Genomic DNA, 72,089 nt, shown 5'->3' with positions numbered 1-72,089 from the left:
TTTTTAAAGTGTGCAAATCATGTCTTCCTTAGAGAGGAAAGTCTGCAAGCTGCTTTGCCCTGTGGCACAGAAAGTCAGTTCCAGGGGATCCCCTGTGAACAGGAATCTGGGGGAACCACCGGATTCTTCACACAGCCTGATGCTACGTGAAGATTTTCTCATTACCTTCAAATGCTGCCAACTCGTCCAATGGTCCATTGCAAGGCCCTGCTGTTTCTTTCTCTGCAAAGTCATTTTGAGCCACAGAGTCCTTCAAATAGAAGGTGCCTTTGAACAGAGCAGGTGTGAGAAGGGTCCAGCAGAAGACCACTCCCTTCCCCTGCACCCTCTTTTCCCCAGTCAGCAGTCCTTTGGTGTTTTCCCAGCCTTTTCCCCCATTCCAGAAGTCTAAAATGCCTCCCTTAAGACATAGGTATTGACAATAAGAGTACCAAGCTAAAATTAGCTGCTTCCTGGAATCTAAAATTGACCAACCTGATGACCACAGTCCTGAGATCAGAAGGTGCATAGCTCTTGGAAGAAATGCAATGCCTGACATGAATAACAACTGGAGGAGTAGAGGGATCGACCTCTCTACCAAATGCGGATTAATCAATGCAATAATTTTTCCAATTGCTACGTATGGCTGTAAAACTTGGACTCTGAAAAAGACAGATAGAAGAAGGGTGGATGCTTTCACATTGTGGTGCTGGAGACAACTGCTGCACATCCCATGGACTGCAAAAATCACAAAGAAATCCTAGACCGACTCTCACCAAAAGTACCTCTTGAAGCCAAGGTCACCAAACAAAGGCTGCCACGCTTTGGCCATGTCATGAGAGCTGACTCACTTGAAAGGTCAATCATGATGGGAGTGATCAGTGGAAAAAGGAGAAGGGGGCATCCCAGCACCCATTGACCGGACACTTTAAAGAAAGTCACTGAGTTGGACACGGTGATGACGGAGAGGCATGGAGAGCAATGATCCATACAGCAGCCAAGGGTCAGACATGACTGAACGGTTGACGACGACGATGATGTCTGGGGAGGGGCATTTGGCCACACCCCATTATCCTGTAGCCCCACCCATCATTAATGTGCAATCCCTGAGAGCTTCTTCAAAGCAGACGTTTGGGCTGAGAGGGAGTTCCGAACCCTGAGACTGAGAATGGTCCTTTGGTAGCCCTTCGAACAGAGAGCTGCCCTGTGTAAATTAGGCCGCCCAGAGGGCTGAATGCTATAGCAATTGCAACTGAGAGAATTCAGACATGGTTTCCTCATTTTATGAGTGCAGTTCTATCCACTTCCTACTGAAGGATAAGTAAAGGGTTCGAGTTACCCATGTGTCAACCTGTGTCTAGCTCCGAAAAGCCAAATCAGACTGAAAAGTATCAAGAAAGCTTCTGTTTAAAGAAAACACGAAGCCATCAACATGTTGGCACCAATGTATAGGATGTGGTGATTCAAAACCTCTTTAATCTAAAAGGAAAAAAGTTCATCTGCCCTAAATTTTTAGCAAATCTCCTCATCCTTACCTGGGCCTCATAAGCTTTTCATGAGGCTTGATCCATTAGCCACCTTGCAAAACTTCAAAACTGGTTTATATAATGACCTCCCTATTGAGTTGCTCGCAGTTGCAATGAGGTCGAAACCTCTGAATGTAATTTAAGCTGGGAGCTCTACATTGCATTTCTTCTTTGGAGAGCAATGTACCTGGAATGCCTTGGTAACACCTCTTCCCTTCCCCTCCCTTCCCTTCCCTTCCCTTCCCTTCCCTTCCCTTCAACTAAAATAATGCCCCTGTACTGGAAGCTTCCTCTCTTGTACATTTCTTTCAGTAATGTCTTCCCTTTCACAAACAGTTGTGTTTTGGGAAATATAGAGCCATATTTTAAAATCCTAGGGTTCTTCCCCTTTCTAGGCAGTGTTTTTGGGCTTGGACCTTCCAACCCATTTTGCCATGAAAGGGAGAAAAAAATAGGAGAATCGGGGCACTGTACGGATGGAAAAGGGAGCTAAAGCATGGTTAAGGGTGTCTGAAATGAGCCTTTCCCAACCATCCTTGAGTATTCATAGGCTGGCAGACTCCAACTCCTATCAGCCCCAGCCTCTCCAGGACACTAGTCCATCATTATCTGGGGACTCAAGGTGAGGACAGGCTGTGGAGTATCTTTTGGTTTGAACGTGCTGCAAACCCCTTTCCTGCCACTGGAAGAACATTCTTTAGATGACCATCTGGGGAATACGCTTGCAAGTGCATATGAGCCGTAAGGTTTCCACATATTTATTCTGGCTTCTGCATCGTTAGTGTAATTTTTTAAAGACATTTCATTTTTAGTGTGGGATGGAATTTTATAATCCCATGACCAGATCTATCCATGGAACTCTGATCTCAATAAAATTTTACAGCAGTCAAGATGCCAAGAAAAATCTGCTCTCAGTTTGTCTACCTGCTACAAAATATTTCTGTCACCCAATCATGTTATTAATGCTTTAAAGCAGTGGACAGTTTCTTAAATCCTAGCAGGTGTTCCTTAGGAGCAACAAGGGATAAAGAAGTGGCTGAAATAATAACTATTTCTGAAATATGATTACTTATACCATTTTTTAAAAATTTGGGGAACAGAGATTTTTTTAAGAAGGAAGGAAGGGAGGGAGGGGGGAGGGGAGGAGAGGAGAGGAGATTGAAATGTTAACAAATTTCAGCAGATCCATCCAGGCCACAAATTGTCTCAAAGAGGTTCTATTAATAGCCTGGCACTTTTTATTAACTGTATTTTTAATTTAAGTAAAACAGAGTTAAGCTATTTGGTAAATACTGAAACTTCTGCTCTGGCAGGAACACTGAATCATTCTAAGATGTTCTTGTCTGCCCCATCTTGACATGTAGAATCTGTGGCCAGATCCCTCCTGTGATGGGCCAGAATGAAGCGCCTGAACTTATGGGATATTCTAAATAGAGTGGGCATTACAGAAACCCATTGGAATGAAGAGAACTGGTGGGAAATGGACACCTCTGGATATAAACTTTATAGGAAGGGCAGGGAAGGGCGTCCCGAAGGAGGCGTTGCTCCGTACATCATTTGTTGCAGACTAGAAAACCTAAAAGGATCCCTCTTCCGCGGAACCATGGCTGACCATTCCAGGCTTCAAAGTTCATTTCATCCTAGGAACATACTAATACCCTCCCTGAGCAGAATGTACAAGGTGTTCTGGCGAAGGAAAAGAAAACAAGGGAAGCTTCTAGCAGAGGAACTGTGGCTGGGTGGCTTCATTTTTTCCCACACTGAGTGGATAAATTCACATTCCAGTCATGGCAAAGAAGTTAAGTGTCTTGATCCCCAGGGAGCAGAGGAAGGGATCTATCAGATCCCCTGGCCTTGACTTCTTGTGACTTCCTTCCAGAGCTAGGGTCAAGCACCAGAGAAATCTAATGAACAGACAAAGGGTGGATTCCAAGTAGGACCATCTCAATCCCAGCCCTAAATTACTGTGCCCAAAGTGGTTGCTCCTGAAACCAACTCCATGGAAGACGTTTTCTTTTCTGGAGGATTTAATCCTAAGTAGAGTTATCCAAGACCTTGTATGACATGAAAATGTTATTGAATCATGGAACAGTTGAGTTGGAAGAGGCCAGGAAGGCCATCAGGTCCAACCCCCTGCTGTTGAAGGACACCTAGTTACGCCATCCCACTCAGGTGGCTGTCCAGTTTCTTCTTGAATGTCTCCAGTGTGGGAGAGCCCCCCACCTCTCCAGGCAGCTGGTTCCACTGTTTCATTGCTCTAACAGTGAGGAAGCTTTTCCTGATATCTAGCCTGATATCACAGCTTGACTTGATTATTCTGTGCCCTGCACTCTGGTACCAGCAAGAAGAGATCTTGACCTTCCTCTTTGAGCCTTTGAGGTACCTATAGAAGGATATCATGTCCCCCCTCAGTCTTCTCTTCTCAAGGCTGAACATGCCCAGTTCCCCTTCTCCTTCTCCTTCACTGTCACTTCACTGACACCACGTTACAGCATCCCACTCAGGTGGCTGCCCAGTTTGTTCTTGAATGTCTTCGGTGTGGGAGAGCCCACCACCTCTCCAGGCAGCTGCTTCCACTGTCCTTTGCTCTGACAGTGAGGATGCTTTTCCTGACATCTAGCCTGAAAGACACTGATCCCCTTCCTTCGAAAAGCTCACACATGACTTTGCCATCAAATCCAATCATTTGCAGCCTGTCCAGGTTACTGCTCAGGGGTGGTTCCTGCCATGCCTGACAATGGGCACCTGCCCAGGAAAAGCTTCCCATTTTGGGGCATCTGTGTACACCCCGCACTTGCACAGGTCTGACTAGAGTTTAAAAAATAGCCAAAATGAATTGTTTGCATCTGAAGTGCAAAAAGCAAAGGCTGGCCAATGAGTGACAGTCCTTCCAATTTTCCCTTTCAAAATGCATGTGTTAACTGTTCAGACTTGATGTAAGAAGAGTACAGTCAAATCAGATAGACAGGTGAGGAGAGCTTCAAGGTGGTGTTTGGAGAGACTCGCGAATGGCAAAATTACTTGTTCATCCATCGCTACCCTTCAGAATAAAGCAGTCCTCTAGCAACCTTTCAAACAAAGGACTGTCCTCTGTAACAGAGGACACATGGCAATCCCAGCCAGCCTCAGATTCAACCATCCCAGAACTTAAAAACAAGCTGAGTTCAGTCGGAGTTGGAGTAGATTTGCTTGCTTGTCCCTTCCGCCTCTTACATTTGATTTCCCCATCCTTCCTCATAACTCAGTCATGTCAAAAAGACAGAGAGTTTTATTTTGTGTTGTTTTCAGTTCCTTGATAATGTAGCCCGATGCCATTTCATTCTCCAAATGCACTGGAGCTAATTGCAGTAATTAGCCTGAGCAGGCCTGTTTTGTTATTGCAATTTCCTTCCATTTCCTACCATTATATGGACTCTGGGCACAGTTCTGTAAATAACCAAGCTTCTGTGGGGCATTGGGGGCATAGGAAAGCTTCTGCCCCTTCTGCACTAGGAGATCTGTTGTCTTCCCTCACATCTATATGAATAAATACAAAGTGCGGCTCACTTATTTGCCGTGTGTGTTTACCAAAGCGTTCTGACCTGTTGCATCTGCCTATAACACAGTACATTGTGGTCAAATGACATCCGGCTAATGGCTTTTGATGAAACCCTTTATTCCTGTCGCTATTTTTAAATGCTTTGCAAAACAGATTGGTCTGTACCACAGTATTTTCCTTTAGAATTCTACTTCTGAAAGATAATAAAGTAATAACCATGAGGTTTCCTTGACATGATGGAGAAAGTCAGACCATGAAAAATGAAACAGCTCTGAGTATCTCTTGCAGTTCTGCTTTATTGGAATCTGGAGATGAGGTCCCATGGCAGCCATTCTCCAAGCTTTTATCCCCAGAGGTTTTGGACTACAGCTCCCGTCAGCCCCAGCCAGTATAGCCAGTAGTCAGGGTTGATGGAAGATGATATCCGAAACATCCTGAGGAATCCAGCTTAGGCAAGATTTCCCTAGGAAAAGTAGCTGAAAGCTCAGAGGAACTTAAACCTGCAGAAGATAGGATTAAGAGAAAACATGGCCTCAAATATTTGTCATGAAAATGTATGGTGGGTTTTAGGGCAGAAAAGGCAGGAGTGACGGAGAGAAAGAGAGAGGAAGGTTCTCCGTAAAAAATGCAGAGACCCCTTTTTATCTTCTCCGTCCCTATTTCCAGCAGCCACCAGAAACTGAAATGTTTCTGAATCAACCAGCACTCCACGTTGCCCAAAATTAGTAACCATATCAGATCCCTCTCTGTGGGGGTTGACAAGCACGACAGAGGAACCGGGGAGTTTACGGGCCACCCGAGATGAAGGAAGCTTCACAGCATACTTTGCTGAGATTGGAGTGTTCTTGGCAGTTCTTGGGAAGAAAATGGAAATCCAAGTAGGAAGGAAACAGTGGGAGGACTCTTTTCAGAAAAACCTGGTGCTGTACACAACAGCTGATGTGAAGATCCGTTTCGTGCTGGATATCCAAGGATATGATGCAGCCAAGGGTCGCACTTCTATTAGCGGGACAGGCCCGGTATCTGCAGGCTGTCAAAAAGGAGCCAAAAGCAGGGAGAAAGCCAAGATCACAGTTACAGGAACTAGGCCAGAGGCAAATTTATCCAAGTGCACAGTGCCTGTCATCAGGCCCAAGGAGGAAACAGAGATTAGGCAGATAACAGGTTCTTGGAGCCAGAGAATCCAGTACGGATGTGCTGGCTTTGTTTCCATACATTTGCAGATATGCCCACGTTCCTCTAGACTGGCAACGCATGTCCAGGACGATCACGGGCAAAGCCAAGATGCTGTTTTCTCAAGGGAGAGCAAGCCAGAGCCAAGTATCGCAAGCACATCATTCCCTTCAGTTGGTAGAAGCGGCCCTCCTGCTCCACAAAGGCTTTCTTTATGTCCTAAATCATACCTGCGGGATTCTGGCCATCCTTCAGCCAGAGACTCAGATTCTAGCTCTGAAAATCCTCCGGGAGGGCACCTTACCAAGATGAGAGGAGCCAAAAGTGGGGGTGTGGAGGAATCCCTATTTGGGCTGGAAATCTGACAAATTTCCTGAGCTTGGCTCCCCAGACTCTGGTCTGCCTTGTTGTGGCCCTGGGTCCAAGTTCCTGGCAAGTATGCCCACTGCTCACAGAGGATTCACAGGAATGAAGCCAAAACCCCTTTCATGCCATGTGCAGTAGCCATTTGCTGCACGCAGTGGTCAAGTGGGCCTCACCAGGAAAGGGGCCCTATGGAGCCCTCACCAGGAATGGGGCCCTATGGGGCCTCACCAGGAATGGGGCCCTATGGAGCCCTCACCAGGAATGGGGCCCTATGGAGCCCTCACCAGGAATGGGGCCCTGTGGAGCCTCACCAGGAATGGTGCCACTGCATAAGCAGCTGCCCCTTCCAGTGTCCCAGCCCTGACATGGAAGAAGTTTGTTCAGGCAAGGCTCACCCGCTTCTATTTTAAAGCAATAGCTGGAGGTCCAGAATAAACTACTGAACCATTTCAGAACCTGGACCAGCTCCCATCAAGGACCCTCCTCCAGACAGATTTGCCCCCAAACATGCTTTAAAATGAATGGCACATTCAGGGGCAAATGGCAGCCTGGGGGGAGACTTTTCAGACGAGGTCCAATCCAGATTGGGTGGACATTCCTATTAGATGTCTCCATGACGCCTTTCCTTTAAAAATAGTCGGCAAGGATAGGCAGAGCTCCTTGGACTGGGCTATTTTCTGAAGCATAAAAGTGGGTAGGGGGGTGATGATGAGAGCAATGAGCAGTTTAGATGCACTGAAGAATTCGATCAACGAAAGAAGGGTGAGTTTATCAGCCAGCCCTAGCCACCCCGATGGAGAAAGCCACCTTGCCCAGACAGAGGAAATGCATCACCCACATAGAGGACAAAAGGGGACCCATTTCCCTGACACTTTAGATAGGGATGCACATGTGCACATGAATATTTTCAAAGAAGAGCCACAATTAGGTATGGCTAATAGACGGGAAGATGACCTTCTGGGAAGCTCCCAGAGAGCTGGTGGACCACTTGTTTGAAGAGAAGAAAAATCCTACAATTCCCACCAGCCCCCAGCCAGACATGCTGGTGGTGGAATGCTGGGAGAAGTAGGGCTTGCTTGGTCAAAAATGCATAGGATCGTCCCCTTAACTGCCAGCTTTTGAAGATTAGGAGAACTGCATGCCTGAACGGCCGCAAGCAGTCAGAGGGACTGCCTTGGTCCCCTAAGCCCTGAGTCGCCTGCAGGTTCATGGCCAAACAATGGATACTCTTAGCCTCATTGAGCCTCCTCTTTCCAGAGGCTCCGTTTTCCAACAGGCAGCCTCTGCAGGCATGCCAAAGGAAGCCAAAAAACCATTGTAAAAAAATTGGAGCATTGTATTCGAACCCACGCAAGCGGCAGCGACATGGTTGCATGATGCCACGCACAGAATGGGCCAGCTTTCACTGTCACAGCTGTTCCTGCTGATTTAAGGGAAAGGGTGGCTTATACCACCCTGGACTTGCTCCAGATTTGGCAGCAGAGTCGATGGTCCCCTGGGATGTAGCCTGTAGATACCCCTAGATTGGGGAGATGAGTAGGGACACTTTCAAGAGATAGCCAGTTGACGCATTCAGCATGCATCCTCTGGATAGCCAGGTGGAAACGGGCTCACTATGTTCCTGTGTGGGCCACACGCAACACGATAAGGGTCATGACTAATTCAGATGACTCATCCTGGATCAAGAAATGCAGGCTGCCAAGATGGAGGGGAGGGAGAGAAAGAGACTAGCTGATCCCATCCAACTGAATGCTAGCATCACACTTCTTCACTCCGCGTGCATCTGCTTGCAAACTGAAAGCCAGCTGTGCCCGTAGGGTTCTGCACAAACACCATCTGGAGTGATGCGGTCATTGTCGTTTCCATGACTGCACCTACAGGAGGGCTCCCAGAAACATCCACATCTTCTGCCACGTCTTCTGTCACCTGCTGGGGCCATTGCTCCTCAGGGCTGGGTTTGGACAACGTGGTAACCCCCACTCAAGTTGCCATTGAAACATGGGTTGCTGTTGAAACATGGGTCATCATGTTGCCTGAACCAATCTGAGATCAGGAACCGTGGCTTGTTAGCCACAAGTGACCCGCTTTCCACCACCCAACAGAAGAGCATGGCTTCTCTTCATGGTTCGTTAGTGGTCAACAACCCATGCATCGTTAGCACTGCTGGACTGTGGGAGTGGGGTGCACATTTTCAGGAGTGTGAATTGGTGTAAACGTAGAACCGATGGAGTTTACAAGGCCTCGATACTCCCAGTGTAGACTTCCCACTGGGACATCAAGTGTGATCAGAATGTGTGATCAGAATGTTGGACTAGATGGGCATTGGTTTTACCCAGCATGGCTCCTCTTATGTAAACAGAGGAGGAAACATTAGAGAACTCAAAGGCCACATCCACTCTTTAGACACTCATACACCTTTGGTTCCGTCCAAGCCATGTCCCTCATCCATTAAAACAATGCTCCAGACCCCTAGCTGGAGGCACCTCTGTGCAGCGACCAAATGTTGGTGGAGCTGTGGATCAGCCAGGGTGGAAAGAAATCTAACAGGTGGGAAAAAGAGTGAGCGGTGTGGTGGCAACCTTGTTATGTCAATTGCTATGGGAACCAGGGATTTTCGGGAGGGTGGGGGGTGTTCCGCAGTGCTTTTGCCACCTACATAAAAGAGAGTGACTTCAGGAGCAGATAACACCCCAGCTGAGCTTGTGTTCCTGTAATGTCTGGCAGTGTTTAAATGAACTCATGAAGGAAAGTGTTGAGTAGCGAAAGACAAATGACCTTTTTCCATCTGGGAAAGGTCTTCGTGGCTTTAAAGCGACACCGTCTGCTTTTGAGCAGAGCTGAAAAGAAATGAGAAGGGTGGCAAAGGAGGCTTAGGATTGGCTTTTAAAAATCAAATGGAATAGAAGCTGCTGGTAGGCCACAAAAGAACCAGTGACCTTGCAAGAATCAGGGGAGCGGAGAATCTATTGCTGAGGCTGCGAACTAAAAAAGTTGCTAACTAATGATCAAGGAGCTGTGGCTTCCCCCACGGCTGGCGGAACGGGAAGGGCAGACATGATCAGCCCTGACTTTGAAGAAGAAACCTTTCCCTGGACTGAAATCCTCCATCCAGAATGTTCCATCACATCAGCCCACTGATGGAATTAATCCAGCCAAATCTCTTTGTTTACAGCAAGAGGCCACGGTATACATCAGGAGAGCTGGGCCAGATTAACTGGTAGGCAACGTTTGCTTTGGAGGTAACGCCCAAAGGGAAAAGCAGAGGTCCATCTGTGCGCATCTCTGAGTAAGCGGGTGAAATTGACCAGATTCCCTGCTGCCAAGAGCACGCCTGGTGGTTTGACTTTCCCTTCCAGCGCTCAGGGACAGGGGCTGTTTGAGGCACATCTGCGAGGAGTCTGCTTCGGATCAGCAACACGCTGGCCGGATTCTCTGTTCTGCAGAATGTGGCCGAGGTGGATGAGAAAGACACAGCCTGCTAGCGCTGTGTCATATCTTTCCAGGGCTTTAGTAAGCCCTTTATCAAGATGTGATTATAGTTGCTCCCCCAGGGGGCAGAGGACAGACAATCTACACCCGGCTGGTCCAGACAGTGATGGGAAATAGGAATGAGAGCAAGTTCAAGTAAGGTGAAGCATGGAATAATTCATCCAATCTTCTCTCACACTTCTCTCTTTCTCTCTCCCTCTCTCTCTCTTTCTCTCTCTCTCTCTCTCTCTTTCTCTCTTTCTCTCTTTCCTATACTGCCCAATAGCTGACTCATGAAACAAAACTTGAAATCTCACAATGTAAAAGCACAGTAAGCAGAACATTATAAGAAAAACACACATCAAAACCGAACGTAACCAACATCAAAACCAAAGTAAAACCCAGCAAAGATGTAAAGCACCGTGATGCAGCTCCCCAGGACTAAACACCCTATGCAAACAGAAGCAAACCTGACACCAAGCAGGTCAAGAGACTGGCACCAGCTGAGCCTCTTCTGGAGAAGGATATCTGGGTGCCACCACTGAAAAGATTTCTAGTTAGTAATCACCCTCTTCACATAATTCAACAAGAGTACCAGGGGGAAAGCTCTGAAGATTATCTAAAGGCTAGGATTAAGGGATAGGGCTATTTTAGGATTAGTGTGATAGGAAGACTTAATTGCTTAATGATTATCAAAATTATAATTTGTGGGGGAAAACCTAAGAGGCAGAGAATGTCCCCCACCCCGCCTAAAATGGATCTCTCTCTCTCTCTCTCTCTCTCTCTCTCTCCCTCTCTCCCTCTCTCCCTCTCTCTCTCTCTCTCTCTTTCACTGCCAGGGAGGCTGTTTGGAAAAGGTGAAGGGGTTTAGTGGGTATGTTGAGGTCCTCATCTAGACTGAGGCTTTGGCCACTTGCGCTAAGAGTTTGAAAAAGAGCTGGTTGTTCTCAACTAGGTGCTACCCAATGAATATAAAGCACAATTAGAGGCCAAAAGAAAAAGCATTTGGCCTCCAGACCTCCAAATGCACACGGCTTCACACAAACCAAGGGTGGTTTTTTTTAGCAGTCCGTGTACAGCACCGTTTTTACGGCCGTGAAGCCTGCAATCCAAACTCCTGGCAATGCACTGAGAAAGCGGGAGCAAAACAAGAAGACGAAAACTCTGCGGTAATGTGTTTGACCCTTCCTGAAAAGATCACTAACCAATTATCTTCCTAACAGCTCAGGAGATTAGCTGAACTCGATTAGTATGCATCCATACGTCCAAGCCATGCATTTCACTAGCAGAAGGACCACCTACAGCTCGCTTGCCCGGAGAGACCTCCGCATACTTAACTCCGGTGGCCTGGTATGTGGCCACGTGGAAAAGGAGCAGGTTTTTCTCAAGGCGAAACTGGGCCATTAATTCAACTGGGGAATTCCAAAAGAGCCGCATAGACTCTCTGCCCCGATCTCTCTTAATTCCATGGCAGGTCTCTGTGGAAGCAGACTCTCAGTGTCACAATACTGTGGTGGGGGTGATGAAGATGATGATGACGACGACGATGACGACGATGATGACGATGAAGGTGATGACGATGCTAGGGGGAGGAGGACAGTAGGTGAATCAGCCTACTTGAATGCAGTTCTACTACATATCAATATGATCAACATAAAAATATGATTTGACATGCTGCTTTCTAAGGGCCCAATCCCATGCTTGTTTTGATCGCCCCCACAAAAATAATCCTATGACTTCCACTATTCCCTGCAGATTTCTCGGAGATGTAAGACTTGTTGGTAGGAGGAGGGGGTGGGGATCTAAACAGACACGGGACTGAGCCCTGAATGCCTTTTTTATTTCTGACAATAGGCATTTCTAACTGTGTTTTGATGTTTTTGGAAAGAGAGCCTTTGAGGAGGTTGTTTGCAGGGTGTGAAAGCAAGTGGTTAACTTGGAATTTTCACTTTGGGCTGGGATGCTTAGATTTGCATAATTCATAGCAGCATTTTTTTTTAAAAGGGACTGAATCGCCCAATAATAGCACACCCCATCACCACTGTCTGTTCCCACACTGCAATTAGCTGACCCCGCATTCCCACACGCATGTGGTTTGGTCGAGCCATTTTTCTGCTCTCTCAGCCTCAGTTCCCCCAAGTGTGACTTTGGGCAGAACTGTGCCCCCGCCCCGATTTCTGATGCCGGTACAGCATCTCCTGCACCCAAGAGAGAAGAACGGGAATTCGATTTTTCAATGCTTTGGCTTCCTGCAAGTCTAATTACTCTTGTCCGGTTGACTAGGTTGGGAACAGGGCTCATCGGACCGTGGGGCTCGGTTTCCGCAGATTGGCACTCGCAAGATTTTCAAGAACATGCGTTGCTGCATTGCCCTGAGCCACTGAGGCAAGTGTGGCATGAGGAGAGCCGAGGGAATAAATGCTGAGAGAGTTAAACAAAGGAGCTCTAGCTCCATTTCTGGAGTGCCTCCTTGGCTCACAGGCAGCCCTGTGTGAGGTTTATTCATTTAGCTAAAATTTATTTATTTAAAACTTTTCTGGACCGTCCCATTACCGAAGATGGTTTAACAATACAAAATGTAAAAATCAAACACAGCTTCCTAAAAATTCAACGAACGATAAAACCCCAATTAAATCAGTCGGGTCTTAAAACACTGGGGCAATAGAAAGGTTTTGGCCTGGCGCAGAAAAGAATAAAGGGACGGCGCCAGGCAAACCTCTCTGGGGAGCAAATTCCACAATTGGGGTGCCACTGCAGAGAAGGCCCTTCTCTGGGTAGTCACCGGGTTTCTGACACCTTCCACTAGAAGAAGTTCTTTAGCAAGTATTCCTCCCTGAAGCCCTGGATAGGAGGACTCCATTACAAAATCGGGTGAGACATGCATTGCACAGGTTGAATGAGTTTCAGTTTGAGGAAGTAATCATTTAAGTAAGTTCTTATTAAAATCTGGACCGAATCAGGCAAAAATGCATATTTTCTGGCCCCACTGAGATGGAGCGATGCACGGCATCACAACCATTCTCTGAGCCCTTCGCTCCAGCTTTCAGCCTCAGTAGTTTGGGACCATGATATGTAAGGCCCATCTGCTCCCACGTGGTCCTGGTTGTCCACACAGATCTTCAGTGGAGACTCCATCCTACAAGACGCCCTCAACAAAGCAGGAGCAGGTTGGGATGGAAGAGGGCTAATTGGATCCAGGTTGGCTTCAGCACAAAAAGAACTTAAGATTTTAAAAAATAGTAATAAGTCGGGAGGAACCAAAAGGGAACTGGGTCTCTTCAGCCTGGAGAAGAGGCGACTCAGAGGGGATCTGTTGGCGACATACAGGTATGTGAGGGGATGTCACATGGAGATGGGTAGAGACCTGTTCTCCCCTGCAGAGGAAGGCAGGACGCGCTCCAACGGAGCAAAGCTCAGGGAGCCAAGGTTTCATTTGGATGCCAGGAAGCACTTCCTGCCAGTCAGGACCCCAAGGGTGTGGAATGGGCTTCCATGGGAGGTTGTTGAGGTCCCCTTGGTGCGGGTGTTCAAGGATAGGCTGGACGTGCACATGGTGGGCATGTCGTGAGTGGAGCCGGCTGGTGCTGGAGGTCAGACTAGATGGCCCAGGAGACCCCTTCTGACTCGCTCTGTTTCTCTGTTTCTAAAATGGACAGGCCCCTGTGGAGAGCTGTGTCACTGCAGCTTCTTGGGGAAGAATCTCCTGTGCTGATGGTACCCAGGTTTTGGTCTGCCATTAGTTTCTTCTAGGCAGGAAGGAATACAAGGAGGTTTCCTGTCTCTGTGGATCTTTGTTTAAGCAACTGAAGCTAAACAAAGCAACCTGAACTTTGTCATGGCCAGTGGCTTTAGTCCTAATGTCGTCTCTGTTCTTGCTTTCTGGATTGCTCTCAGATCACAACTGATCTTTAAACTTGACTCCTGGTTCCCAGCCCCTAATCTGATCCAGATTTCTGCCTGTGACCCATACCTGAGCAGCAGAAATACTTTAGATCAGGGGTCTCAAACTTGCGGCCCGCGGGCCAATTGCCAGGATGGACGGGGCACGGGGGGGGCCCTGTGGCCTTCAAAGCGCCGGCGGCACCCGGGCCGGCCTCCAGGAGTGACGCGGGATGAGCGGCCCACCTCCACCGCGGTGTTGGAATACTTGCTGCGGCCCAGCCTCACCCAGACTGCCCCCAGGTAAGTTGAGTTTGAGACCCCTGCTTTAGATCCATCCATGATCTTCTCAATTGTGCTACCCAGACTTTGGAACCTCATCTAAATGGCTCCAGTAATTAAAAAAGCATGCCGTTTTGTTGTTTATGGCTCTAAAATACAAAATTATAGAAACAGAGTTGGAAGGGACCTGCAAGGCTGTGGAGTCCAACTTAAAGCTTTTCAAACCTCATTTGGAAGCGATCTTGAGGCCTCACTTTTGCAGGAGAAAACCTTGAGATATCAGCATATTAATAAAGAAGAGGAGCAAGTTGACTTGGTCATGGTCAACTCTTTGCCCGACAAGTAAACTTTCTCAATTTGGAGTCAGTTTTGTTAAAAGTAACTGCAGCAAGGCAGTGCAGAATGACATTTTCTGGCTGTGAAATGTCAAACGATTTTCTAATTCTTATTCTTCACTGGAGCGTGCAAGCAACCATTCCCTTTACCCACAAGTGCAGCACATAATAGAATTTCATATTCCCATAGAAGATTCACTTCAACATCTTCATATTCCTCCTGTCAGACTTGATCAGAATCCATTGTCTGCGGCCTTGAAAAGTATCACCCAAGAGCATCCATCTTCATTGGCCGACACATGACGAAACATAAACAGCTAAACTTGCCCGCCTGCTCCTGGGTCACTCTTGTCAGATACACGGAGGACTCAGTATTTGCACCTGCCAATCATGCATTTTGGATGTTGATACAGTGGATGGAAAGAACATTCGTTGCGGCCACCCTCTGTGAGATTGTTACAGAAAGTTCTGGTGACACAAAAGGTGAAAACTTCATCTCCAGGTCACACACAACTGGTTTTTTAAAACAATCTAGACTATTTGAGCCTGCTGGCACTGTCCCTCCCCAATAGGAACAAAGGCACTTGTCCTATACAGAGTCAGACCATGGCCCAGGATTGCCAGCGCTTATGGCAGCTCCAGGGGGTTGGCCTGGATTCTTACCTGGCCCTGCCTGGAGAAGCTGAAATTAAGTCTGGGACACTCCGCATGCAGCACAGGAGTTTCCTATAGCAAAAGTCCCGCCCTAAATGGTAATCTGGCGAGCAACGTTTTGCTGAGATTGTGGGGCCATTTATTCCTATATGGGCAACACAGACTAGCAGCAATGACTCCCTAAGATTCCAGTCCTTTGTGGAGATGCCGAGGGCTCGACCTGTGCTCTTCTGCATGTAAAGCAAGGGCTCTACCCCCCCCCCCCCCCACCAACTGTCCTTCCATGCGCCTCAGAACTGCAGCCTTCCACTTAGCCAGAACAGAAAAGAACAAAACAGAGGTAGAGTTGGAAAAGGCCTATAAGGCCATTGAATCCCACCTCCTGCTCTGGTTCCACATGTGGCCACCCGTCCAACTGCAGCCTGTGTTTTTTCAGCTCAGCAAAGGTGACTCGACATACTAGCTTGATTGATAGCTATGCAGGCAGTCGATAATGCTAGAACCCACCGGGGTCATTCCATGGCCGATTGGTGGACGTTTCAGGACAAATGAGAGGAGAGGAGAGGAGAGGAGAGGAGAGGAGAGGAGATTTGGAAGGTTCCACTGTGCTTCTATTTGAATTGGTGTCTTGAGTCTCAGTCCATGGTTCAAATCCATGGTTCAAATCCATGCCCTCTTTCTTCCAACCACCAATCATAGCAGATGCATAACTGGCCACCTTAGCCTTTCTATTTCTGTCCAAGGTCTTCAGCCACGATATTAGACTCTGCACGGCATGCCATTTCTTCCAGAGATGGGCTGGCCCCTTGCTCTTTTCCTCCCCGCACCTGCCACATTTCAGCCTCTTGGGTGCCAACAAGGCCTCCTTACCACCCCACCTTCCCCAGCTCACCTCGCTGTGCTTAGCACACACCCTGCCCTTCCTTCTAGAGGGCCCCTGCACAGGAGAACATCTCAAGTCTCGAAACCCTCACTACTGAGAGAGCCTCTTTCAGCACTTTTCAGGCCACGGAAATTAATTTTGTTCCAATCAAATGCCGTCAACAGGAAAGTATGCTGAGGTCGGGGAAGCGAGGGACATGTAAGCAGGCAGAGCACAAGCAAGCGAGAAAGACAACCTCTCCCACCACACCATCAAAACACCCCTTGTCAAACACAAACACACACTTTCTGCACTCTTTTCTCCCACCTGTGCAAAGTCAAAAACATATCATCTCCATCGCTGGATGGAATGAAGACAGATCTGTCGATCTGGTGCCTGGAATGTGATTAGGCTGGAAAACCTTGCTGTACTGAAAGATGTCCCAGCTGCTGAATCAGAGAAATTAGACCCTGCATTTATTTTTAGCAGTTTCTTGTGTCTTTTTAATTATTTTTCTTGTATCACTCAGGACCCCCTGAAGTATTCAGGCAAAGGCTGGAAAACTACCTTGAGATGGGCAGTGCAGATACAGGCAAATTGTCTTGGGTGACGGCAAACACTGATCCTATCTCACTACCTGGCCATTCAGCAACTTTAAAAAAAGTCATGACACATCTCTCCAGAACCATGCCTTGGTGGTACTTCAGATCCTCAGAGTTCCAGATGAACATCCATCTCTCAGCAGATAAAATTATCCGAATGAGCAGGGTAGGGGAACACTTGAGCATCATGACCTGAGCCAAGCATATCCCAGGGCCGTTGGGTGTATGAGTGACGCATCCCCATGTGTATCCAAGTACGGCACTGTCCAGTGGCACCTGCTTAGCCCCAGTAAAGGGTCATGGGACCAGTGATTTGGTATTGCACTGGGAGCGATGCCATCTTTTCCAGATGTCCAGTGACTACCATGTTGTGGGCAGCTTGCAGCATTTATTTCTAACACATATCCATCTGCCTTTCTACACACAAGTGCACACACACCACACGAGTTGCCCGTGATGGAGAAAACAAGCCGAGTCCCCCATACAGTGCCCACCCCAAGTGTTTGAAGGCCTTCAGGCAAGACCCCTCCATGCAGGTGATCAAGGATAGGCTGGACGTGCACATGGTGGGCATGTCATGCACGGAGCCGACTGGAGCTGGGGGTCAGACTAGATGGCCCGGGAGACCCCTTCTGGTTCGCTCTGTTTCTATCATTCTATGTTTTTAAGGCACCCTTAATGGATCCTGTCCTGCAATGAAGTGGCCTTCTCACCGCCATTGCCACCAGTGACAATCGTGCCACTTCCGCTTTCTCATCATCGCTCTCTGGGGATGATGGATGAGTGACACTCAAGATCTGCAGAATTCTCCAAACATTATTCTCTTCCTTGGCCGGTACCTGATTCCTGCCACTGTTTGTGATGTAAATGGATGTCCTGCAACAACAGGGGCTTGGAGCCAACGGCCCCTTCCAGCTCTACTATTCCATGATTCTATGACATGCATTTCCATTTGTTAAGGAAGACGGTCCCAGCCTGCAAAAACATAATAAAATAAATGTTCTTTGATGGATAAAGCTCATGAAACATTAGAGGATGTAGCTGTTCTTAACTGATTCATGCGCCTTTCCCCACTCCCTTCCCCCACTTCCAGAATCTCTTTCACTAATTGCTAATCCTGCTGTGGGATTCATTACTTTTGAGCTCAAGGAAGTTAGGGAGGGGGTGGAAATAACATGACTCTGCGGGTTTTATTAGTACCTGAAACAATTTGTGGTTTAATTCAGGCTGGGTTCTAGAACCAACTTCCTACCTTTGCACTCCCCAATTAGGAACGGAAAATGGATGCCGTATCAGTTTTGCTGATCTCAAGAAAGAACAAAACCGTTCAGCCACCTGTAGGCAAAGTTATTTCTTCAATGCACACATCCAAAACAGGTATCCCTCTTCTACCACACTGGGGAAGCTGCAGAAAATCTGGCTGCTGTTAAATTTGGCTGCTGTTAAATCCGAGCAGCTGGTGTTCCAGGAAAAATGCCAAGATGGCCCCAGGGCTCCTTTTGCCATCTTAAACCCTGACATGTAGCAACTTCTGTCAATCCAGCAGGCCGACACAAGCACTTCCTACCCCCCTGGGAGAACTTGGCTACCCGAGCCCTCTCAGATCCGATCCCAGCAGTAGGTGATGGATGATTGTCAAAGGCAGTGCTGGTTCCAGGTTTTGGAGGACCCTTGGGCGAGACGTCCTCAACATGGCCCTTCTTCTGAAGAGTCTATAATCTCCCCTCCATGTTCACCAGCTGCTCTTCCTCCTTCTCCTCCTTTCCATTGCTGCAGCTGCTTGCCTGCAGAAAGGCCGTGAGCATGGAGGCTGTAGCGTCCATGGTTCCACGTTCCCACCATTATCTGGACTGGCGTGAAAGCCAAGGAAGCTGTGGGAAGCCGTTCGGAGGCAGAGGAGCATGGAAAGATTGTCCATGAATAAATCAGGGCCTTTGTGAGTAGGCCGCTGCCGGGACATGGGTGCTGGGCAAGTGCCCAAGCACATTCTCCCTTGTCTAAGGTCTCAACTTGTCCAGATCTCCTGCCTACACAGCACAGAGGATGCTTGTGCCCATTCGGATTGGTTGCCTTTAATGACTGCATGTCATTATCTCATTATCCGGATTGCTGCTTTTCTTTACCAGTCCAGGCATAGCTAATGAGTCCTGGTTGTTCAAAAGCTCTGACCTCTCCAGATCAGGCGTGTGGAAGACAGCTTGTGTGCCAATCACATTTGTGTTGAGAAATGGCCAGAGAGTAGGGTAGAGCTGAGCCAAAATTTCTCAGAAGTCCTTTTCCTTTTTAACCTGGGATTTCTTCTTTTCTTTTTCCATGCCCCCTTAGTGCTTTCTCCAAAGGCCTTCCGCCATGTTGTGGTGAGTCCGGCCATTCCCCACCCACCCACACCCTACAATGCCCTGGAAAGACACCTGGTCCGCAGCACAGTGGAAGATATGAAATGTTGGCCAGGTTGCCAACACCACCATGTCTAGTTGCAGTGGTGACAACTGGAAAAGAAGAGTAGGAGAAAAGGGAGAGGCTTCGTTTCTGCTCATAGTCAGTCCCACCTCTGAGGAATTGTTGCGGGATTTCTCCTTCCCATGGAAAACTTAGCAAAAGTCTCCCACACTCCAATTTCTGTGCCCAGAAACCGAATGGAGACGTCCCAGCACAGCCTGGATCCTCTTACTGGAATGTGAGCTTTCTTTCCAATCCAAGCAGAGCAAATACTGGCTCAGGTGGCCAAAACCTGACTCTTGCCCAGGTCTTTCCCTGGAGCATCTGCCTCTTTTGGTATGGCCACTTGCAAAGCACTCCCAAAAGAGGGCAGAGGTGTGCATGAACTGTACATAGGCTTATCCATATGCATATGTAGAAATTATCGATGGGATTGAAATAGGAATGCATTGCATTTCACCATGAAACAGAGGACTGGGGGGTGAACAGTGTGCCTGCCCGCAAAGTCTACTCTCTAAGTGCCAGCTGGGGATCTGTACCACGAAGGCCCTTGAGCTCCCCTTCTTCTGCCCCTTGCTTTATCTTCAAACTGGAACTGGCAGGGCAACCCTTCCGAGTTGGCACAGTCACCTGGCAGCCTTTCAAACAGAGGATCATCCTCTGTAAAAACAGCCCATACGACCAACCTTTTATAGCCCTGGGGGTATCCTATCCGTGCCACAGCAATGCTGAACTAGCGGGAGGGTCACAGGGCCCATGCAACCGAAGAGAAACTCTTCGTGTGTATTACTCAAAGATCAACCTAGAGAGGGCACTTCACGGAGGATGCATGCCAGGCAAGGCAAACATCAGATCAGCCCTTTGCTCTTTGTAAGAAAGGGATGGGAGAATGCCAAGCATTTTCAATAGCCTTAATATGTCTCCAGGCACATCCAGTTCCGATTAGACAGTTCCCAAGAAGCAGGCCCACACAGGTGAAGAGAACGTGGCCCCAAGCAGACGTGGGCCTGGCACTTATGGATGTTTCCTAAAGGGAGTGCAATCAAAGGCAGTTAAATTTGCATCTGCTTGGGTGAGCAGGGCCCAAAAGGGAAAGAAAGCAATGGGAAAGCAGCAATCAAAGTTCCTGCCCAGAGAGTTCCAAGATCAGTGCTTACAGACATGGACAAGATTGCTCTCCTCATCGAGGATGCCCGCAAGCGAAGGATGGCACTCCTTAAAAAACAGGGGAAAAGATCCGTTGCCCTCTTACATGTATGTGTGATGTACACCAGCTTTTGGCCTGCTCTTCCTCCGAGAAGGTCAGGGCCAATGCTGGCCGCCATCCATCTTGATACCCAAAGCGACCCCCTAGGCTGGGCCTCAATGAGTGCAGAATGCACTGCAGCCCAAGGACTGAATCCAGTTTTGGGGAAGTTCTCAGGGGCTGAGTGGGAAGGGGCATTGAAGGAAGAAAGGGGTGGCCAAGTTGGGCCAATTGAGTGGGCTGAAATATCGAAGAGGGGAAGGGGAAGGGGAGGCTTAGGTGTGGCCTACACCCAATAGCTGACCATGAGTGGCTGCCCCCTTGCAGACTCTGGTCCTCAGAGGCAGGGCAGCCTCGAGCATGGGATGCCAGAATGAAAGTTGCCTTCCCACGTGCAAGATCATTCTTCCAGCAGGAGTGGGCAACCTTTTGGCCCTGGAGTGCTGCATGTGGCAGCAAGTGGGCAGTCAGGGGCTGCATGCCAGTGGGCGGGTCCAGCCTGGCAGGGGCATGGCCGAGTCTGGTGGTGGAGCCTAAGTTAGCTTCCCTCTCTCTCACCTGGACAAATACCCATGAATAGGGCATGTTGTCTTATATTGCCAATACTGCATATGGCGATTCCATTCTGATTACTCTTATAAACTGGATCGGGGTGCACTCTGGGCATTTCCTCTATTTTTTTCCACGAGTATGTGTGTGTGTCCCCAAAAGAGAAGACAGTCCATTTAGCATGACGGAAGAATGGCATCACCGTTATTTCTTCTCAGGTTATGGGGGAATGAAAGACTCCCAAAATGCAATGAACAAATATTTGTCCAACCTGCAAAAGAACAGAACTCTCCATCCAGCTCGCCCACTTGAAAATCGACTTTCTGCAGTGTCACCTTGTCCAGCAAAATGGCAATCAATAGCCGACATGCCTATATTAAAAAGAATATCATAAAATAAGCAAGGTAGCCTCTCGCCATAAAGATTAAATGATCTCAGAGAGTAAAATGCACGCTATAGATTTTTTTTTAATTGCTACAAAGGAACTTGAAAGTGAGTGCAATGAGCGTGGAATTGACTGGCTGTCAGACTTGGCTGCTGTCAAGTTAGGGGCACTTGGGAGATCTCTCAGGGAAAATACAGCAACAAAGTCACCTTGTTGATCCAGAACACCTGGAGTGGGAATTCACTTCTCGTCTTTCCCCCTCGGAGTCTTGCCTCAGCTTGGGATTGTGTGGTTCTGCAGTTTCTTGCCTTCCTTTTGAAGGTAAACCAATTCTTCCCCCTCCATCCCAATATTACATTATCCAACTCTTTTGCAGAAGTCTAGTGATATGAGATAGGATTGCCTGGCCAGAAAGCAAGGGGCAGCAACAATAAGAAAGAAAGAAGAAGCATTTCCCAAACGGGAATAATGGTGTCAAGAAGGTAGATTTGCAGAGAGATGGGCCCATGGAGGCTGTCTTGCCCAAGGACTATCAAGGGTAGGCATGGTTGGACATGCCCCAGAGGTCACATCCCATCAGGAGTCCACTGAGAAGATTGCTCCAAACTCTCCACTGTTGTCACCTGCTGGTTCACCTTCATCTCACACTGGCCCAGGTAAGGCCCAGATGCCATGACCTGCTCTCTCACTTGGTCTCTGCCCCTCAAGCTATCCAGGAGGAGTGACATTGAACAAGAGGATGGGGAACATGAGCGTGTGGTGACCATGATGATGAGCAGGTAGACCCACTGAGCAGGTAGACTTGGCCGAGGGCCCCCAAAAACCTGGAGCCGACAATGGCCAATGGCACAAAGTTTCATTCTTTTTATGGTTTGGCATCCCTTGATTTTTTCACCCAAGCTCTCTGGGTGGTTTACAGAGATGGATGATCTTACTATCATCCATCCAAGTTTTCTGTCAACAACTGGACTGCTTCTTATTCAGTAAAGGTTTAGACCTGGATGCCGTGTGGCAGTGGGAGGAAAATCTGAAAGCAAAGGTTGCCTTGGTGCCTCCAGCATCAGCACATATAGCCTGAAAGGAGAAGAGCTGTAGAGCCAGTGCCCAAGGGATGGATCCGACCTGTCCTGGTCCTCAGGAGGAGGACCAAGGACAGCTCCTGATGAGCCACGTCCTCCAATGAGGACTGAGATCAGACAGGTCTTGACAGCCAGATTCTACCCCTTTCTTGCAAGGTGGGCAGGACAACGCTGACTGCACTCCTCCTTCTTTCAAAGCGTTTGTGCTGGCTGTGGGACCTTTATTGGCCCACTGGAGTGTAGGACCATGTGCTCTGGAGGGGCTGTGCTGGCCCAGTGCTGAAACAGGGCCTGGTGGCTGAAGTTTTCAGTCCAGGCTGCATGGCTTTGGACCGGGGTGGGTTCAGTAATGCTCACAGTGCCTTTTGTCCAATAATAAGGGCATTGGGTCCAGATATGTTGGCTGCTTGGATCATCTGGCCTTGCTCTCTTGGCCTTTGGCCCAGCCACCAATTGAAACTGACTGGCATTGACTCTGGGGCTGAAGGACATTCACCATCCATGGTGTCAAACTGTAGTGAGGGGACCTGGTTTCCAATCCTCATCCAACCATGAAGCTCATCAAATATATTGGCCAGTCAGAGCTCTGCCTCTTGATCTAAACTGTCTCACAGGGTGGTGGAGGAGCTAAGTGCTACCTATGGCTGCTTGCAGAGCAAGTGGGATAGACTTTTCTGAAATGAATGATGACCAAGAGCCCTTCTCGGTCAGACCAGTGGTCCATCTATTCCACCATCCTTTTTCTCTGCAGTGACAGATCAAATGCCTCTTGGAAATTCCCCAAGCAACCCCGTTCTCCCATTGCTCTCTGGCCACTGGTGTTCCGTTATAGACTTCACCCATTTCATCCAGAAGCCGCTTTTCTGACACTGTTGCTTCATCAGGGACTGTCATTAATCCGGCACATTTGATCTCAGTCGGAAGGAAGACCTGAAGGCAAGGCCTTTCCACAAGCAGAATACAGTTTTGGCTTAAGGCTAGGGATGTGTTCAAAGGGAAAAAGTCAAGAGCAAGCCGACAGAGACACGATCCTATGCCTATGAATCTAAAGTCCCACAATTCCAACATTCCTCAAGCTAGCTGGGGAATGCAGGAAGTTGTGGGACTTTTTTCTAATGCATAGGATTGCACCTTAAAAAACAGTCAGGGGGAACCTATAGGAAGACATCCATAATCGCAGTTAGAGAGAGAACTGCAGAAGTCTTAAAATACCCAGATACAAGAGACCCTTAGAGTCTATTGACAAGCTACCATTTGATTCGGTAGAGTTTAAAACCCTTCAAATGCTTCCAACCACTTAGTGAGCTGTGTTAAGTCTCAGTGCTTGACACCAACTGGCATATTATTTTGGTAACCTGCAGTTTTCTCCTCACATAGCAATTTCCACCTCCCACCCTGTCAAGCAGGAGAAATGTTTTCACCTGAAAGCTCTGACAAAGAGAAAGCTAAGGCAGCAGAAGTGAGAATGTGTAAATGAAAGCAATAGAGGCCACGAGGTTTGACTGACAGGAAGAGACAATGAAAGTTTTGATAATGGTATGGATATCAACATGGAGGAGGAGGGAAACCGGGTGGGCAGACGAGAAGAGGCAAGTTCTCAAATAAATCTGATCCTTCAACATGAGAAAGAAAGGGGAAATGCTTCAAGGCTGGGGCAGCTCCACTCAGTTATTTTCCAGCCTCTCACTCAATGGGTCAAAAATATATATTGTAGGTTTTCTACTTTGTGCACAAAAATCCCCCCCCCTTTTTTTTAAACCCTTCAATTCAGGTTTTCCAGATTTTCACTGATTATTCCTCTCCAACAGAACAACTGTTCCAGTTTTCTGCCCCCTTTTTGGTCCTTATTTTAGGCTTATAGGGAGAGTTCATAGTGACGGTGACTTTGCCACCATCCTATGCATGTTTACTCAGGAGTAATCCCCTCTGATTTTGAGGTGTCTTCCTTTAAGAGAACTGTCTTTCTTCCTGGCCTCAATGCCAATTACTGATGTTCCCCAGTCACTCCAGAGCTACAATAGATGTGGGAAATTGCTATCATGAAAGAAGCACATAAGACTACTTAGGCCAGTATCCCGTTCCCATGGCGTCCAACCAGATACCCCAATGGGAAAACCAGAAGCATCATGAAAAGGCATCCTTCCTAGAACAGATTGAAAGAATAGCAATCTATTTCATTGTAAACAGATTAATTCTTCAGGGATATACCTGCTGCTTGGACATTTCTGCTGCAGAAATCTGGAAGTAATCTTTCTTACCCCATTGCTAAGAGTGCTCACCCTGGCAATTGTGGACTGCATTCTGGATATATTCTGAAGAACTCTGTCTCATCCTAAAATGTGCCTGTGAAGAGGCATAGCTGAAGGCCAACCATCTAATCATCAGCCTCTGTACTAGACTTAGGAATAAGGTTCAGTTATACTCCACACTCTTTTCTGTCTTCGAAATACGTATATAGATAATGGAAATGGAGTTTTGTAGCCTTGCAGTGTTGGATCATTGTCTATTATTTTCATGATCTCTCCCACCAAGTCTTCTATTGTTCATCATATTATTCTGCACCCAAACTTTTCCATTCTTCTAGCAACCTCATAAATGTTGCCCTGACCTTTTCGTATACTGTTAATTGTTCTGGTATTTTTATTGTTGTAAACAGTCTAGAGATTTTCTAGAGACACTATAGAGCAAATCAAATAAATAAGCATAGCCATTGGAGTTTTCCTGGTCAAGATAGCTTTCCTCTTGGTTTGACCGAGTCAGTGATGCATCTATTGAACTTCTGCCTGTTGAAGGTCCTTATGGGTAGTTTGCCTCCCAGAACCAGGATGCCCCAAAGACTCACTTCTTGGGATACTGTGACTGCATCCATGTCCCAACTGTGGGTTTTCCACAGTGTCTGGTTGGCCATTACGAACACGGAAAGCAGGCGACCTTTGGACTGATCCAGTACAACTCTTACATTCATTGCAACTCACTCAAGGGAGAAAAGGAGACCATCCTGACACATTCCTCCCCACATATATATGAAGTTTTCTAATGGCAGGCAAGCCAAACGGATACAGAACATTATAGAATGACATGAGCAGTTGACACCTTGTTCCTTTTGGTGTCAGGGCCAGTGGTGCACCTCCTGCAGAAAGGTATCTTGCAAAAGCAGGGCTGTAAACAAGGCCTATTTCTGTCCTGTACTCTTATCCTGCCAGGCAAGAAACACAAATGTCAGACTTCCCTGCTGGGGAACAGAAGATACCTGACAAAACTGGGGCTCAGCAGGCCCTGCTCTTCTGCAACGTGCAGGCAGATGCTGTGAGCTTTTTGAGACATCGACCATTTAAAGAGCTGGGAGTTTTTAAAAGTAAGAACTAGCACTCTTGGCTGAAAGATGGCTATAACCTTTTACATGAACAAACCAGGACCTAGTCCACCTGGCCTGAAACCTAACTGGACGGAACGTCTCTTCAGCTAAGACTCCCTTCGCACTGTCTGCAATGGATCAGAGCAATTCTGGGCTGTCCAAATGGTTTGGTCTACAACTCCCATCGTCCATCCCATTGGCTGTGAGAGCTACAGCTGATGGGAGCTGTAGGCCAACATATCTGAAGAGGCACAGGTAGGATGCTTATTTGTGCGTCATAAAGAAGAGGACCCGAAGAAGAGTGGAAGGAACTGTCACAAGGTGGCCTGTCCAGGTCCAGGTGATCGACCTGGGTGGACAACGTCAATGGCCCTTCTTCAGGGTCTTTATTTTTAACCTGGACTTGAACTAGACAAGCATCCCAATAGAGGCCCCCTTCAAGTAAAGGACTGCCCTCCTTAAAGTAGGCCCCTGATACTTGGCCCCAGGTTGCCTGACCATGCTCTACACAAGCTGGGTTCGGACAACATGACAACCCAGAGTATGGTCTGAAGGAACATAAGACATGCACCACGCTGAAGCTAAGCAGGTCTGGACCTGGCCAGAACTTGGAGGGGAGTCACGTAGGAACCACATGGACACACCTTGGGTTCCCCAGTGGAAATAGAACAGCAGCAAACACACATTCAACAGCTGAGTGCAGGTGGAGAAAGCTAGTTGGAGGCTACATGTACTAAAATGGCTGAAATTGGGGGTGTCTCAGCAGAAGACCATTGACATTACTAAGTTCCACTTTTAGCTCCCACATTGGCACCCTCAACTTCAGGCATACTGCAGCTGACCTATATTTTTTAAAAATTAGTAGCAGTAGTAATTAGCTGAGGATGGTAAAAGAATGTCACACATTGACTCTGAAAAATGCCACCGCTGAGTTTCCCCTGAACCTGTTTTCCCCTTCAAGCTAGAAGTTTGGAGACTGCAGATCTGGTCACACATAAATGCGCAGATGCCCACACATGCGAGAGACCATCCATCATATCGTGGGCATATTTGCTTTGCTGTTTGGTTGCAGCTGGCTGGAAATCAATACCATGAAGAAGCAGGGGGTGGCTGGCAGATAACCTGCATTCACATTTGTTCCAGGTAGCTAAATACCTAAAATCAGGGAAGGCCCAAAGCTTCTTGGTCTAGGCTGCATGGAAATCCAGCAATGGCAAAACAAGAAATGTTTCCACCCACTCAAAATGATATCTTTTTGGAGTATGAAAAAGTCAACTCCAGCTTGTTCTGAAGTTAATGGGTTCCTTGGAGGACTCTGAAGCCATCATTGGGAGCATAAAAAGTGGGGCAAAGATGCATTTAACCTTTGAGCACTGTGGAGCAGTGGGCCAACCAAAACTGCTGCCAGATTTTTTTTTCATAGCACCACACAGAAGGTGGCCTGCGGGGTGGGTCCAGGAGCCAAACTCCCCTCCTTCCCGTCCCAAGTTGCCCACCACTGAATTCACAGAACTGCACCCAAGTTCATGGACATTGGGCACGATCCATTTGACGGTTCCCCTGCAGAGGCTCCATTGCTAAATGCAGAGCTTCACAAGAGCAGAGCAGGTCCAAAGATAACCCTAACCTTTAACCCAGCCTTGGAAAACCACCATCAGCCCGAGCAGGTCTGAGGATGCTGTGATGGTCCCACCGTGCATCAGATGGCAATCAAGCCACACTCAGCAGCAGCCAACACTTCCAGGTGCTCTTCAGGGAGAGCTGCTGGCAGCAAAATATCTTGGACCAACCCAGCCTGCAGATTCTGGCATGTCGCATGACCGCAATGGCTCCATGTGCAATCTTTTTAAAAACTACAGAGGTGGGGAGGGGGGCGAATGCCTGAAAAATTGCCACCCTGAATACACCTTTAGTGTCAGGATTCTCCAGTGATGGATGGCTCTTAAAAAGATGTCCCGAAGAGCAAAACTTGCTGCAGCAGATATAACTCTAATTACAGGAAGGAAGGAATGGAGGAAGGAAGGAGCTATTTAGGAGATCCATCAATAGAACTTCTGTCACTGAGTTTAAAGGTTGCTGAGGAATGAAACAGAACCCAGAAATAAAAACTGACACAATCAGCAACATACATGCATTCATTTGTACTTCTTCTGCATGCAAAGGAATTATGACACAGGCAAGCAAAATGCATGCTAAAGCAGCCTTTCCTGAGTCCTGCAGACTCAGCTTTCCTGATCGCTGGCCACGCCGGAGGGCAGTGGCAATTCCTGCACCCCAAATGTTGGCAGGGCACCAGGGTAGGGAAGCCTGGATTGTGCAGTTCTGATGTCAGCAGGCCTGTTCACACAGAATCTGCTTTCTCCTTCACCCCAGAGGAACATGGGAGACTCTGCTCAAGGTCAAGGGCTGCCACGCTTTTCTGGGTTACTTCATCACACTGGGGAATCTGCTCCCCCAAATAAATGTGTGGGGAAAGCTGCCATAAAGATGCCAGCGTTCGGGGGTGCTTTGGAGTATTGGCTTCATTCTACAGGTAGAAGGCCATGATGGGATGTGCAAGAACATAAGTTGCTCAGTTTGTGCTCATATAAGTAGCCGGTTGGGATGAGTCGGGTACCAGCAACCAGGAGGCATGGAGCCATGAGTGAGGAGCAAACCAGGAATCCAGCACTGTGGATCCAGCAGGACTCCAAGCTGAGAGATAAAGCAGAGGTCAGAAGCAGAGGGTTAAGCTGATTTGCCACCAGAGGATGGAAGCTGGAGAGAAGAACACTCCAGAACTCACCAAAGCCAGGCAGCGTACGCAGCTCAGGAATCACAAGGAAGGAAACCTTTGAAATCATTGATACTGTCCAGAAGACCTTGCTTGAGCAAAGAAAACAGCATCCCAGGGCTTGAGAGTGTCTCCGTCCCAGAAAGCCACTCCACGCTGTGATAACTTCACAACAAAACTGAAGGTTCCTAGTTCTGCAGCAGGGGTGTCAAACCACAGCTCCCCGGGCAACAGCGAGCTGCCTAAGCTCCCCCTCCAGGTGGCTTCCACCAACCCTCATCCATCCACTATTGCTTGGTTCTTTTGCCTCAGCGACACTTCTTCTCCCTGTTCCAAATGAGTGAAATGCTTCTCCTTGACTCCTGGCTGTGCAAACGGGCAGTCATGTAAGTTTACAGCAAGCCCACCAGAAGCAAACAAAAGAGCACCGCTGCAACCTTGGCTTCCCATCCTGGGGAGTTAGGCCATGCAACTTAGGAGGAATTCTTTTTCTTTCTGGGGAAACACTGTACCAGTAAAGATACAATCCTGGACACATCAGCTGGAAGCAGGTGTCCTTAAAGTCAAGGCGACTCTCCAGTGAGTAAAGTTGCACAGTATCAGTGACCACATTGGCTGGCAACACTGGGCTTGTGTCCGACATACCGGGAGGGCACCAGCTGGGGAAGACTGGGCTCATGACTTCAGTCTGTGCCGATCAGCACAAGTCAAGTTAGCCGAATTTCTCCAAATTCCACCTAGCAGCTCACGCTGGCTTGACACGAGCTCCGATGGCGAGCTTCTCTTGGTCCTTTTTGCCTGACCTCCCTTGCAAATTCTCAGGCATATTTTTCCAGAGATATTCCTCAGCTGAGCTCACCAAAACCTAGATGGGAGCATTTCCCCAAAGCATGCATTTTTATGCACGTTCTTTGAAATGCAAACATTCTGCTGAGCACGTTTCTGCAGCAGTGTGTTCTGCGAATTCGCCTGCAAGCTTGGAATCCAATGTTCTGGAATCACCAATTGCATCTGAGTGTATGTTCCGCCAGGAAGAAGCAAACAGGGCAATTCCTGATGGAAAACTAATGGATACAATGTGCCGGCACATGCTTATGCAAAACTAGCATCCACGTGGGGCAGCAAGCGCATGCGCGCGGTCGTGGGCTCGCAGCTTTGGCAGGATGCTGTTTCACGAGGTCGCCGTTTCCTCTCCGCCTCGTAAGAGTTAATTGCAACTTGATCCAGCCCAGTGCAAAGCTTTTCTATTTCCAATGATGATGATGCTTGATACCCAAGAAGGACAATCTGGTGCTATTTGTGTGCGGCAGTTCCTTTGCACACACACACGTACACACACTCCAAAATGTTGACATTTTTAAGCAGGCAAGCCTGAGCCGATGCCTCCCTCTAGGTTCCAAGTTCAGCAAAGGGCCGATGGCCAGCCTGGGCCCTGCAGGACTGCGAGGCTGGCAGGCAGTTCAAGTTGGTGGCCAGGAGCATCCCTGCCCAGGAAGCAGCTGAGAGGAAAGGTCACTAGGGGAACTGGATCCCTGTGTCATGGTTTCAGCAAAAGGTCAGTTGCAGGGACAGGAAGGAAGGGATCCCGACAAGAAGCTGCTCGTTCCAGCAGCATCTTAAGTCAAGGGATGTGGATTTAGCCTGGTGGGCTTGGCTCGCGTTTTGGCTGAGAACGGCCCATTTTTCTGCAGTTTGGCCCCGGGTTCTGCAGTGGCTGTGAGGGGAGGGGATGTGATGTGATCCTCCTGGGAGTGGGCCCCCAGGCTGGCAAGGTTGGGCATCTGCCAAGGCCCCATGGCAGGTGAAGGGCTCACCACTCCTAACTGTGCTCGCAATTCTGATTTGCACAGATTATCCGCAGGCAGAGGGCAGGCAGCACGTGCCACCACCTCCAAGGGTGGGGGTGACCCCAAGCTGGACGGTGCCACATCACAGGGTCCCCCAAGCCCCAAGCCTAGCATTGGTCGGCTGTTCCCGACTGCTGTCTCTTCCTGTTTCATTCAAGGGCGCGAGAAGCCAGGGTGGTGTCGTGGTTAAGAGAGTGAGACTGGGACTCGGGCGATCTGGGTTCAAGTCCCCACTCAGCCATGGAGCCAACTGGGTGACTTTGGGCCAGTCACAGCCTCTCAGCCCGGCCTACCTCCCAGGGCTGTTGTTGTGGGGATAAGAGTCAGAGCAGCAGGAGGAGACTGATGGAAGCTGCCTTGAGTTCTTTTACAAAGGAAGGATAGAAATCTAATATCTATCTATCATCTAATATACCTATCATCTAATACAGAGAGAGAGAGAGAGAGAGAGAGAGAGAGAGAGAGAGCTCCTCTACAGGGCTGAATGGGTGGGGAAAGAAGAGTCAAAGAGCAGAAAAGCTCTTCTGGAGTCCCAGTGCCATGTTTGGGGGCCCTTGGAAAAGAGGTGCTCCTTGAGCCCCTCCTCTCCTCTGAGGGTGACTCCCCTTTGCTTGCACTACTCCAGATCATTCCTCCCCTCCACTGTTGCTCACTTTAGACACTTCTCTGGGTAGGATCCAGCAAACACTGCTGGAATCCATCCTCTGGCTTTGGCAGACTTCGCCACTTGCTCAGCCAGGTCTTCCAGAGTGAGTGGAGCTGAGCGGGAAGAGTCCCCCACACTCTCAGAACAAAGTTTGTGCAACCCGCAAATTCTTCCATGTGCCGCGCAGCATCAGAAGCAAAGGCTGCCCTGGTGGCTCTCCGGTAACTGGAACTCAGGGCCAGACAAAGCAGACCGGAGCCTGGGCAGCCAAGCTCAGGAGATCCACCAGGTCCCCAGCCCAGTCTGGATCCCTCCATTTCCCTACTCTGGGGGCGCCAGGATTAGAGCTGGAAGGATCTGGATCAACACTCTGTCCTCCCTGTATTCTGCTTTTCACGTCCAGTGTACTGCAAGTCAGTCACTAGCAGCCAAAGTCTGCCAAATTCCATTCCAATCTCAGACCAGATGGTGAGGGGGGTGGGCTTGTCCTGTGTGCGGGGAGAGGGGTCTTTTCACATTAAAAATCTATGCATATTTCCATGCATATTTTCCCCATTCTGCTGTGCACATCTTTGAAATGTACAGATTTTCTCTCATTAAGTAAATGCACATTTTTTCATGCACATTTTTTTCAAGAGGCCACATTGGTTTCCTTTACATTTTTCAAATGCATGCAAGCCGGCAAACTTTTTGAAAATTATTTTTAAAAATAATTGATCACACTGCAAGCTTGGAAGGGGATGGACTTTGGCAACAGATTCCACCTGTCTCTGTGCACAGTCCAGAAGATGCAACTGGGTAAGTCTTGCCTGAAAATGAACAGAAAAATATTTCTCTTAGTTCCTAGCCTACAGCCCATGTTCTTGAATTTTATTTACCTCCAGGTTTTATCTTTTGTTGCTCACCTTTATTTATTTGCAAATCCTAGCAACTGTCAATTCCTTACTCCCCCAGTCACGGTGTGTATCAGTCATGTAGATTGTAGGCCTCCGGGCAGGGCTTCTCCGGGTTTGATCTTCGTATCACCACGCTCCACCCCATTCGCCCCGAGGGACCCAAGACATGTGAGCTGAATCCTACTTCATACAGATCTGAGCAAGCAGCCCTGCATTTGCGCTGGAGCCATTTATCTCTCTATATATCTGCAACCTGCTCTGGTCTCTGAGGAAGGATCTTTGCAGATTAACTCAAATATATATTTCCAACCAGAACCCTTAGCTTTGCCTGGCTGTTCTCCTTTTGCTCCTTGCTAGCTCCCTGCTGGGGGGGTTCAGGCCCACAATAGATGGGGCACCAAGAGGGGGAACTATTACTCTGGGAGAGAAGTTGTTTGGTACCCTTTACACACTCACACAACAACTTTCACCCCTCCTCACCACCACCATGTAAGGTTTTCTCTTGGAGCAGGGATATTTTGGTTAACCAAGGAAGGGCTTGGCTAAGCCATCCAAGAACAAACATGGAGATCTTCTAACCCTCTGGGCCTCCCCAGATAGGCATGCCTCCTTCCCGTTGCCCCAGCCCTGGCCCTTTTCCTTGACTATCAATCCTCTGCTGGTTTCCTGGCTTTCCTGCAATGCTTTTCCTTCCTGGGTGCTTCCCCTAAGGCTTCATCCCCAGGAACAAACCGTCAAGCGAGGCTGATGCCCTGAATAGTTTGTCCTGCCCAGCGGTGGAATGCAGACCCCAAATGTTTTGCTGCGATGGAATTCAGCCCCGGGCTGTGAATGTTCTGTACCCCCTGTCTGTCAGCCACCAGCCCATGCGTTCATGCCATCTAGTGCCAGATTGTGACGATGCATGGAGATACCCCAAAACAGTGCGGGAACGTTGGCTGGTCCCGAAGCCTGGACCAGAGCTGTCGGTTCGCGAACAGAGCTGCGTTACGCATCACAGCTGCATCGAAAGAACGTGATGCTCTCCCAGTGTGTTTCGGACCATAATTCAAGGCACTGGCTTTTACTTTAAAACCGTACATGGCGTGGGGGAAGGGCACAGGAGGCGTTAAGCGATGGGACGGCATATAAAAACTCTAAATAAATAGACCTGTGCATCATTTCTTTTATGGGTCGACTGCATATTGTCAAAGAGATTTACACCCTCTTGTGCCATAAGGCACCCAAGGTGGTGCTGTGATGAGAGTGTTGGACTGGGTCTTGGGAGATCCGGATTCTAGTCCCTGCTGGGCCATGACGCTCGCTGGGTGATTTTGGGCCCGTCACTGACTCTCAGCCTAAGCTAGCTCGTCGTGTTGTTGTGAAGATATGGAGAGGAAGGGGATTCTGGAAGCTCTCTTGGGTCCCCTGAAAAAGGAAAGGAAAAGGTGAGATAGAAATACAGCATCTGCAACAACGATCTTACTAACTGCAACACTTTCAAGCACTATAGGATATAGTAAAAATGTTCATGACATGGGTTGTGGCTGAACTCAAGATTAATGGTTAACAGTATAATTAAAATCGGTGAAAACTTTCACCGATCTCAGCAAATCACAGATTTTGCTTCTTTCCAGCTTTTATTTGTTTTGCTTGGGTGCAAAACTAGTTTCCTAGCTGCTATGGCAAACCAGCCATGGATACAATGTGCATTAAAAGTTTACTCACAATATATACAGTAGTTGCTTGTTATCCATACAGTGACACGGTATGTATAATATGCTTCTATCATCACTCCCTCCTTGGATCTGCATGGGTTATCTAATATATAGGGAATAGTTTTCAATTTGTTTGCATCAAAGAGAGAGAGAGGGAGAAATCCAATGGGGAATTCAGCCATATTCTGCAGCAGAAACGAAAACAGCGTGACTGCAACTTGGAAGCATGATTTCCACTTGGCCTGGGCAGGGGCATGGGATGGGAACCCCGAGTTTTGGATGCACCATGATCTGGAATTCCTATCATGCATGGGCACACTTGAAGCTTCTCAGCAGAAGGAATAAAAACCTTCAGCTTTCTTTAAGCCATAAATCTCGGATGGAATTCTGCCTCGGAGGGTGTGTTTATAACCGCGCAGGGAAAGGAGGGCACTAAATGCACGGCAGACAAAATAGTTACTCATTGCCAGAGACCCAAGGCTTTAACCACCAAAAGAACGCCCGGCTCCCCTCTCTCCATCGTTTACAGATAACAAAGCCCACGCCATTCAACCTGCCCTGCTAATTGCCGCACATCATCCTCTCATTTATCAAACACAAACACCCATCCCTTAACGAGCTAACAAAGGCATCCAGGGAATTCCTAAATGCCCGGCTCTTCAGCCCTCTCTGTTACAACCACCAAAGCCGTGGCTCAGCAAATAACCCATCATCTTTCATCGGCCAATGGATTTTCGATCTCTCTATAAATAGGTGAATCATTAACAACTGCTCGAGGACACCCTTGTTCAGAGCAATTAGCAAAGTAAATGCTGCAGCCACGGCGCTGAACCTACAGTGCATGGCTGAAGCTGCGGTGGCCCAACACCCTGCTGCTGTCGAGGCAACTTACACTTGGTTTCCATCCTATCGATTTCTTCCGCGACTTTGCCAAAGTGGTTCTGGCTCGCAGCGAAGGACCGGTTCACAGATGCTGCAGCTGCCTTGATGACTCCACGCTCCACAACGGCCCTCACGTGCGAATCACACGCGGACTGGGCTGCGAAGCACCCTGAGAGGGTCAGAAATGCAAGCAACAGCAATTGTCTTCTCTGAGTAGCCATCCAGTGAGGTGAGCGATCCACCGACGGTGGTGACCAGTTTGCTATCATTCATCCACACCACCAAAATCTCCCACGACGTCCATGGGGCTATTTTTTTTTCCCTGTGGAAGCTTCAATTCTTGCGACTGCAGGGTTCCATTGAAGGACAAATAAAAGGACAAATTCCAGGAGGGCATTTTTAAAATATCTATCTATCTATCTATCTATCTATCTATCTATCTATCTATCTATCTATCTCATGTATAAGCCACTCCCTTACCCCTTAAGGGCTCTCTGGGTGATGTACAGGTAGCCCTCAGGTTACAAATGAGTTCCATTCCGGAGAAAATGAAAATTCGTCTTTAAGACTGTGTGTAAGTCAGATCACATCAAGTCAGCCTTCCACATCTGTGGGGGTTATGTTTGCAGGGCCCCCATGAAAATGGAAAACCTGCAAAACTCTCCCCCTCCCAACTGAAACCCATTCCTCTTTGCAGCGAGAGAGAGATTTCCCTCCCTAGATGGGCAGGGCAGGAAGACCTCCCTCTCTCCCTTTTCACTTCCTCTCTCTCTATGGTGACAATGATTTCCTGAAGTAAAATTTAAAAATTAATGGGCTTTGTGGCAGTTTGTTCATGAGTACCAGTTCATAACTCAGATGTACATAACTTGAGGACCGCCTGTACAATCCAGAACAGAGCATTGATCTGGTGTTTCCCTGGACACATGGGGACTCCCGTGAGTACAGGATCAGGACCATGCACACCAGCCGCACCTGCGCCGTCTCCAGGCACGCTGGCCCCATGTTGAATTGGCCATGCCTAAATGGGGCTTCTACTCACATTCACTTCAATATGGCAGCTCTCGGTCCAATCATACCACCTGAAGAGGATTCCCACTCTCAGGGAGATGTCCAGCCACATTCGAGCGAACCCAAGTAGACCTCCATTTAAGATCTTGTGAATGCAGCATAAGAAGGTCTGAGATAAGGGGGAGGGACGGTGTGCATAGCCCCAACCCTCTCCCCAAACTAAACCCCCATGTTCAAGCAAATGTCAGAATAGGACCTGTGTCTGGGGGGAAATATTTGCGTGTGTCCTCCCCACAACCCACAGCTCCAAAACTGTTTCAGTTTTCCCATGAATTCTATTTACATACTTTATCTAATTTCATTTATTTTATTCCACAGAATATCCATACCACTTCTCCCCCTCTCTCTCTCTCTCTCTCTCTCTCTCTCTCTCTCTCTCTCTCTTTCAGTGGTTCCAAAGACAGTATCAAGATAAAATGCCATAAACTCAATCAATAAAACAATTTTAAAATGTAATAAAGCATTGCTAATGGCCAGGGCAGATACATGTGTCTTCAGTGCTCAGCAGAAATAATCCGCGCTATGAGGAGACCTGATCTCCATGGAGAGACCCTTCCTCATGGGGGCCTACAGCAGAATATGTCCTCACCACAGCCAATGGGTCGTGACTGCAGGGAAGCAGGCTCTGCTTCTCATAACTCAGACCCAGAGTCCAGACCCAAAGCTGGTCTCTGGCTTTGGAGTGGCTCTTCCCCCATATTCCACAAGCTTAAAATGCCCAGCCTATGGCTTTGTTACAGGCAGCAAGGGCTCTAAACGGAAATATGCTGGCATTTTGGCCTCCCCTGTTTTGCCTCTGGCCTCCCCACTACTGGCAGGCAGTCCACAAATGATTCTCCACACCAGGGACTTCTCCCTCAGGCTTCAAGATGCTGGCCACCCTGCTCTAGCCCAACTCCTCAGCTCTGGGACCTCAGGAAAAGAGTGGTTTTTTTCCATCTCCTGATCCTTTTAGGATGTGAATGTCCCAGCTTGAATCCAAGAGCTTTTGTTTGCAAGGTACTTGCTCTGTCATGAAGCTCTGGTGCCTAAAACCCAGCTCTGACCATTTTTCAACATCCAGGTTCCCATTCCTCCGGAAAGAGGAGTTGTGCTCTCCATTCCCATCCCAGTGACCTGCAGAAGGGGTCGGGAGCAAGCTGAAGTAGTTTTCACATACCTTTCAAAGGTATTATGACCTTGCATTTAAATCCCACCTTTTCTCCTTGTGAGGAACTCAAGATGACTTACCCAGCTCCATTTTATCCACGTGGTGACACTCCTGTGAAATTGGTTAGTGAGGGACTGACCCAAAGTCACCTAATGAGCTTCTTGGCTGAGTGAGAACCAGAACCCAGAATTTCTGGCTCCCTGGTCAGAAATTAACTACTGTGGCTCTCAGTGGCACAAAGTTGGGAGGTCCCGAGTTAAACAGTCGAGCTTCATGGTCCAGGAATTCCGGAGGCTGGTGCCATCACCAAGGAGGCGTCCATAAAATTGCCCAACAATGAACCTCTGGTTCTGTTAGGTAATGTTGGACTCTGGACATCATGGGGCTCCTTCCCATGTTTATACACAGAGTTACATACACATAAGCTAGCCTTGTTGCATGAGACCTCCTGAATGAGGCACCAGGCTCTGCCCCAAAGTCCTACCCGAACGGTTCCTCTGTTTCAGGCAGGGAGAAGTTAGATTAGCTTGAGAACACCTTCAGGTTCCCCTGCCTCTGGTGGCGGCATCCTCCGATGCTCCTCATATGATACGAAAACACAAGGAGAAGCAGAGGGGGAAACATCAAAAAGAGACCCTCCCCCTTTAGCTGAGAAAGAAAAGAATGAGTCGCAGTTATAGCCAAGCATTCCATCCTACCCAAATAAATGCCGCTCCTACCCCAACCATCACCAAGAAAACCAGCAGCCTTGATCTGCAAGTCCATCAAAAGAGAAGAGGTCTTTCTCTTGACTTCTGTCTTCCTACTGTCTACAGCCAAGTTCTCGATCGGGCATGTTTTGCCAGGGTGCATGGACCGAGTACAAAGCAAACACTTTGGCAGCAATATTCCCGTCACCCCAGGTCCTCTGACTTGACGGCGGCCTCTTTCAGTGAATCACTTTCTTTGGGAAGATCTGTCCATGGGCAGAGCAGATATTGGATTGTTGCTCAAAGATTGCCGTGCCGCGCTTCTAATTATTGCAATAATTACCCATTGCAATTACCTGCAAAAGGAACCTGAGACGGTATAATTTGTCCTCCCGAAAGTCTGCAACTCTTGGAATCAAAGAGTTCAACGGCGTTGTCAGAGAGTAGGGATCGTTATGCCGAAAGGACGATACTGGAGGGGTTTCAGTCTAATTGTTCCCAGAAGTGAATAGTAGAGGCTCATTCTTTTATTGCGCTTGGCTTCCATGGAAATTTGCATGAAGAAAGCACCAGTTTCTGCTCAATGCCAACCCACGTCACCAAACTGTCGGAGCACTTCAATACACTCCGCTTTCCCTTTTATTTCTTCCAGCAGCCATGCAGTTCCTAGGATGAAAGAGGCAAATCTCAGTTCCCTATAATTAGTGGCTTTAAAATTCCAAATGATTGTGCCACACACACGCGCACACACACACACACACACACACACACACACACACACAGGCACTGTTTTAAGGGCATCCAAATGATGCCATGGTCCATAGGGATGTGGAAAAGTTGCAGCAGCCCAAATGCCAGGTATCAAAGAACTGGTGGAATGTTTGTGTTTCTTTTGTGACAATGCAAGAACGATGTGGAGAAGATGGAAGAAAGAAGTGGTCAGAAGAGCAAGAAAATGTTGCTTAGAGGGTTTGCGAGATCGAGCTTTGGAGAAAGATGGTAGGAGTCAAGCGTCTCTCACTCGGAGAAGAGAGAGGAAGGAGGACATTGCCATGCACTGTCAAACTTCTGGTCCATCTACCTCAACGTTGGGCGCACTGTTGGTGGCATCGCAGAGAAGTCTTTCAGCTTCCTCCTTGGAGATGCCAGATCAGAAGGACTTGGCTCAGATGACATGATAACCCACACTCAAGGGTTGAGTGTGGGTTGAGTGTGGGTTGTCATCAAACTGTTGGTTGCTGATGAAACAGAGATCATTGCATTCGCTGAACCCAGCTGTACTAACAAACAGCTTGTCACCCACAAGCAACCCATGGAAAGAACCATGGTTCATTGTTGGGTCAAGAACTGTGGGTTGTTCACCAGGTTTCTTATCTCAGTTTGGACAACATGCTAGACCACATTTCAACAGAACCGATGGTTTGCTGACAATTCATACTGAACCATTCCATATGGGTTACCACAGTGTCTGAACCTAAGAGCTTCCACCAGAAACATCTGGCCTGTGGGAGAGATAGAGTCTGTGGGACTCCCCAGTCTGATCAGCCATCTTCTTCCCCAGGCTCCAGAACTTCTTCTGGCAAGAAAATCTCTCATCTCTGAGTAGCAGCTGACAGAATATAAGGTTTTGCCCCTGTTGGGTGCTGAAGAAGGCCCTTCAAGGAGCATCCAGGTCGACAGATCTTATGCCACTAAACACCAGTGGCTGTGGAGCAATGAGAGGAAAACCAATCTTAGCCATCTAGGACAAGTTAAATATATGACAGAACTAATGACTAAGCCTGCATGCAAACAGCCACATTTAATTTTCTGACTAATAGCAACAAAAATGTAAACAAACCTAGGGTAATGTCCAGTGGTAGTCCTTCTCAGAGTTGACCTATCAAAATAAACGGCTCTTAAGTTGACTAACAAGTGCCACGAATTTCAATGTGTCTACTTCAACAAGAATTGACATCGGGGACTATCTGTATGTTCCCTCCAGCATGTTCATTTAACAAAAATGCTTTGATGATGTTGTATAAGCAGAGCATAGACAATGCGAAGGGTCCTTGCCATGGGTCACGCTGAATGAATGAGATGCTTAGAACTTTGTCTCCCGTTTATCAATGGCGATGTCAGTTCACACATTGATCCCTCCTGCCTTTGTCTTTGAAGACTTTATTCCAAGGAGTCTGAGCCAAAGGTGTCACGTTTTAGCCTTGTGTGGGAGAGTCTTAATAGACAGCTCAGTTGTCAGGAATTCCTCCCTGAAATCAGAGAGGTCCACTCAACATCCAACTGAGAAGATCTGTTCAAGACAGCCGTCTCCCGTAATGCAGTGCTTGGTATCAAGGCATTCCGCAGCCCCTGCTAAAAATCCTAAAGGCTTTAAAGGGGGTGGGCTACAAAACCTGTTGAAGGTGCTTTTTAGCAATCTGGGAACACAGAACAAAGGATCTACACTCCAATTGGCCTCAGGAATCCGGCTATTACTTTAAGAGAATTTTGTCATTGAAAAGAAGGGGATCACAAGGTCTAAAAGGGCAAGATTTGATCAGGAAGAGTGACTTTAAAAAAGAAAAGGCAAAAGCTTTGCTCACTCTGAAGACAAACCAAGAGGATCAGGACTGACAAACATACAACATGCATAAATGACTCTAAGCTAAGAACCTGTAATACTTGTACCTTCCTTTTCATGGATTGCACAGAATTTCCATGTGGTCACCCTCAAAATAGATGCAAACTATATTTGGCCCCTGAACAACAATTTTGCAATATTTTCTGGCAAAGATACACATTTTTGGAAATTGTAATCCTCACCCATCACCAGCAGCACACTTGGAAGGTTGCAATATACATTTTGACACCCATATGTAAATATCCACGCACTCTTGAAAGCAAGAACAAGTCCATCAAATTTTGCAAATTTCCAAATGTGACCCTGTTTTATTTCTGCAACTTTCTGTGTTCGGTTTTGCACAAATTTCCTAGTTGGCACCTGTGTCAGAGATGAAAACTCCTGCTTTATTATAAGCAGGAAAATGACACCAATTAGAAAATTTGCACAAATTTACACTAGATTGCTGCTTGGTTTGGACCATTTACCTTCTTATGCAGAGTAAACAGTTACTGCATACAACAGGAACTGGGCAGAAGATGACCAGTATGATGAATCTGAAAGATCTTTAGCAACACTTCTTCATCTATTCCTAGCCTGAATCAGTACCATTGGAGCATTAAATATGCTTCCGAGAAGTTTTGGTCGGTAGCTATCTCAAATCCATCCATCTTCAAGGTCTCAGTGAGTGACTGCAGATAACAGAGGCCTTCAGAATTCTTGCAGATCCTGGTCCTTCAGAAGCTCCACTGGATATTGGCTGCAGTCTCGGAATGCACATGAAATGCAGCTTGTTTCCATCGGGATTTTCCCGGTCTGCACTTTCAAGACCGAACACAGACCAGATGCAGTCCAAGCTGCTGCATTTCCCACCTTTGAAAAATGTGCGTGAAAAGGGCATGCTTTGGAAGAGAAGTACACACATATGGAGCAAGGGGGAAGAAAGCATTCCTTTCAACGATGCACAGAATCCAAATGTTTCAGAAATGCACATGGAAACATGCATGGATCTTCATGCAAAAAGATACGTTGCTATCTGAAATTCTGAGAGATGAGTTTCAGTAAGCTTTGAGATGGAATCTGGAGAACTTTGGCGAGCTTGAGTTTTGCTGATTCACACAAACCTACTGAAGTTCTTAAAGAGCTACTATTAACTTCTTCAGGTACATACACCTGTGTGTGGCTGAAGGACAGGAGAAACTGCAGGGAGTCTCCCCTAAGTGTCTTTCACCCCTTGAGATCTGAGTCAGAGGCTCTCCTCCAGGAGCCATCCTTGAAAAAGATCAGGAGAGTGACTACCTGGAGGAGGGCCTTCTCTGTGGTGGCACCCCAAGCGTGGAACACACTCCCAGAGAGGTTCGCCTGGCGCCAACGCTTCTTTCCTTTTGGTGCCAGGTGAAAACCTTTTTATTCTCCCAATATTTTAATTGTTAAATTGTTTTAATTTGTGGTTTTACACCAAATACAAGATGCTGTGATATTTTTACTCTTACTTATATTTTTATTCTACTTTATCAATGTTATTGTAAACTGTCCCGAGACATTTGAGAGACGACACTATAGAAAAGCTTTAAATAAACAAAATAAAAGAGTCCAGTAATGGGAGAATTATACTTCTGTAGGTTGGGATGTTAAAGAATGAGATGCCCAGAGCTCTGTATGAAGTGGGGCACCCCATCTGGATCTGGGTCCTCTTCCAGGTAAGGGGATACCTGAATACCTGGGAACACGATGGGAGTGATGCAGGCAAAAAGCTGGCTTTGTGCTGTGCTATCACTTCCTCTTATACAGGTGTGCTTGTACCTGTGTGCATGGCCGCTTGCTTCACCATTGCAAAATCACAGGCAAACGGCTGGCATGTGTTCATTCATTCCCTTCCTGCGGGTCTCTCTTGGGGCAACTGACAGGGGAGCGAACAGTCCCGGGGAAAAGCAGAGCTGGAACTTTCTTGCTTTTATACTTTTACCGCCCTGGTGTCGATCTTTTATTGGATGCCTGTGGCTCCTTTCAAAGTAATGTATAAACATTAATTAATTTATCATTATGAAACAGTGCTACATTCAGGTCCTCTGTGACTCCAGGGAGGGCCATGTTGAGTGTTCAAGATTATATATTACCGTAATTATGAAATAATCTGATGTGTTGGGTTTTTAATTAAGGGGTAGGGTTTTCCTCCCCACCCTGCACACACGCACACACACACTCAGAGACACACTTCTTTTTGGTGCTTCCAGATGCAACAGAATGTAGACAACATGACTTTACATGCGCCTGTAGAGAGAATCAGTGCAGAATGGCTCCAGGGAGTGACTACTGGCAGCAGATGGGGAGCAACCGTGTAAAAGCAGAAGAAGCAGCCCAGTTTCAAACATCCTTTCCTAGCAGAGAGATTTATGAAGCTGGTGGAAATGGAGAACTTTCAGCAACTGTGAGATGCAAAGGCAAGTGGAAAACGCACACACGCACACAGAGAATGAGAGAGATTGTGAAAGTGAACTCAGCAGAGCATGAATTGCCATCAAGAACATGTCTGTGCTCTGGTAATCGCTGTAAAATTTAAGGAAGGTTTAGTATTTCTCTGCTTCATTGTGCTTCACTGGAAGCATTTCTGTGCCTTGTTGAAAGACGGTCCGTGCATATACACTCTTGGAATAATAATTTTGGAGAAAGGATGCAGTCATTTTGGGGGGTTCTGTGTTATAGTGGGCTGACTTTCTTAATATCTGGCTTAAGATGTGTGTTACCACAATATCTTCCTTCACTTTCTGTTGTAATATCTGCTTCTTTCAATGCATGTATTCATTTTTCATACAGGCTGCATCTGAGTACACATTTTGCCTCAAGTAAAAGGAGCTCCCCATTCAAGATTTCAGTTCCAAGGAGTTCCATGTGCTCAGTCGTATAAATGCTTCTACGAAATTTCAGAGGACGGATCCTTTTTCAAATTTAGCAATTTTGAAGCAGGGCTGGCCAAAGAGATTTTGGTTCCCAGGGCTGAAAAGCTAACTGGCTCCTGCTTCCTCTCTCACCACTTCTCATTCTTTTGGCCTTTAATGGTGTCCAAAATCCACTGCCTAGTAAGTTGGCCATTTTTGTGATAGTTGAAATGGAGCAGAGACTGGAAGAGAACTCCTACGCCAACCTTAAAAAGAAATCATATTAGGCATATAACACCTCCAGCCAGTAGGTGGTACTACACTATTTCTTTATCCAACATCTTCTCCTATCTTACACCTCCCTATACCACTTTCCTCTGAATGGCCCAGCTGCTCTACCAGCCTTCCCAACTTGATGACCTCCAGATGCAATGGATTACAGCTCCAATCCTCCCCAACCAGGAGCTTCAGAAAGACCAGCAAAGCACCTCACTAGCTGCACATGAGTTGCCCCGGCTTGTTCGGTGCATGCCAAAAAAATAGTTGGGAGTTGGCAGAACCATGTGCAAAACCTTGCCTGGGACAGGACTGGCTGAGACCAGGAAAAGATGGTAGTCCTAAGAAGGTCCCCTGCCTGTACTGAATAACTGCCAAAACACAGATCTTTTGGAGCATGGATGCAAAACTTTCTGGAACTGGCCAATGTCTGTTACTTCAGTGTATGGTTTGCCACCTTTCCTATGTTCAGGGACCCTTCTGTTGGCAAGCAGGGCCCAGGAATCTGCCCCCAATTCCTACCCAAATGGCATCATTTCTCCTGCACCGAGCCAGGCTAGACTATCTGTTGAGAGTCACCCTTAGTGAGCTTGCTGGTTGCTTCTTGGCTGCTTCCCGCTTGTCCTCCACTTCTCTAGAAGCCCACATGGCCTCTTCCGCAGTGGAGGCTAAAATCTGACACCGCCTTAACCAGGAGAGTGGAATCCCAAATCCACCCGGGGCTGTCTGGTTCTGCGGTGGCCTACCAAGGCTCCACACAGGTCGCTCCTATTTCCCTGGACCACCTTCTTCTGCTGGCCATGGCTGTTTCCACTAGGTGTCGCCTAGGTGGGGTTCTTTCCCCAAGCTAATGGTCAAAAAGCCTCTCCTGGCAGAGAGAGCTTGAAGCCCAAGCCTTTCTTCCATGCGCCTTGCTCCTCACTGCAACGTGAGTGCTAAACACTTCTCCACACTGGAGTTTAGCCCTCGGGCTGAAAAATTCAACTCTCCTGCACTAAATCCAGAGGAAAACAGAGGAGCCCTGCCCACAGTTTGGGAAACTCACTTGCCCTCACTCGTTCTCCTTTCTCATGCCCCTCTCCCATGCAGCGGCTGTCTGGAGGTCCTCCTGACTCTTTCGGCAACTTTAAATATTCCTTTGAGTCATTTTCCTTCCTTCACCCCTGGCTAAACTGCAGCCAAATTCGGATGCCCTGATGCAAGCCGGGTGTTGATCAACTCAGCCAGTGGAGGCACAATCTGGCTCCAGTTCAAGGGGAGAAGGCAACGAGTCTCTTGGCCAAGATGACTCAAAGGCTGAGCTTGGATATTACTTAATTAGACAGGCTGGGGGAAAGGAGGAAGTTGGGGTGACTCACACTTCCTCTTCTTATGGGCCTTTGGGCCAACAACCATCTCAAGGAGCCATGACTCACATCGCCTCTCCCAGCACTTCCGGTTCACGACTGAGAATAGCGATTGCATTGCAGGCACAGCCTGGTCCTCTTCTAGTGACGGAGACGTACACACAACCTCTTCCAACACGACCCAGAAGAATAAGGGCAGGTTCTTTGCATGGTCTTTTTTGCCCCACAGTCTAAGTCAGAGAAGAAAACATGGAAGGGAAGGGAAGGGAAGGGAAGGGAAGGGAAGGGAAGGGAAGGGGCTTTCATTTCATTTCATTTCATTTCATTTCATTTCATTTCATTTATTTCATTTCATTTCATTTCATTTCTGTTAGGACTGGTGGTAACATCAGGGCAGGACTTGAGCGCACAAGTCCAGGGCCTTGCTCAGCATAGGCCATGTGCAGGGCCCACAGCTGGGCCTTCAGCAGTAAGTGTGGTGCTGAAGGCCAGTGCTAAAGGAGGTCCGATGAAGCTGTTGCCCACACACCCGAGAAAACGTGCAAACTTGCATGTTGCAGCAAGAGGGAGGCGTGGCAGGAGGGCTGCAGGACCTTTCAGTCCGAAGTCTGAAATTCCCTGACTGCACCATGGAATGGATCAGCTGCTTGAAATGCACCAAAGGAGGAGCTGGGGGGAGTCAGGAGGGGATTAGCATTCCTAAGGCCGGGAGCAGCAAGGGGGAAAGGGCATCGTTAAGGAGTGGAAGATGTAATTTGGGGATTACAGAGGACAAAAGCAGCTGAGAGTAAGAAGGGTCATGGGGAGAGTAGATCAGTGACAGTAGGGGAGTGATGAGATCGGAAAGGCAAGAGGAATATAATTAGAATATAAGGAGGAGGGAGCCACTGCAGACAACCAGAGTGGGACAACACGATCACAGGGATGACCAAATCGATCAGCAGATGCAAGAACTCAAGAGAGGAAAACCTGGCTGCCGGCATGAAGTCAAAACCTGAATCCAGCATTGTCCGTGGGGAAGGTGTGCGCCATTTGAAGGTCAGGGACTTGGCTGGTCCTACAAGGAATGCCTGCTGCTTCCAGACGCATCGAAGTCCCTTTCTCTGTGCCTTTTTCACAAGACAAAGGCCAAATGGTCCACAAGTAGAAGGCAATATCAACAGGTGTGTCCTACCTGCTGACATCTTAGGACTCACAGAGGGTCAGGTCCGGGCAATTTGCCCATCCAAACACACATGCACACACATGACAAACTGCTTCCCTCCTTCTAGGTAGAGCGCCATCCTCTGTATGAACCCTCACTTGGCCCTCAGTGGGACCAGAGCAAATTGCAAGATAAAGAACTCCAAGAAGCCCCCCCCAGAGATGGTGTTTCCAGGGTCAGTAGGGCTCCTGAACCACTGCAGCTTTTCTTTGGCGCTTCATAAGGGCTGTCCATGGTGTCAAGTTTATTTGCGGGATGGAGTTCAGCACCATGAATAGCTCCTGTAGAATGGCTACGAGGCCAGAGGGCTACATGCTACCCACCCGTATCAAAGGCAGCAAAGTGCCAAGGTGCACCAGAAATGTAGGTGAGGGTGCTGTTACCTTCATGGGTTTCTCACAGGCCGCTGGTCAGCCAGGGTGGGAAGGGAACGCTGCACAAGATGGACCTTCGGCCTGATCCAGTAGGTCTCTTTCTTCTCGTGTGCTTCCATCCTGAATATCTTGATGGGGAAAGAGAGGGAGGGAGGGAGGGAGGGGCAAATTCACCCTATCAAAGGGGCACAATGCAGCCATGGGGCAGAAGGTCCTAATGCAAGGTTTCCTGGATTTCCCCCTGACATAACCGCTGATATGTGGTTTCAAGCAAACAACGTGGTCCCCCAGTACAAGAACTATTATTTAATGGGGGGTTTTCTCTGAATCGTCCCTAATCTTAATTTAATTTGTTGTTTGAGTGTGGAATTTTGGAGAGAGAACATTAATCTCCAAAGATGATTGAGGAAAGCTCTACTGGGCAAACTTGCAAGGAGATATATATAGAGAGAGAGAAAGAGAGAGAGAGAGAGAGATCCCAGTCAGACTCTGTAATTACACACTAGTGTGTTTTCCAAAGGCTTGTTGGAAGAAAGAAAAAGAGAGGTTTAAAAGGAGATAAATTGAGGCTTAAAAAATAAATACACTAAAATGACTTAAGGAACATGTCAGTGGGATCTAAGTGACTTTTTCATGTGGGCTGCAGGGGCGGGTTCTCTGGAGCCAAGCTCTTGACATACCCATTGAAGTTCCTGGGATCTGGAAGAAGAAGCAGCAAGGGGGAAATAGGGGGAGCTCTGAGCAGCCAACCCTTTATTTCTTCTCCTACGGGCACCCGGTGGCTTTCATGTGGCTGCTGGCCCAGCATAGTCCCTATCTGTGCCTAGAAAACCGCCAGCTGCTTCGGGCTGGCAGCTGCCTGGAAAGCCAGAGCAAAAAAGACGTGGTCCCACGTTCACATCTGATGTCCAAATGCAACATAGGAGTGGACACACGAGCGAAGCTCAACGGAAGGAGAAACGGGCCGGCAGAGGCCACGCAGCCCCTGGTAGCAAGCACATGGAAGGCGTCCAGGTGGATCCTGGCCCGGTTCCCCAGGGCTCCGAGCAACCACGGCACCACATCTCCCCACCTGATATAGGAATCCGAAGCTCCAGACCACTTGGCAGGGTGACTCAGGCAACCAAGCTGCCCTGGGTGTAAGAGTTCACTGCGGGACAGCTGGGGTCGTCCGCTCTAGGAGTTCATTCATGAGGCACCTTCTGTGGTGGGACGGGACTTCCACGGAAACTAGGATATCCCCAACCTGATGCCCTACACTGGCTTTGGACAGCAATTCCCGGGCTTCTGGTGCCAAGGACAGGTTTTCTTGTTGTGTGTGTGTGTGTGTGTGTGTGTGTGTGTGTGTGTGTGTATGTGTTTGCAAAATACAACAGTGCAAAATAAGAACGTGGGAGAGAGAGAGAGAGAGAGAGTGCATACAGTGGACTAATATTCTTACAGAAACAAGTGTTTTGGACAGTTCCAGGTTTCGCCAATGAACCTACCAAATCGTTCTCAGCTGCCCTGTATGCTTTTGCAGGTGTTGACCTGTTTTCTTTCTGCTGCATCATATTGTCAATTAGCATTTTTTCCATACAGCATGAAAGTCATCTATGGGATGCTCCTTTCTAGAAGCTTTTCTTAGATGGGACTGCTGAACATAGTCTACCAGATTCTTGTCACCATGGAAGGTGCCAGGTTGGAGAAGATCCAAGATCCTTAGCCTGTAACAATCCAATATAGGCAGACTTTGGCTGAAGTTAGACCACATAAAACTCCAGAAGATTACTCATGGAGCGTTAGGGTCGCTGTGTGTCCTATTTTACAGAGGGCAGTCCTCTACCTGAAGGGAGCTTTTTGGGTGTTGCCCCTGCCAGCTAAACTCCAGTCTTGTTTCCTGCTACAGCTGAGACCATTTTCATCAGTTCTGTGGTGAGTGCAATGAGCGTTGTTGTTGTTGTTAGTTGCGAAGTCGTGTCCTGCCCATCGCGACCCCATGGTCAACATTCCCCCAGGCCTTCCTGTCCTCCACCATCCCCTGGTGTCCACTTAAGCTCACACCAACTGCTTCAGTGACTCCATCCAGCCACCTCATCCTCTGCCGTCCTCTTCTCCTTTTGCCTTCAATTGTTTCCAGCATCAGGGTCTTCTCCAGGGAGTCCTTCCTTTGCATCAGGTGGCCAAAGTATTGTTGGAGTTTCATCTAGCATAAATCCATTCAATTATAGCTCTATCATGCACAATGTGCCTGTGAATTTAATATAAAATAATTCAGATATTTGCACAAGGTGACTGAGTGCCTGATGGCAGTCTCCTTTTACCAAAGGGCAAGAATGTGAGAACAGCGACTCCGCATCACCCCAGGGGCCTTTCTGTCCACAGTGGCCAACCAGCTGCCCCCAGAAAGCCACAAGTGGGACAAAAGTGTTCAGAGACCCCCTGCCCCTGCTCCTCAAGGTGACATGGAGAGGCACAAATCGGCCTAATCCCCCTTTAAACATAGAAACAGAGCAAGTCAGAAGGGTCCTCCGGGGCCATCTAGTCTGACCCCCAGCTCCAGCCAGCTCCGCTCAAGACATGCCCACCATGTGCTTGTCTAACCCATCCTTGAACACCCTCAACTTGTGCTGAGTTTGTCCTGACACTGGTGACTGTCTCATGAGGTGCATTCCACAGCTTAGTTCTGGACTGGGTGAAGGAGCGCTTCCTTTCCTCTCTCCTGTTGCTCCCACCGGTCAGCTTCAGAGGAGGACCCATCTGGGCTCTTGTGCTTTGGAAAATCCCTCCCTGCTTTCTTCACACCAAACACCTCTGGGCAGATTCCACTGAGGCTTCAGGGAAGAGACATGGGGCTCCTTCTGGGATGGGAGATGGAGCAGGTGCTTTGTTCTCACTGCTCTGAGGTGGGTAACCTGGTGATGCCCCACCCTGCCAGGGAGCTTTCAGATATAGCTCCTAAGGACACTGGGGAAGGCTACACTGGATCAGACCCAGGAATCTGCTCACAGGGGCCCACCAGCTGCCAGCAGAAACCCATAAGAAGAACAGGACCACAAGAGCATCCCCTCACCCATGTTCCCCAGCAGCAGGGGTACCCAGGCACACTGCCTGGACGCAGCATGTATCCATGACAGCTAGTAAGAACCAATCGCCTTACATGCCATGACGGTGCCTCCCCCTTTCCAAGTCATCCAAACTAGTAGCGTTGCTACATCTCACGGCATCAGATCCCAAAGTTTAATGCCCTGTTACGTGATGAACGGCTTCCTTTGACTGGTCCGGGATCTCCCACCAATCAGCTTCGTGGGATGACCCCACTGGGCAATACTACCAAGAGAGAGGGAGAAGAAGCTCTCCCTCTCCGGTGTCAACATGGCACGCTCCACTTCTGACGCCCAGGCTGGGTCTCCCCATTGCTGATGCTGTCAGCCAAGACCTTCTGCCCCTCCCAGTGAAATGAAAGGACAAGTGCACACTATTTATATTTATCTATGACCATCTGCATCTCAAAATAGGAACCTTAAGCCAGAGTGATCCGTTTACATTTAGAATAAATATTTCTTTAAATTGCATTGCAAGTCCAGCCAGAAACAGAATGGGAGCTGCTTTGACACAGTGGTTAGAATGTTTTGCTTGTTTATTTATTAGATTTATATCCACCTTTTTTTCTTGCAAAGAACTCAAAGCAGCTTACCTCATCCTTCTCTTCTCAATCTTATCCCCACAACAACAACCCTGTGGGGTAGGTTGGGCTGGGAGTCTGTGACTGTCCCAGAGTCACCCAGTTGGCTCCATGGCTGAATGGAGACTAGAACCTGGATCTCCTGAGTCCCAGTCCTGCCCTCTTAGTTACTGCACCACGCTGGCTTTCCACCCCTCAGAGAATGGTAAGTCTCATCAGAAAAATCCAAATGCATACCACAGTGTTTAAGAGAGGTCTTCCATGTTCATATGAACAGACTCTTACGTTCCTCAGTGTCTCTCCTTCTGACTATTGGGGCAGGAATCTCTCTCTCTCTCTCTCTCTCTCTCTCTCTCAAAATTGTCATTCTGTAAAGCAGAATCTGTATGCTGACAATGATAGCTTGACAGGCAAGGTGGCCGTGGTCTTTTTGCTCCTCCTTCTCAGGAGAGAAGGCCCAGATCGATGGAGCAACAAGCAGGGCTCACAGCCGTGGGCCCCTCTGGGGTATGGCCCTTGGCAGGTGCCCACACATGCCTACTCTTAACACCCTCCCAGTTTGCATTAACCCTCCCTGGACCGGGTTTGCTGTTCCTTGGCTGAAGTCTTTAGGGTTCCCAGTCCTAGTCCCCCCATCATCAGGGCCAGCAGGTCTACCTTCACCAGCCGCTGAGGAGCTTGGCCCGGCAGAACTCGAGCAGGCCACCCTGCTGGAGGGACCCTGCACTCATCCAGTTTGTCACCAGGTGAACAGAGCGCCGGACTGGGTGCACCGCTGGGGTGGCGCAACCCAGCTGTGCTTGCACCCCGAGGTGCTTGAATTCCAATCCTGTCCTTTGGAACCCAGCCCGGCGATGCCACGGCTCTCCCTGCTTGCATCTTGCCACTCCATCACCCTTTCCAGCTGCGGGTTCATGCTGCATGAACATGTGGGCTTGGATCACAGCCATGGTTTCACCAAGTTCCAAGAATTTTCCCTTCTCCTCTGATGTTTATAGGGACTCGGGAAAACTACTGTTTCAGGAATGCTGTCTTCTAAGCAAATCTCCCCCATAAAAGAAATCCCACAGACATTACTTATCATTCATCTTTATGTTTTGGTTGTCAGAAGCCCAGACACTGACTGCTTTGTTTCATAAAGAGGAGCAGCAAAGAGGGAGGGCCCGGGGTGGGAGAGACATCTTGGTGTGCTTTTTAATTTCCCAGTTAAACCATTTACAGTAGCTGTCCTCTCCCCCGCTGCATTCTGCAGCTTAAGGGTGGATGGGCTTTTTGGAACATTCCGCATCGTCCTGTCTGAGTGCCTAAATCCTTTAACAGTGCTATTAATTCTAATCTGTTGCGATTTTGCGGCTTAATTTATGTCTGCTGGATTACTCACCCCTCGAGGAATTCCTCCTGTGTCCCATATTCAGATGGTAAAAAAGTGCATTAAATAAATATAAAAATCAGTGCTTGCCGCTGCTATAGCATTACTGCAGTGGCACCAGGTCGGGGGGCCAAATTTATCAAAGGTGGCCAACTATGCTGGAGAGCTTAAGTTTGGGGCATTGAGATCAGTGCGATACGATGTGGGGAGTTCAACTTAGGACCAAGTTCTTGGAGGCTTCACCTGGCCTTAATCCAGGCCTACCATCCATGGTAGCCTTGGCTGGCACCTACTGAGGGTTCACATCCAGCGGTGGGAACTGGCACCAGCCCCCTGGCCTTGCTCTTCCTCTGCACCGTTGCAACCTGTTTCTCCACTCACTCTGGGCCAGACAATGGTGGGGGTGAGGAGGAGGAGAGGCAAGTCCACAGCCTCCTTGCTCCATGGCTCCCTGCCTCTTCAGGAGAAAAATGCTAGCAAAAATATGAGAATTTTGCTGTGGCTTGCAAAACATGCAAGTGCACCCCATTTAACGTGCCAATCATGAGTGCAAACACCTGTCCATGGAAAATGCTCTTAGATGGTCAAGCAGGTGCCCACACTAGTCCCATTGACGGGTTCCCTGCTTGCTGAAGGAGCAAATGCTAGCCGTGATGGATGAAAGAAGAAGGAACAAGAGCAGCTGGTGAGCAAGGCAGAGCGAAAGGAGGCTCTCTGTGGGAGCAGCTGTACTGATGGTGTCCTGAACCAAAGAATAAGGAAACGGAATCAGAAAGAAGAACCAGTGAGTGCATGGCTCAGAGGGGAGCTCCCGGCTGGCAGGATGATTCCTTTGATGGGGGATTCTGGGGCTTGTTTAAGGCTATCTCCGTGTGTCCCTGGAATCAGCAAGTACTTGGAAGGAGGATGCTGGCCCGGGGCATTCACCAATTTGATTTGCCGTCCAGTCCTCTGCCCAGTGCGACAGACTTCAGCCCATTGAATCCAGTGGATTTAAGTGGAACTAATATTGTGTAGGATTAAGTCATCAGGTACAGTGAGGAATGTGTGGGTTTTAGGAATTCCTGTCTACCTTCTGTTTAGTGGATTGTCACGCATCTTTCATTCTCTCATGCACTCACTGAGGGACAGAAATTCTGTTTGTTAATATAATTCTATGCACTAATTCAGATTACCACCGTGGCATCTTTAGGTAATGTGCCTCGGCACATTTATGCAAACACACACTGGAAAGAGTGTGAATGGATGTAACTCCAGCCCCCAAGTGAGAGAGCAGCCCACGAGATTCCTGGCCACGTGCGACTTGGAATATGCTGGCCCATTGTTGAATCCACAGACTGAATGCACAGCCCTCAGAACTAATTTGAATTTGTTCAGTGGCGTTAGCTCACCTCTAAATTAAGCAAAGATGAGGATTTAAAGTCAAGCTTACAGTACATTCATAGGAAGTTTTCTCTCCATCTCTTGGTGCTGATTGTCTCCATTTATGTTTATGTGGTCCTGCAGAAACCTTTCCAAAATTGATATTGGCCCTTTGAGTTTCGAAACCTGCTGCCATGCAGCTTTTGGACACCTGCTCCCTGTGCGCGGGTGATGCCGTTTTGGCTACCTGAAGTACAACCCCTCACTCCAGAAGGCTGGAATTAGTCTCTATGGTTTCTAGTCCTCATGGGTTTCATTTTCCTTCAGTCCATGCCCACCAAACCTCTGGCGTCCCTCGCAGACACGCTCGCAGATCTTTTGTGTGCGTGCGATGCTGCCATGAAATGAATTCTGCACATCAGGCGAGTCGTTCCTCCGCCGCAGCGCATCGTTCGTGACATTCTTGGGGTGGGATCAGCCCTCTTCCCTTGCCTCAAGCCACTGTTGCACCCCTGCTTGTCTTCCAGAGCCCCTTCCATCTGCTCGCATTACGGTCTTTGGAATGCTGAAATGGCATGCCGTCAGCTGGGGACGTCTAAGATGACTTAATAGGTCAGTCCTATCTTTAAGTTCTGCCATTCAAAGTAGGAGCAAGCTCTCCTCCAGCCTTCTGAACGTTTGCATTGTGATGGGAGAGTTCACTCACCCTGTCTCTGCTTGGGAGTTCCTCTGTCTCATGGACATGCCATCCGAGCAGATGCAGCAACACGAAGTGACAGACACAGACCGTCCAGCCACCGAGAAAGGCCACATCCCTCCCAAAATAGAGAATGCTGAATTTGGGGATTCTGCTTCCCTTGTGGCGTATTTTGACTTTTGCTTTTTTGTTTAAAAAACAAAACAAAAAGCTCTTTATTGTTGGGCTGGGGCCCTCATGAGCAAGCCGGTAATAAATCTGGAATGCATTTATTTCTGTGCCATGGTATGAATGAGACTGGGGGAAAGAATCACTGTTTTAAGCAAATAAACAAGAACCTTGCAGGCCCAGGTACAGCAGGATCCTACACAGACAGGTTCAGCAGACTTACTCCCAGGTAGGCAACTCCAGGCAACTCTAAAGGAATTAAACATACGGGAGGCCAGACGCATTAGAAAACAGTGCTCCTTCGCATTCAACCGTTGTGTAAAAATGATCCAATCCCATCGGTGCAGTTCTGCATGACAGACTGCAGCTGCTGAAATTCCCTCCTCTGGAAAACTATTAAAAGTCCTGGTATCTTTTCCCTCTGACCTGCCTAGCAATTTTTTGCATTGCCCACTCTGATGGGTTGAGACTGGAAATGGCGCATTTCTACGCATGAACATCCCTGAATGGTGACGTTGCTTCAGTCCCAAGAAATCCGCCATCATTCGAGAGTGGACGATACTTCCAGGTTGGATCGGGGAGCAGAACCTCTTGAGGTTTGGACTCCATTTTACAGAAGCTCCTGCGAACTGCATTTGAGTGGGTTTTGCGGGGAGGAAGGGGCAGGAGACAAACAGACCACCATATTTCCACTGAAAGCTTTTCTTTCTAGTGACTGAGCTTGAGAAGAAAGTATGTTCTCCTCCATCCCCCATCCACGGATGGAGCCCCACAGAAAGAGGCCCATGGCAAGAACATTATCTTAGCTAGATGAAAGCTTACGTATTCCTCTGGATGGATTCCAAAACCCCTCTTCCCCACCCCAAAAAAAGGAAGAAAAGAAAGGTGCGAAGAAATGAGCATGGATTTTGCCAACTGGCAACTGGCTCATGTGAATGGTAGGCAGAGAGATATGCCTGGCAGAGAGGAATATATGTTGGCAAACAGCCTCCTTTTCATGTCTCACACAATGGGTAAGGGGGCCCGTTTCCAGCTGAGGTCAACATTCGGTCGGTGGGGATACCAGTTTCTATAAACACGTTAGCAAATAGTTACACCAGTGACTAAATTAGCCTGTTCATCCGTCAACAGGTCCAACGACAGCATATTCACTTACTGAGGGAGGAGGAGGAGAGAGGAATTATCTAAATTCTTCCAAGAAGTCTTCCGCAGCAGATTGGATACAGTCTTAAACAGACACCGCTCTCTTTCGTTTGGATCTCATACTCCTTTGGGTATATCTAAAGTTATTCTGATTTCAGTCTTTTGAAAAAAAAACAGGTTATCAGTCATGGTCTCTTCCAAAGAATTCTTTCAAAGTTAGGAATCACAGAACCATAAAAGAGTAGAACAGAAAGGACCACTTGCCCAGTTCAGGACTCCCAGTTAAACCATCCCTCCCAGTTGGCTGTCCAGTTGCACCTTGAATGCCTGCAGTGTGGGAGAGCCCACTGCCTCCCCAGGTCATTGGCTCTATTGTCGTATTGCACCAACAATCTGGAGGTTCTTCCTGATGTTCTGCTGGAATATGGCTTCCCTGAACTCATTATTCCAAGTCCTGAACTCTGGGATGATTGAGAAGAGATTCTGTCCTTCTTCCCTGTGACAGCCTGTCAAGGACTTGTAGAGGACTGACTCCTATAAAGTAGGCCACAACGACCAAGCCTTAACTCTAATCCCTTCAGTACATTTCCCCATAAACTCCTGTCTCTCTTTTCTCTCTTTTCCTTTTTTCTCTCCTGATCCCTTGCCCACCTCACCTTAACAAATCTAAATGTTACAAGGAGAAAACAGAGCTGGTGCCACGTGTGGAATGCTTCTCAGCTAGAAGGAGGAACCTGATGGTCAGTTATGACCCCCTAGATGATGAAGAACAGAATAGAGCCAAAGCAAACAGCCAAAGTTCCCAAGCACTTGACCCAAAGTCACGCGCTGGCTCCCCGCACTGGCCCACTTTCTCACAGCCAGGAGGCCAGCTTCCTGGCAAACACTCCAAGCATCCTTGTTCAAGGACAGGCTGGACGTCCACATGGTGGGCATGTCGTGAGCGGAGCCAGCTGGTGCCGGAGGTCAGACTAGATGGCCCACGAGACCCCTTCTGACTCGCTCTGTTTCTATGTTTCATGCACACAGGTGCCCACCAGGAATTAAACCCACGTGAACCCTGCACAAGGAGCCTCCTTCTCCCGCACACGTCACTGGCAGCCTTTGTTCTGCGGAAGAAGGTTGCGGATGGCAAGTATTCATGGACTTCCTAAGCGCACTTCCTAAACGAGGGATGAGCACACGAAGAAGCCCAAGGCACAGTGGCAAGCTGCCCCGAGGACTTGCCACAGCCCCAGCGCCCCTCACGAAGCACGATCTGTCAGCTGGCAAAGATGTCTGCAGAAGCCCTCATCTGTTAAGTTCTGCGAGCAGCTCCCAGCTTCAGCCGGTATCCAGAACGACGCCAGCTGCGGTGCCAGCTTCCCCGATTTCCATCAAGGACAGTTCTTGCTGTGGGATGGGAAGACACTTCTGCAGAACAAATGCTTCCTCCAAACATACGTGGGTGGGCTCCTCTGATCTGCCAGAAACAAACAAGGACATGTTTACTGCTGAGTGGACAACTCATGGCACAAGTTGGGAACAGCTGCTCAGCGCCACTCGGCAACCTGTTGCTGTGCCTTGTGCAGCCACGTAGCATAACCCTCCCCACAGCGCAAGTATTTCTGGTGCTTCTTTTAAGAGGAATGCATGTTTGAATTCACCCCCAAGTCGACCACCCTGATGTGGATACGCTGGGCCGTGTTTTCCTTGTAAGGCTGAAGGAGGTCTGTGAAGAAGGATCAGCCGCTTCTCATTTCCCCAGCCTGCCGGGTCTTCCTCCCAACAGCCCCCAGCCCAGGCGCTGTTCAACACATACAGCCCCTTCCCCAGACAGACGTGGAAACAAAGAGTGGTTCCAGGGAAGAAAACAGGCCGAGGGTGGGAGAGTCAATTACCAGAGCGAACAGATGAGCACAGGAAGAAATAGCCCAGAGATGCAGAACGTGTGGTATGGGGACCACATCTGACCCTCTTGGACCCTGGGGGCTCTCCAGTTGACCATGGTCCTTTCCCCTTTGGCTCCACTCACCATTGGACTGCACCCCCTGAGGATAAGGCTTTGAACTAGAAGAGTTTCAGTGCCCTGAGGTTGATCAATGCACAGCGCCTGTCTGCTTTCCCCCACAGCAACACGTCTCCATCTCCGTCTCGTCTCCATCTCTGCCTCTGCCATCTCTATCTATTCCTTCTCCTTCATCTGCATCTGTTCCATCTCCTCCTTCTCCTTCTCCTCCTTCTCCTCCTTTTCCTTCATCTCCATCTCCATCCCCATCTGTTCCATCGTCTCCATCTCCATCTCCGTCATCTCCATCTATTCCTTCTCCTTCATCTCCATCTGCCCCATCTCCTCCCCCTCCCAAAAGTCCACAAGGCCTTTGCTAGAACAACTGTATGCCATTAAAGGAATGCACTATTTACAGAACTGGAGATGATATGACTGTTCACCACTTCTCTTTCTCCTCCTCACAGGGCAGTTGGCTCCCGCAGCCTTGGGGCAGACTGAGGCCCTGTTCCCAGCTTGGTGAAGCAGCAGGAGGTGCTCCCGGCTCCTCTTTCCTCTTGATTGTTCTCCCACAGTCACATATCCTCCTGCTTGCCAAGGCCTGCCTGGTGTCATTCCACTCTATGGAAGACAGCCCAGAGTAGCACCACATCGGCGCCCTCCAGAGGTGGACGATTGCAACACCCAGTGTGCCCCACCTGGCCATCTGGAGTGCGCCTGGTTGTAGGAGGCTGTCCTAGCATTTCTGGGCTGGATCCACGAGGGGGAAGCTCAGAGTTCCCAGAACATGCAATTGGGAAGGTGGGAAGGCAAAACGAGGAAGGAAAGGAACAGGTTCTTTGTGGATTCCTCTCAAAATATAAGCGCCCTGCTGGGTGAAACATCCTGTTTCCCACTGTGGCCCACAGGAAGCCTGTGGGGAGCCCACAAGCAGGACATGGCCGTAAGTTCCCATGGCCGCTCCTCAGTGGCTGGTGGTCCGATACACACCTCAAAGCATCCCTTTGGGCCTCCCTTTAACAAAACAAGCAAACAGATCTGTAGCACTAAAGGGCCGTGAGCCGCCATTTTGATTTCCTTCTGTATTCACCCAAAGGCATCTAGAGAGTCCCTGCTGGAGGAGAACCAACAGTGCCTTCAGGCCACAAGCACCCTGCTTCCCAAGGTGGCCGGCCAACCCGATTCCTCTGGGAAGAGAAGACCACAAGCCAGACAGAAAGCCAGAGGGTGTGGTGGGCCGTGGTGTCATGGCGGATTCTGAAGTGTTGCACTTCCCATGACAGTCAAGGACAGTCTGGGAAGGCCGGCAGCTTCGTTGCTCCAATGGGAATAACTGGGTCCAGCAGTTTTCATCTCCACCAAGAGCAAACCTCCAGCAAAAGACAAGCTCCACTTGGTCACCCAGGAGATTCTTCCCTTAGCAAGGTTTTTTCAATGCTCTCTTAAGCTCATTTTAATGTTGCTTTGTTTTAATGATATCTGTATCTATTTTATGCACTGCAGTAAACCTCCAGAGAGCTTCAGCTATGGAGTGGTATAGAAATGAAATTGATAATGACAACAACAACAACAACACATTCCCTAGCTCTAGCAAGTAGTACAGTCAGACCCTAGAAAATGCAGGCTAATACACACACACAAGCAAAGCTTCTCTTCTCACTGTCACTGAAAGATAAACGCTACAGTGCAGAAGTCAATCGGGCGAATTTAACTATTTTATAATTGGTAAACATTTCATGCATGCAAATGCCTGAAATGGATTTTGAGATGAAAGATTTGCTGCGATGGAGGGAGTAGGAGAAATAACTTCAGCATGCTGTAACCCTGACATTTTCCTTAATGGCTTTCTTTTCCCTTGAACTGGTCTTTCTTGCCTATGGGGAAGAATTTCAACAAAGCCATCTCGATTCCTGCCACATCTTGGAGAACCGAGCCTACAGAGGATGAATTTTTCATGTTACCGATTTTTGAAATAGATTAGCATCATCTAGGTTGCTGAGCCGTGAGGGATGCGTTATAAAATTTAATAGTATGAAAATGGATTGCGTCTGTACCTCATTTTCCACTGCAGTAAATATGATATCTCCAGGTAGCAATTTAATGGCAGTGGACATCTTATTTTGTGTTCAGGAAGGGGGCTTGGAGAGAAGAACATCAGAAACTAGCTGTTACTGCTGCGGTTAAGATAGCGGAAGGAAAAAACTGAAGCTGTAGCACTGACGGCGCAATTCTAGGCTTGCTCAGAAGAAGGTTCACTGTGTTTTGCAGGGGTTAGTCTTGGGTTAAAGGGCAAAGCGAAGCCATAACCAAGTCATGGGTTATCTCAGGGGTCCAGAACCTCAGAGCTGGGGGCCGTGAGGTTCTGGATGCAAGAGTCCCCATAAAAGCCCTCTAGGGGCTCCCCAAACTGACATGACTCCTACCTTTCCCCCCCTATTCTTCCCCTGCAGAAAATCATGACATAACACCAAGAAATGGACTATTGCAGGGGAAATAGCTTGCCATGTATACACACACACATATGCATGCCCACACAGGAAGATCACATGCACACACAGATATGTATATCTATGAGAAGTGTACCCAAAATGCATATGCATTTGACATTATAATTCATATATTGATGGAGTGCCAGGCCGAACCGAATTTAAACTCAGAAAAATTAGAAGTTCTCCTTTTGCCAATGGGCCGAAAGTGGGCCAGGTGCACAGCAGGGGCAGCAGGGGTGGAAGCTGTGGCATTTGGTCATGCCGATCACTGGTGAGCAGACCGTGAAATAGCCAGGTTTGCCGAAGAGTCCAGGCTAGCGCTGGAGAATGCAAATGCTCGGGCTTGCGTCCAACCTGTGGTTGGAAAAAAGATCTCTGCTTCCTTATGATGCAGAACTTTGCACACTGTGATCTCTGCACATGTTCCTTTGCTTGAGCAAGCTTGGGACTTGGCACTTGTGTATTTATTATTTAAAAAGCTGGCACTGAATGCAGCTGGTAGTACACGCCTGGACTAAAGCAACATGTTTTCATTAGAACATAACCTTAAAACACAGCAAGAGCAACCAGAAGAAAATAAAAGGCACCAATCCATGGAAACCCTTCAGCGACAGAGCAGGTTGAATGCCCCAAACCTGCCTGAAAATATCGATCTATCTATCTGTCTCACCATTTTACAGCTGAATACTGGGGAAGTTACACCAGCGTCCAGAAGGGAGGCCATCTGTGGGAATAAATGAGGGCTGCACTCCATTGCACAGAACATTTTCTTAGGCCAGGTGAAGAGGATCACTTAGGCTGGGGGTTCCTACCTTGGGGGAGGGGCAGGCAGGGTTCAGGCTTGCTGGATCCACTGGAAATCCATTTGCCATGGATCTGGCAACCAAAGCTTGGTGCAGAAGACCCACACTTGGAATGAAAGATTTCTGAAGCTAGGGATGTGGTGTGGGGGGAAAGAAAAAGGTGCTCCTGCCCTACTAGGAATCATTCAGTCTGCCGTTCGCAAGACTCTGTATTATGGGGGGAGCACTCCAAGAGCCCCCACAGTGCGGTGGGAAAGCAGCTTTGGAGAGAGGTGAGAGAGGGTGAGACTAGAAACTGCGAGGGGCATGATATGAGCTCCCCAAAGAGAAAGGAGATTTCCTTCTCTCGGCCTCTGCAAAGCTGCAGCTGCTTGGGCAGAAAAGCTCATTGAGCAAGCAAGCAGGGCAGGAGGATGCGGAGCCAAAGACTTCCCCTGAAATGTTGCCCACTCTGCAGCTGATGCTGACGCGCCTCTCGGTTTCCGGGGCTTGCTGGGTCATGATGGGATGGCACCCTTGGTGCAGAAAACCCCCTAACTGGTTTCGATTAAAGTGCAACATGACAATACAGAAACAAGACAAACAGAATTACATGCAGACAGCGTTCAGCTTTTAAACTATGGCATCATCATGACCATAAAACAGGGTGGGGACAGAAGCAGTTACTTGCTGCAGTTCCTGCCTCCCAAACCCCTTGTGGGGGGCGGGGGGTATCACTGAATCCCAAGCTACTCTGCTAAAGGATCTTCTCCTAATTATTTCCCCCCAACCCCAATATGCAGAGGATGAAACAAGGTGGGCTGAGCAGGAGGAGGAGCAGGAGGAGGATGAGGAACCCCAGGTAGATTGCTGGATGCTTGCAATAAAACAGCGGGGCTTCTGAGTCCTTGTTCAACAACACAACCGAGCTCCATCCAGTCCCCTCGAAAAGAGGCTGCAGCCTGCAGGAGCTCAGAGAAGGATTCAGCCCGGTATTGGAAGGTTTTCCCAGTGCATTGTTGTCCACTATTGTCTCAGTCCCTCTGCAGCCATTTTGTCTCTCTCCCGGCCACTGAACTCCTCTTTTGCACCCCTCTTCTGTCACTGACACTGAGGCCCCCCTAAAAGAGCAACGTCGAGCTGCAGGTCAAGAGTCAGCCCCCACCTGCCATAAAGGACCCGTGCAAAATTCTCTTCCGGACCCAAATCGCCTGGGTCCGTGCTCCTTGTGTATGTGATGTGCTCACTTTGGGCTACATCACCTATCCGCCCCAGCCAGCATGGCCAGTGGGCAGGGCTGATGGGAGTTGTGGACCAGATCATTGGAAGGAAGCCTCAGCCCAGTGAGATGAATGCAACGCACGGCTCCAGGCAGCTTTCCTGCCACCCTTCTCCTCCCACATGTCTTCACCAAACCCGCTTCCTCACCAGCAGCTGGAATTGCTTTGGGACGGGCTTCTGTTGAGGCCATTCCAGGCAATTGTGGAACTGAGTCCCCTGGAGCTCGGCCTCCGCCTCCGCCTCCGGCACCATCTTTTGGGCAGATCGCTTGCCCTTGGCCGCATGCTCCATAGCAGCCACCTTGTGGTGGTGCCCTGGCGGTTTCTCCAATTACCAAACGGGGCCAGAGCCCAGAATGGCTCTCCGGAGATGCCCCACTGCCTCCTGCACTGGGCTGCCTTTGAAGGTGGGTGGGACACTGCAGCAGGCTTAAATCAGGGCTGCCAGACATTTGACAAGCAATCTGCTGTTCCTCTACCCATAAAAATCTGCTGCGAAGAAGTCTGGTGTGACCCATAAACTGCCAACAGGCGGTTGCTTAGCCCATCAACATGCATTCACAAATGGAAACAATCTTCTGACCTTCAGATACGGTTGCCCTGGGGGAGGAATTGCACTCAAAGTCAGCAGCAGCTGCGGTCCTTGCACTGGAAATACTTACCCGCTGCTAGAGCGTGGCCCAACCATCATTTAATTTGAAGTCTGAAAGCAAAATAAGCTTTTTTCCCAAATCTCTCGATTCCTTATATGGCAAAATGTTTGAAAACGGAGAGTTATTTATATCACACTTTTTTTCTGGATTTTAGAGGGGAGGCTGGAATGTTTGCAGTTCAACTGAAGTATCACCCATGAAACGGAAATCTTCAAACGGCTGCCTCTTTGCTCTTCTAACCCTGCAGGATGGGGTGCTGCCATCTCCGTGGTCATTAAAATGTTTGTGGCCGTGGCTTTGCAGTCCTCGGAAAAGACTTTGAAAGCACAGATCACAGGATATGCAGATGGGCAGGGTACATGATTTATTTCCATGCTTTTCGTATTTCATTTTATTTTTCAGATGCGATGGGTGCGATGCTTTCGGGAAGCCCCAAGCCCTCGGTGGATTGCAGACTTTGTTCACAGCTCAGGAGAAGCGCAAAGGCAAAACTGCTAGACGAGCATTCAAGTGCAGCCTTGCAGAGGGGGGAGAGAATACCCTGATATGCCACTGCTCTGTGTTGGCACCACTGGTCAGATTCTCTCACCCTGCCCCCGGATTGTCCCCACAGAGCTTTCCTCTGAGACCACCCTTGCAAACTCAGAGAAGCGGATGGCGTGGTGTTTTCCATACCAGCTGCAAGGAAGAAGGCGAATCTGACTGCAGATCCCCAGTTGGACTCATTTTCCCACCTCATAGCTAGGAATCCAAATCCCTGCAGCCCACAGAGATTGTATCACGATATAGATATCTTTCTTTTAGCCGGTGTAAACAATTCTGGTCCAGTGCAGAGGTAATATTGGCTCTGCACAAAGCATCCATTGCAAAAATGAGGAGCCAAAGTTGTCCGGACACCTCTTTCCCTTGGCCCTAACCCTGGAGTAGCATCACATCTGCATGGCTGGAAACCATGGCTAACATCAGCCATCCATTCCCTCTTACTCGCCAATTGGAAACCCGGCGTTCGGCCTATGTTTTGCATGCTTAACAGCTGACACCAACTTTGCTTCCCCCCCAAAAAAACACGTTTGTGCAAGTCATTTCTTTTTCAAGCGTAACAGCATTTCTCACAGGGGTTCCACACATCTTGTGGACACACTTGATGACCTGGGTTGCGGCTAGAGGGTGTGGGGAATCCATTCCTAATCCTGCAACATGCTTCCCCGGCCATCTTCATGCCATTCATGGTAAAGCTTCATATTTGGAGAGTTCTTTCCGATGTTCAGAGTGCGTTGCATGCGTTCTCTGTCAACACCCCTGTGAGGCACCAAGGAGCCTCCGGGGCTTGGAGGGCCTTAGGGAAGAAAGCCCCCATGGCCCCCTCCCTCAGTGGGTTCGCCTCCTGGCTCCCATGGGCACCAGCTGCTCCTGCTCCCTGTCTTCCTTCCCCCCATTGCGACTGCATCCATGCTTGGAAGGTGACCTACAGTGCCCGCTCCAGCTTGGAGGGCCCTTGGCAAGGCCTCCTCAATGCGGCCCTTCCTCAGCAAGTGGACCTTCTTGCTGCCATGGTCACCAGCTCCAGTTCCGCCTCCCTCTCTTCCTCACCGTTGCGCCCAAGGAGCAAGAAGCCGGGGTATCTCCTGACCTTCCTTCCTCGCCACCAGTGCCTGGGCCAGAACGAGAGGCAGGAGAAGGAGGATGCTGTGGCGCAGTCCATGGGGACGTCCAGGGGCCCATTGTCAGTGGGCTGGAAAGGGGACCCTCGGCAGGGGCCCGAGTAGGCCTCCCCTGGCAACCCAGCTGGGCCACAGAAATGCTCCTCCACATGGTGCAGGGTTGGCTTCTTGCATGCCAGGCCTTCATCTGGGTGGGTGAGCAGCAACACCGCAGGAGCTTTGCTGTGCCGAGGGAGATGAAGCACTGCTGCCGAATCACGATCCGCCTTGCAAGTGTTGCCGCATCAGTGCTGCTTTGCATCTGGGTGTGAATTTCCACATAAAACCAGCCAATCTTTCATGCTCCCTTGAAATAAATTGTGCTACCAAAGACACACAAAGTCCCCGAAGAAATCTCAGTGCAGGTGAGCAAGCGTGTTGCAATGGGGAAGTGGAAGAGCGAGTCCAAGGGACTTTTTCCATGTGTCCCCCCCTGGGGTGTTGGCCCTTGGCAAATGCCTGACCATACTGACCCTCGGCCCCTGCCCAGGCCACCACTTCAATTCCCCGCAGTGTCTCAGAGGAACGCTACAGCAGCATCTTTGTAGGAAGGTTACCGTGGCGGCACGCGAACCCAGGCACCATTTGCACTTGGGAACGGGAGATATAGCTAAAAGGATTGGCACGGTAGGCAGCTATCCACCACTTCCACTTACTTCTGTGAAAAACTAGCCAGATTTACTAGAAATCACTGACCTTTTTCTGTAATGGGAAGGGATTTATCCGAGCTGAACTGCAGGGCTTAGAAAGTTCCAGCGCCCACTTACCCTTTCTAAATGTCAGCTTCTTTCTGCTTCCTGAGAGAGAACTCTGACACAGAAGGGAAGCATCATCTCAGCAGCGTTTCTCCACAGCGGCATCAACAGGGATGCGGCAACGAATCCCGCAGCCTCAAGCGCCCCGCTCACTCGTGCGATTCCAGGCGCCGGTGATTTTCTTCCTGCCTTCACCCAGCTGCATCAGCTGAGCCGCCAGAGAGTTTTCCCCCATAGAACCCCCACGCACCTGTAGGGGAGGCCCGACTTCGATGCAGGGGAGGCCCCCTCCCAAGGCAGGGGAGGCCCCACTTCAAATATAAGAGGCGTGCACCCAAGTGGGCATCAAGGCAGGGCTGGGCACTTGCCAACGGCCCAGACCACGGAGGGGATCCACCAACCAGCATGTGGCTCCCCTTCCCCACTGCAACCTGTTCGCCCACCTGCCTCTTCTTCTGGCCCAGGTGACAGCGGCGGGGAGCTGGAGGTGCAGCAGATGGCACGGCCCACTTGCCCCCTGGCTCTCTGCCAGCCCAGGAAGCAACTAGTGGCACTCTTGGGAAAGAGGACGTGGGGCCATTAACGGCAGCAGTAAGAAGAGACGCATCCTGGCCAAAGCCCATGCAGATCTTGGAGTCTTTGCTGGTTAACACAACTCTCCACGGGGTTGGTAGGGACTTTGGGGATTGACTTTGGGGATTCTTTGGGGATCAGCTGCAAACTCATAAAATGCTGCCGACGCCATGGCACTGTACACCTGAGAATTAGACCAAAGGAGCCGGGACTGTGACAGATGTTGCAGCACGGAAGGCGCCGGCTTGCTGAGCCAGGATCCAGCTGGTCCTGCCTTCCTGCGCAATGCCCCACTGCCTTTCCACCCCATTCTCCCTTGCTGGCTCCCAAGGATTCCTTGGCCTCCGAACACGTTCAGGCTTCAATGGGCCATTTTGCTGCCCCCCTTCCCCACTTTAGAGAGGTTCTAAAGATGCTTTGGCTCAAAAAGTGGGGCTCCCCCCGAGTCCTCTTCTGCATGCAGGGTGCTGTTAGCCACATCACTCACACACACCCCCATCAGCAATCAAGGGGACGACAAAGGCCTTTTTCCTTCGGCAAACTGTAGCAAACACATTCACATCGGAGCTATTGCCCAGTGGAAGGAATTGGGGTCCGTATTGGGGTGCACTCCTATCAATCGGGCCCTTGGGACTTGCAAGCCTCCAAAGCAGAGTCCAAGAAGTGGCAGAGGCCACCTTGACTGCCTCTCATTTCACATGCAGGTGGAATTGCCACATCGACGTCTTGTATCAAAAACAGCAATTAAAAGAAAATCTGGCACCCCATTAATTGGAGGCATCAAATGTCCGCTGTTCTTAAAGGATCAGTCTGAGTGTCCTGTTCACGCAGTAGCGCTACCCTCATTTGCATCTCTCCTTTGGAGCATCAGGTTCCATTTCTGCTGGCAAATCTTGTCCATTCTGAAAATGAAGGGATTTGTGAAGGTTGCTTCTTGCAGAAAAACGAACTGAAACAAAACCATCACACAGCCCTAGGTGCGAACTCTATACATCGGCCTGCCTTCTGGCCCAAGATGTATATTTAACATGTAAAAAAGCTTAACATGACAATTTTTTTCAGGGTGTCAGTGTGTTTTGAAAAGGAGAAAGATGATTTATCATAAGCCATTAACTCCAGAGTAGTCCCATCAAAATGAATAGAACTGTTCTGGTGTCTGAGAGCTGCAATTTGATTAATCTGTGTGAATGAAGAGGTGATTTGGATCCTTCTTCTCCTTTCCAAAAGAGCCAGATTAAAATAATCAACATCTCCAGACCCAAACTCAAAAATGGTTACCATGGTGAAATTACAGGCCTTTGAGCTGCCAAGACAAACACTGCGTATCCCAACATGGCAAAGGTTATGTCCATGGAAAAATGGAGACCTCCCTGAGGAACAACGGCGAGCATAGTTCAGGCATTCTTCCTGCTTGCAGGGCGCTTGAGACAGGGCGAACGGGAGGTGAGGGGAGCTTTTTACCTCTCCCGGTTTGATTTCATCAGAGACAAAATGTCTTGTTTTAAGAGCTGCTGTAAGCTGGGGCCGCTTCCATCTGGGTGGCGTCCGAGGTGTAGGTTTGGACCTCAGAGTTCATCCAGTCCAACCCCCAGCCGATGCAGGAGCTCATGGTGTTGCTATGGTGTTCTTCAGAGGTGGCCTTCAAGCCAATGCTTGGATACATCTCAGAAAGGAGAATCCACCACCATTCCCAGGCAGTCTGTTCCACTGCCAAACAGATCTTACTTTCTGGAGTATCTGCTTCATCAACATCCCTTTTTCTGGTCATGTGAACTTCTGGAAGGATAGGAAGCGATGTTGCCTCATTTCTCTCTTCTCTCTCTTCTTCTCTCTCAAGATTGTTGTTACCCAACAACAAGATGTGCTCCAGACGTGCCCTCCATAAGGGACTTTGTTGACTTTTGACAGTAGGGCATCTAAAGGGAGAGCCCAGTGACACCCATGACTCACTGGGTTCCTCAAAACAAGAAGGCAGAAGATTAACCCCCAGTTTCAAATGTGCGTTCACTGACTGAGAGGGGCCGTGAATCAGATAAGCACCCCAGGGCGCAACGTCCTTGGTGGATGGAGGGAGAACTGGATTGTGTGGAAATTAGCAGGATCTGTTTGGTGGCTGAGCCGAATGTCTCTGGTGCTAAAAGCTAGGCCATGGACCTGTGGGAATCATCCAGGCTGCTCAGGGATGGCCTTGTGAACATGATCAGGTCAAGAGGTAGGGCTTGAGGAACCCAGAGTTGCTAACACTGCATGGAATAGGAGGAAATGAGGTTGGGGTGGGCGCCTAAGAGTGGGAAGGAGCAACAGGATTTGGGGAGGTGTGTCCTAGCAAGGGAATACGCAACCACGCTGGTCCTGACATGTGGTATTGTAAGAGAAGTGGACAAAGAAAGGAGATTTCCTAAAGCTCAGACACATGTGCTCAAGTTTCCAGTGCATTGCACATTTCTTCTTGTTTCCTCTTCCCAGACTTGGCTGTGCAGCCTGGAGCCCAAAATGCATTGCATACCAACACAATCTTTTCAGGGGTATTTGCCTTGAGAGCAATGGAGTGAGGTTGTTCGAAGCATACAAGAGTCCTGGTCACAATCTTCTACTGGCTGGTCAGTAGAATTTCTCCTGTACAAATTGACTGAGGGTCTGATCAATTCAGTCCAAAATCAGATCAAATTTACCCCAAACACACACACACACCAGACAAGTACAATTACAATTTGCCTCCTAAACATTGGATAGAAATCAAAATCTTTCTCTCTCCGGCTTTGGGCAACCAGTTCCTTTTGCTGAAACTTGAAGGATGCATGGAAACTCTTGAGTCTCAATGGTTAAGGAAAAGTATGTCTGTTTACAGAAGGACCTGCAGTAGATCTTAGCTTGTAGTGTTGTGAGAATCTGCAGAACCAAACCCAAGCCAGATTGACTTGAAACATGGTGGTGATGCAACTGGCCCAGACAGAGTCCCATGCTGTGCTCTCTGCCTGGGCCCGTCCACAGGAACTCTCCTGATGTTTGTCCCATTCTGAACACTGTTGGCACTCCCTCTGACAGCAGGTAGCACAAGACTGGGGCCATGGACCAAGGAAGTACTGGTCCAGCCAATGCCCAGGAACCCCATGCACTGAGCACTCAAAGTCTGGAGCTCCTATATGCGCAAAAAGCAAATGCAATTATACCTGGCACAAAAGCATCCAAAGAAATGAGGGAACACTCTCCAAGCGATGCAACCCATGGACTGCAGAAGCTGCCCACCCAGCTTCATTTACCTCCTCTGTCTATTGATGTTATTCTTACACTTCCATCATGCCTTCTTTCCCCTTGCAACAAACCCAAGCCCCCCTCACCTCTGTTTTATCCTCAGAACAACCCTGTAAGGTAGGTTAGACTGTAAGTCCAGTCTGGCCCAAAGCCTCCCAGTAAGCTTGATGCTGAATCAGGACCAGGTTTCACGTGTCCCAGTCCAACACTGACTCTCTGTTTCTGAGTACGAACTGCTGGATTTGCCATTTTTCCCCTCCCGGGGTCTCTGGCCTTCCATCCCTGGTTCTCTCCCACCACAAATGCACCCCAACCTCAGTGCAGTCATTCAAACAAACATTTTAACACAGTTCCTCCTGGCCAGTCAGCTGGGAGCAGCGGGACTTGCAGGACCATGGAAGCACACCAGGATGACCTGGACGATTCTGAAACCGTCCCATGACTTTGCTTCGCCCTGGGACATTCCCACTGGTGCAGAGATTCTGGTTTGGTCCATGTTCTTGCTTTTTTCTTCTTTTGTCCTCCTCCTGGCTCCCCATCCAGCTGAAAAGCTCAGCTTCTGAAAGAGAAATATGGTGCAGGAGAGCCTGTGACAGGCTGACCAAAAAAATGCCTCGGCGAGTTATTTTGGGTTTGAAAAACAATCTTTCGGCTCTCACCTTATTGCACAGGCAAAGGAAAACAGGATACAGGGGCTGTCAAGAGGAACTGGGGGTAAATCAAAGGCAACACAGTCTGTCACTATGCACTTCACTGGGCAGGCACCCCTGGGGAGCGGCACGTGTTGCCGCTTTTGCTTCTTGCTCAGTTGTGGCTCTCCCGGGATCAGGGACGACAAAAGTGCTGCTACAAGAGAAAAGAGGAGGCTGTCTTAGAAACCATCAACTTGGTGCATCTGTTCAGCTGAGGAAGATGCTGACCAGGTCAAATCTTAATGCAAATTTCACTTATCGGGCACCTTTCACCGTTCGGTGAACCAAAGTCAGTTGCCTTTCGCAATTTGTACTTTTGCAAATTTGGCGAGAGAGTTTCCAGTCCAGAAGGGTGTGAAACTCTGGATAGAAGAACTTGCTCACACCAAAGGACACCTCTGCATTTCATTTTTGCAAATGCTTTTATGGATCATATCAGGAAACTTCTTGCCCAAATGGATATATTAGGCAAAATGCTATAAACGAATTCTTAACATTTGCTATGAACCCAACTTAAGATTGGAAATGGACAGACTTGGCTGCCCATAATGGGTCAGCAACAGGCTTCCCTGGATTGGTTCCCTCTGGTAGTGCCAGACTACAGCTCCCATCATGCCCATCCATCATAGGCAACGGTCCTGCTTTTTGGGAGTACTGGTTGCTATGGACAGGGATCTTTCCCTACCCCACCAAGAGATGCCAAGGATCCCCCTGGATCTTCTGCAGGCCAGTTCCCAGCCTATTCCCGGGTCGGAGGTGGAAGCACGACATTCCCACCTTTTGCCTCTTCTTCATCCCTTTCTCCACACTTCTGGAGGGGCTAGCCAAGACTCATTTACAAACCTCCGTTCTTGAGGGTCGCATTTGAAGTGTACAAGCTGAACAAAAATCACATTTCTGTATTTATGTATTTATTTCATTTCTATACTGCCCAACAACCGAAGCTCTCCAACTGGTTCACAACCATTACTCAAATACAAAAAAGGTAATAAAATGCAAATACAATAGAATGCAGCATACAATTCCAATGGGCAACTGGAAAACAGCTAAAAATCCCAGTCTGCAAAAATATAAAACAGTTTAACATCAAAAACAATTTCCATTTAGAAGCATTAAACTTCACGTGCCACTAAATGCCATTAAAGGCCTGGGAAAAGAAGGAATTTGCAACCTGACACCAAAAAGATAGAAATGTTGGCCCCAGGAGGGGCTTACAGGGGGACCCTTGTACAGTTTTGGGGACCACGGTGTGCAAACTGTAAACGGACTTTGTGGTTCCAAGATGCAAAGCCAGACAAGGTTCAGTGGTCGCCATTTGGCACATAGTGTCCCGCCTCAGTGAAGGGGCACGAATCGCCACGAATTACGCGCACGACAGAAATAATTCAGTCATGTGGCAGTGAGAGGACACCATGCCATTGCCCCTCTTTTAATGGCGCACGTGGATTATCTAACCGCTCGATTTTCAAGCCACCGGCACGCCGGACCAGAGCTCAGATGCGCTTCTTCATGCCCTCTGCTGCGTTGTCCCTGCCTTTGGAAAGTGCCTCTCACCCGGAGCAAAACAAAAAGAGAGGCCATGTAGCTGTGCGCCCGTCTAATAAACAGTAAATGTTGCACACTGCCATCTTTCCCCCTTTGGTTTGCAATCACATTCAGAGGGCGCCAAAAACATGTTGCCATGGGAATCATCATTGTGCTGATGTAAATAATAATAAAATAAATATTGCAGGATCACCAGGCCTGCAGAAACGAATGAGCAAAAAGAGATTTGATGCAGGGGATGGCCAGGAGGGGTAAGATACGGAGAAATGCTGGAATGACTGATGGATGCAAGAAGAGAAAGCTGCTAATGTATCCCTGAGTGGTTTGTAAGTTATCATCGAAAGCTGCTGCGCATAAGGAGAGCATTAAGAGCTGGGTGCAAACACACCAAAATTCCTACCTCTAGCAATGATAATGAGACAGATTACAAAAAATAGCAGCTTGTCTGTGCTGACAAAAATGCTTTTGTTTTCCAGCGTGGAGAAGACAAGGCCTTGCAGCTGAGCCAGAAAATTAGGCAGGATTCGTGGGTTCAAGTTCACCTTAGTTTCATTGTTGTCTAAAGCCAGGAGACCACTGGTGTATTGGGATGTCCGGAAGAACCTTTGGGGGATGGTTCAATGAGTGATTTGGAGTAACAAACAGCTTGTACAGGGCAGGATTGGACCTTCTCCACCTGCATGCTGTATTGCTAAGCCATGCCAGGGCCTTGCAAGCTTGTTATTGTTGTTGTGGGTTGCGAAGTCACGTCCAACCCATCACAACCCCATGGACAGCATTCCTCCAGGCCTTCCTGTCCTCCACCATCCCCTGGAGTCCACTTAAGCTCACACCAACTGCTTCAGTGACTCCATCCAGCCACCTCATCCTCTGCCGTCCCCTTCTTTTGCCGTCAATTGTTCCCAGCATTAGGCTCCTCTCCAGGGAGTCCTTCCTTCTCATCAGGTGGCCAAAGTATTTGAGTTTCATCTTCAGGATCTGGCCTTCTAAAGCGCAGTCAGGGTCGATCTCCTCTAGGACTGATCGGTTTGATCGCCTTGCGGTCCAGGGGACTCGCAGGAGTCTCCTCCAGCACCACAATTCAAAGGCCTCAAACCTTCGGTGCTCAGCCTTCTTTATGGTCCATCTTTCACAGCCATATATTGCAACTGGGAAAACCCTTGCAAGCTTAATTGTAAGTAAGACAGAGAAACAGGATCAATGGCAAGACATATGATTCCCTTATTTCATCGTTTGACCTTAAACCTATGACCCAACCTCAGCATCTCTAACTAAAACCATTCAATATTCTTTCCTGATTCTCCTTAAGTCTGTTTTCTTCCACCTTCTCTGGTGCAGAAGTTTTGGCCACAAAATCTTTGGTGCACGGACGTTGTCCTTTTATACTTAGCAGAGGTGCACTTACAGAAACTTCTCTGATTTACAAAACTCTGAAATGCCCCGGCCAGAACCAGGTGCAAATGACATGTGCTGAGAACTGGAGAATCCAGAGCTGGATGCAGCTGATAAAAATCCGTTCCTGCTTATCCAGATCCTTCTTCATTTCGGCAGTATAATTTAGGACGGCAGCAAAGGGCATGGCCATTGTTAAAGGGCTGGAAATCAGAACTCCTTATTCACTGCGCTTAACCCGGGAATTTTCCAGTAGACCCTGTCTGCCTTATGCCTATCCTTGCTCTAAAGGAAAGGAAGATGTTTTTCCTCTATTTTAAGAGCCGGTGTGGCGTAGTGGTTAAGGATGTGGGAACGGGACTCAGGCAGTCTGGGTTCTAGTCCCTTCTCAGCCATGGTGCCAGCTGGGGATTTCAGGCCAGTCACAGACAACCAGTCCAACCTACCTCACAGGGTTGTTGTTATAACAACCTGCTCTTGGGGATAAGACCAAGAGCAGGAGGAAGAGAATGATGTAAGCCAGTTTGAGATCTTTAAAAAAGA

This window comes from Varanus komodoensis, unplaced genomic scaffold (assembly GCF_004798865.1).
Source record: "Varanus komodoensis strain SLA01 unplaced genomic scaffold, ASM479886v1 scaffold26, whole genome shotgun sequence".
In the NCBI taxonomy this organism is placed as follows: domain Eukaryota; kingdom Metazoa; phylum Chordata; class Lepidosauria; order Squamata; family Varanidae; genus Varanus; species Varanus komodoensis.
This window is presented reverse-complemented; position numbering follows the sequence as displayed.